Source organism: Podarcis bocagei, assembly GCF_964188305.1.
Source record: "Podarcis bocagei genome assembly, chromosome: 3".
Classification (NCBI taxonomy): Eukaryota; Metazoa; Chordata; class Lepidosauria; order Squamata; family Lacertidae; genus Podarcis; species Podarcis bocagei.
The window spans coordinates 75,105,411-75,176,524 of record NC_138127.1 but is presented as its reverse complement, the minus strand read 5'-3'; the positions used below and the strand labels follow the sequence as shown (position 1 = coordinate 75,176,524).

At 46.0% G+C, this 71,114-nt stretch overlaps 1 protein-coding gene and 1 long non-coding RNA gene across 2 annotated transcripts; one reads left to right on the top strand and one right to left on the bottom strand.

The window, feature by feature from the left end:
• Positions 1 to 22,105: 22,105 nt before the first annotated feature.
• LOC308582927 (solute carrier family 2, facilitated glucose transporter member 5-like) lies at positions 22,106 to 41,862 on the bottom strand. Its single transcript, XM_081186528.1, has 13 exons — positions 41,666 to 41,862; positions 38,983 to 39,064; positions 37,979 to 38,074; positions 36,614 to 36,759; positions 35,339 to 35,463; positions 34,624 to 34,776; positions 33,097 to 33,222; positions 30,826 to 31,013; positions 29,473 to 29,583; positions 28,609 to 28,710; positions 26,579 to 26,654; positions 23,869 to 23,996; positions 22,106 to 22,351 (listed from the first exon to the last, which is right to left on the bottom strand). Exons 2-13 carry the CDS (start codon positions 39,049 to 39,051, stop codon positions 22,133 to 22,135), a joined length of 1,539 nt encoding a protein of 512 aa, XP_081042654.1. The 5' UTR covers positions 39,052 to 39,064; positions 41,666 to 41,862; the 3' UTR covers positions 22,106 to 22,132.
• On the top strand, positions 32,358 to 37,979 carry LOC308582934. The gene is made up of 3 exons (XR_014005947.1): positions 32,358 to 33,022; positions 37,148 to 37,361; positions 37,802 to 37,979. It is a non-coding gene; the product is annotated as an uncharacterized lncRNA (long non-coding RNA).
• Positions 41,863 to 71,114: the final 29,252 nt, after the last annotated feature.

Genomic DNA, 71,114 nt, shown 5'->3' with positions numbered 1-71,114 from the left:
GATCCATGTTGGGTAAAAGATCCCTGCATTGCAGGGGGTTGGACTAGATGACCCATGGCCCCTTCCAGCTCTACAATTCTATGATGGGAAATTTTTACACTGCCTTTTTAAATGCATATGCAATACCTATGGTTAAGAGAATTAAAATCACATTATCATTGGAAAAAACACTCTCACAATAAGATACAACAGAGGCAGGCACAGTCAATCTAAACGTCACAGGATTATTGTGAGGAAAAATGGCGGGGGGCATTGTACTTCCTGGAGGAAAGGTGAGATCAGTGCTTTTTTCTGGGGGGATGCAGGGGTACACATACCCCTAAACATTTTTTGAATCTAACAGGAGAAGAAACTACATTTTTTTTAAAAAAAAAAGTTTCATCTCTAGCGTAGTGAATCGTCAGTTCCATTGCAACCTCCGATGGCGGCCTTTTGTCCATTTACTGTATTTATTTCTCCCGATTTGAATCATAAAATGGTGATTTTCTTGAGTCAAAATGAGAGTACCCCTAAACATTTTTTTTAGAAAAAAAAGCACTGGGTGAGATATATACGTAATTATAAAATAAATAAATTCCGTGTGACTTCCATGCTTAGAGTCGCACCCCAAGTCAAATTTGTTGAAACAAAGCCAGTTTAGCTCAAATGATTTCCATTCAGATTGTTTTAAATCAAAATATCCTGCATAGCAGATGTGATAATAGATGTTTCTGCACTGTTAACCACTTATTTGCCTCTTCGGAACCTGATTATATTTGATTTTTGTGGGGAGGGGAAACCTGCTAGTTAATTTACTGGAAACACTGTCGATTGGCCATTCGATTGAACAAACGAAATGGTGAAGAAACCCAGAGAAACTCCTAACTCTTTCCTCTGAAGATGCAGAAGTCAGGGACAACAGAAGAGAGCACAGCTGTTGAGAACTAAATAGGAACAGATGCTGCCTTTATTTGGGACATGAAAAAGCAGTAAAAGTGATCAAATAAAGCGTCTGGAAACAAACCAGACGGAAATGGAAGACCGAGGAAGAACTCGTACATCAGCATTATATGCCAGCTTGAAATGCTGTCGATATAAATATAGATGGATTGAAAAATAAGAAACAGGTTTCATCTATTTTATTTCAGCGCTGGTCAGGTGTGGTTGTAGCACCCACCTCCCATGTGACATATCTCAGGGGTCTTTGCCGAATCAACATCCTCCACACCAGGACTTACACTGTTGTTCATTCCTATTTTTAGGAATGGGGAGTGGAAGCATTGTTTGTTATATTCGAATCCAAGTTACTAAGGGCAGTGCACTTCCTACCATCACTAGTTCCATTTACACAACAGCCCTGTGAAGTAGGTTATGCTACTGCAGGCAATAATTTAAGCTGCTTGTTCACACTGACTAGCCCGGGGTGGGGTGGGGGACACAGCTTCTGTGAATATCCAGAACACCATTCTGTGTTTCAGCCATTAATCCCAGCTTAGCTCCTGCACCTATTTTTAAGAACGTAAGAAGAGTCCTGCTGGATTAGATCAAAGGCCCACCTTGTTAAGAATCCTCTTCTCAGTGGCCAACCAGATGTCTGTGGGAAGCCCACAAGTGGGACCTGAGTCCACCCGGCATTTTCTTGTCCACAAACCCCAGCAAGTGATAGTCAGAGAGGTATACTGCCTTTGACAGCGGAAGCATAACATAGCCCTAATGGTTGGTAGCAACTGATAGTCTTCTCCATAAATCTATCTGACTATCCCATTTTTTTAGAGCCATCCAAGTTAGTGGGCATCGTTGCCTCTTGTGGGAGCAAATTCCACCGCTTAACTCTGCACTGTGCGAAGACATTAATTTGACTGTCCTGACTCTTAGAATCATAGAAGGGATATTCCAAGGGGGGCCCAAGTGGAAAATGTGCAAATGGGGGGCCACAGCACGAGGCATGGAGCAGGGCCAAAGAGGTAAGTGAGAAGTGAAGAAAAATACCATTTAAGAAAACAATCCTGATTGGCTGGCTATCTTACCCTTGTGTAACAAGCCTCACGTACTAAGTCCTCCTCTTCATACCAAGAAGAAGTACCCAACCCTTTTCTACTCCTTCCCCTAGGTGACCCAATGTCAGATGGTCAGATGAGAAAGAGTTCCTGCCTTGAATTGTTGCGCCAAAGAAGACATTTCAGCAAGTAGAGTTTGTATGACACAAGCTTGTTGTTTAGTCGTGTCTGACACTTTGTGACCCCATGGACCAGAGCATGCCAGGCACTCCTGTCTTCCACTGCCTCCCGCAATTTGGTCAGACTCATGTTAGTAGCTTTGAGAACACTGTCCAACCATCTCGTCCTCTGTCATCCCCTACTCCTTGATGACATGAGCTACAGCTGCTGAAATTCCCTCTTTTACACACCTAGCAAAGCTGCAGGAGCTCTAGTCAACAAATTTGCCTCTGTACGTGATTGATATTAACCAAAGCTGTTCTAAGAGGGATGCGATGGCAGATTTATTACTGTAGAAAATAAATGTTATCTGTGTTATATGCCCAGCACTACCCTCAGCTTATGTTGCTATGGAGACACTGGTTGACCCGATGGTCCTTGATTTCAGGTCATTTCAGTGAAAACAATTGGATGTGATCGGGAAATACATGAATCCAATGCGCTCTCTCTCTCTCTCTCTCTCTCTCCCCTTCCTCTCAAGTGCAACTATCTCTTCTTTGACAGCACTTCACCACATCAACTGCAGGATATACTTTCAAATATAACCAGCTTTGATTCATTGTCCACAGTTCTGCCACCACCATTATTGCAAGTCCGATGGTGTCTTCCTGACCAGCAGTTATCGGGGGCAGCCCTACCATTGAGCAGACAGAGGTGATCACCTCAAATAGCTAAATTGTGTTTTGTTTTGTTTTTACAATGTGGTCTCACATGGCAAATACCTTGGCCAGCCTTGTGTATTATGAACCTTAGACCTGAGCGGGAGCACTATTTCCTGTTTCATCTCAGGCAGAAAAAAAAGTATTGGGCAGCCCTGCCAATTATTACTGCCAATTAGGTTTATAAAATTATAAACAGTGTGGATAAATCAACATTTTCCTCCCTCTCTCCACAACGTGGAGTCACCAATTAAGTTGATTTGCAGGAGGTTCAGGTCAGACAAAAAGAAGTATACTTGTGATACATCAGAATGAATGGAAGACATTGGCTGTTGCAAGATACAGAGACAACTAGAACTTTAGAAGACTTAGAAGCATAGCACTGTAAAGTCGGAAGCACTGGCGGAAGAGGGAGCGGGGGGAGCGATCCTGGTGGGGTGCCATTGTGGCTGCCTCCCCTCCCGTGTTGGGCGCCATGCCCCCAGGACACACACCATGCCCCTGTGGGCAGCATGCCACCCCCCCCCCCAGGGAATGCGCCATGCCCTCGGGACATGAGCCAGCCACACCCCCGCCAGCTCTCCACCCCCGGTGCTGGAGCATGAAGCTCCGCCACTGGTCGGAAGTGTTCCTGAGTGTCATCTAGCCCACCTTCCTGCAATTAGAACTTTTTGAAAGCAAAAGCATGGTGCATGGTGAATAGGTCTATCAACAGGAATTTGGCTGCTAAATGAGGTCTCCATGTACTAACTAGAGCGGCCTTGTGCCCCACTTTACAGAGGACAGACATCTACCCGAAGGGCTGTCAGGGGGCAGACGTTTATCTGAAGGGCTATCCAGACCATAGATGCTTTAAAGAAGAGAGCACAGGGGCCTTGTCGTTGTGCATCAATAGTTAGTACAGGGGTGGGGAACTCAGGGCCTTCCAGATGTTGTTGGACTGCAGCTCCCATTGTGGCCAACGTGACCAATGGTCAGGGATGATGGAGGCTGCAGTCCAGCATCATCTGATGACCACCTGCCATGGATGCTTTAGTTGATATTCCTGAATTTCAGGGGGTTGGACTACAATTCTGTGAAGGGCCACAAGTGCACCATTCTTCAGCGCCTGATCCCAGTCTTCCCTCACTATGGTGAGAGGCAGTGCATTTCTATTTAAGTTATGGGCAATTCTTTATAAACGTGCACACACACACACACACACACACACACATTAGTGTATGCAAATCTTTTGCAGATTGGGGCCCTCTTTCCTTTTCCTTTTCGCAATGCATTAATGGGCACCCAAACATGTCTAAATATCAGCTGCCGGAGACAAAGAACAGGAGCCAACACTGGTCTTTGATCCTCCTAAAGCTTTTTTGGCTGGCCAGCACTGCTGGCAACAGAACGCTTGGCTTGATGGACTTTTGTCCTGGTTCCTCCTATTCTTATGGAAGCTTCTCTGAGACTGAAATGTGACTTCTAAGATTCCCCCTTCCTTAGAACAGAGAGCTGGCCGGATACCAGGGATAGACACCAAATGGCACTTTCTTTTGCTCCTTCTTCCCATTTCTCCTTCTTTTTTTTGCAAAGCTGGCAGCTCCTCCAAACACACATCCAACCAACGCACAATGCATTTAAACACACACACACACATGGGGGGGGGGGACGGGACCACCCAGGCCATCTGGCTAAATGCTCCTTGAAAACGAGAAGACAAGAAAAACAACACTCTTGGAGTTGGCAGCTGAATGAAACTCAGCCTGCATGTGGACTTTCTCCCTGTGGTGCGTACAGCTTCCACGTCTCCTTTGCAATGAACTGGATGCAGCCAGGGGGTGGGGTGGGGGATCAAGGCCAGTCCTTTGGCTGGGATGTGGTGACTTTTCCTTAGCGAAACATGGATTCATTAATTAACATCACTTTAGAAAGGGCCCTGCGCTCTCCACCACTAGGTGTGCCAATCTGCCCTTCTGTCCGTTCTATTGCTATAGCATTAGAGCCCTCTACTGGAATTCCAACTTCAGGTTGTCTGTTCCTTGAAGGAGCTGCTCCGTTGTGGCTCTTTAGGCCAAGGAAGCAAAGCAGAGGCTTTGCGGAAGAGCTGCAGAACTTTCCACACAAAAATCGTTTGCTCTTGGTTTACTGAATTCTTTTTCTTTATGGCCTGAAGTGGGTGCAGTTGTCCCTATAAACGCATATACTGTAGCCTTTGGGGTAGTGTACTGTAAAGATAAAACTTGTTTTTAAAAAATAAGAAAATGGAGGGTTTATTCTATCAGGTTCATCACCGTAGTTCATAGGATGGGAGATGCCTGGCTTGGCAGCGAAAGCACCTGTGAAGAGGATCTCAGGATTACCGCTGATCACAAGCCGCATGTGAGTCAGCAGTGTGATGCAGCTGCAAAAAACAAGCCGGCATGTGAGATTTTAGGCTGTCTGAACAGAGCCATTGTTTCTCAGTCACAAGAAGGAATCATTCCCCTTTATTCTGCCCTGGACAGACCTGGACTACCTGAAGGTCAAAACAGTATGGAGCAAAGTCATACACAGGAATATAGGAAGCTGCCAGGCCATGTGGTTTATCTAGTTCAGTACTGTCTACACAAACTGGCAGCAACTCTCCAGAGTTTTGGACGGGGGCTCAGCCAGAGCATGAGACTCTTAATCCCAGGGTCGTAGGTTTGAGCCATATATTGGGCAAAAGATTCCTCTCAACCTGTGGGTCCCCAGATGTTTCGGGACTACAACTCCCATCATTCCTAGCCAGCATGACCAGTGGTCAGGGATGATCTGGGGACCCACATGTTGAGAACCGCTGGACTAGATGATCCTTGTGGTCCCATCTAACTCAATAATTCTACGATTTGGAGACCCTTTTGTTCCTTCAGTGCTTCCCCGGTCTAAGCAGATGCCTTGCCCTTTGCAGTCCCGCAGCCTTTGATCCAGCCCTTGCAGATGGCATCTCCAAAGGGTACTTTGTTGTGTGTACATCAATGCACGCATCATGTGCACAGTTCGATGACACAGTTGTGCTCACTCCCCCATAAACACATGCTCCCTGATTCAGAAGACAGTCACCCATGTACCAAAAGTGATGTCAATCACACAGCTCGCCCCTAAACAGAAACACATCCTCCACACCACATTGTAGCTCCATTTAGATGAAAAGATCAAAAACAGTAATTTGCTTTGCTGGGGATTAGGTCATCCATTGATTGCATTTCAACCACTTTTGGGATGATGCCATCGATTTTTATTCGGTCTGCTCATCTAAGGAATAGTTCCATACTCTATGAAGCTCCACTGCTAAATACCAGAGTAACTGCAAGTTTATACAAACAAATAGAGGCATAAACAATCAATCCATATAGACTACAGAGTGAAATCTACAATTCACATTAAATGTAATTTTTTGCAGCAGAGTGCATCATAAAGCACAAAAATCTTAATGTCACACATTGCACTTAGCACATCAATTCGTTTGATATAAGAGCAGGAAATGGGTCCTTTTATTACTTATTTTCATTCAACGGGCTGCCTTGTCCTTCAAAGCCTGAACTGAAAATATACATGTAAATCTGTGCTGTATCATCTCATATGAGGGGTTGTCAACCTTTTGGGGCCCACTGACATTGTTGTTGTCATTGTTGCGTTTAGTTGCTTTACTCACAAAAAATGTCTCAAAGTGACTTTACACAGTATAAACACTTAAACCAATTACAAAAAAAACCCAGCAAAAACTTTAAACACATCTATACAAATAAAAAGGCAGGCCATAGGGAACCTGCTCCACTAAAAGGGGTGAAAAGTACTCAAAACCCTTCAAATCAAGGGCCAAAAGCTGGGGGGGGGGGAGGTTTCGTCTTGCACCTATAAATAAAGATGATACCATGCAAACCTCCCTGGAGAGAGGTTTCTACAAGTAGGAAGCCCTGTTTATATGTTGACACCTTCTGGACCTCCTGTGGACATGGGCTTCAAATGAAAAAATGCAGGGCCTGGGTCAGGTCATGTGGGGAGAGGTGGAATTTTGGCGTTTTTGTAAAAAAACTTTGGGGTTTGTCTCAAAAAAGCTCAGCAGTTTTGGTGGTTTCCTAAAAGAAAGCTCCACAATGTTGGGGTCTTCCACTTTCGGGGTGTCCTGGTTTTTACTTTTTGAAATATGGCAACCCTAGCTTTGTGGGCTACCAAGGACACCACTGACCCTGTAGGGAGGGCTTTTTTCATCCAGAACTTTCCGGAACACAGTTCCAGCACCTCTCAGGTGGGCACCATAGCCATTACACAAGAACAAGGGTTTGCGGTGAGTTCCAGCACCTCTTTTTCTAGAAAAGTGACACTGCCTGTGGGTGACACATTGGTGACCCCAGCCTCATAAAACTTTCAGTGGCTTGTTCATAGGGTTACATTATTTGTGGGTAGGCATTACTGGTAAGTTTGATCAGGGATGCATTAGCACATTCATATGCATAAAAGCAAACTATATTCGGAACATACATTTTAAGAGACCATTCTCCACTTTTTCTTCATAATGGCATATGATTACCTTGCCTGTACTTTGCAGCAAAAAAAATAATAGTTCTCCTTCCACGGTGGACTGGAAAGGAGTGGAACAGCTTGTGCTAGCGCAGCTAATTTTCACTCACAAATTGCAAATAACCAAGTAATTAGACTGTAGAGATCTTTCTGTGTGTTTCTGACGTAAGATGGAGATTTGGATTGATAGCAATAACCCCGCTTTCTGCAGGGAAGGCAAACTCTATGAAGATGGTCTACTCCTGGAGACTTATGGAATTTGAATGTTCTGGAAGGTTTTCTGACCCACAAGGCTGGTGATTTCTGTTGAGGTCCTGGCATCACTGTGAAATGGGGAGATGCGGAGGTCCATGGACACAGCTGTCCCCTCTCGGTCACTGCAGAGCCTCTGTGGCTCCCTGGTTCTCTGGGAAGCTGAGGGCTATGAAGATGGCCTCACGACACCTGAAGAACAAGTGGTCCAAGTCTCATAGCAAGGACAACCAAGTCCCTGCCTGAGCACATGACCACACAAGATGGTGATGAAGGTGGCAAAGAGGCAGCTTAATTTACAGCCTCAGTTTGCCATCTAGCAGTTGTTTTTTGAGAAGTGAAGGGGCTTTGGCAATCGAGCCAAACTAATTTGATTCCCTAGGCACTTGGTAGGATAAAGTCACTTGGATTTGCACCAACCTTGCAGCTTGTGACAGTTCCTGAGGAGGTGTTTCAGACCACGCCTGCTTGGGTGTGGTGGGCTGGGTTTCATGTGGCCAGATGCTTGGATCTGCACAGCCACTTTTGACCCTCATCCTTCCTGGGAAATATGATCTAGCCAGAGTGGGGAGACCGAGTGGGTCTAGGTTGTGGTGAATGCCTCTTTACAACACAGAGTGATACCAGCTTCCCTTAAAGAGCCATTGTTGAGGCAACTTCTTACAAAGCGCCACCCTGCCCAGATCTTCAGGTGCTTGATGACTGCCCAATTGCAAATATCCCCATCCTCTGAATTTCATAGATCTACAAGCAGTGCTTTTTTTCTGGAAAAATAGCTGCCGGTACTCACTGTGAAGTTGTTACAGTAAGTGCCACTCTTTTTAACAACAACAAAAGAGAGATGCTGGTACTGCGTAAGCCCTGAAAAAAACCACTGTCTATAGGTCTGCCGTGGCACTGCATTCTGGGTAAATTAAGATGGCGAGTGGCTTCTGAGGATGCAATACAGCTTGGCTTCACCAAGCCAAGTCTTAATGCCACCCAATGACCACTAAAATCTGGGCCTGGCAAGGAGGGCAGTACCAGTCACAGATTACCAAATAGGCACTGGCCTTTCAGGGGCCCTGCGACAATAGATCAAAATAATATTGATTTGATTATGAAACAAAAATACAAAGATGTATTAGGAGATAATTTGCAAAGGGGCCTCCCAAGATTTCAACTGCCTAGGGGCCTCCACAGGATTTAATCTGGCATTGTGCAGTACACTGTGTTGCTTCCACAACTATGACAGCAGCAGAAAAATGTGTGGCCACAACTGAGAATGGCCAACCCATGGGACTACTCTAATGTCTTGTGCCGGGCCTGCTGTACAGTTCAAACTCAGCTCAATACAAAGCACGCAACCTCCTATTTATGTGTTGCTTACAGGACGGGAGCAGTTGAATAGACTTCGATTGCTTAGATTTAATCTCAAACGGCTTCTTGAATAAAAACACCAGACAGACACAAAAGCGTGCTCATTTTCTAACCGCACATTTAAAAGGACTTATTATGCTCATTTATGAAACTGACATCAAGATTAGCTGTTCTGAGTTGCCAATTTGACGAACAAAGACTCTCTTTCCAAAGCTACCTCTGGGGACAATGAAACCCCATCACCAAACTTCATATTGTTCAGTGTTTAAAGGGCTACCATAGTGCTTTTGGACTCAGAGAGTTCATTATGGGCCATGGCCCCAGACATGCTGATTTGCAGAAACAGATGGAATTGTGCAAATTAAATAGCCATCTGGAATTCGCTGTGCTCCCAAGCTGCAATGTGGGACAGTCAAACAAATGTCAGAGAAGCGTACAAAAAGATTCTATGAGACAGGAGAGCACGGGAGGGCTGGAATATACAGGAATGTAGAACTCAGCTTCTTTGTAAATACAAAATTCTAGGCAAGGCAGTAGTGGATGTTTCCTTTCTGAATACAACACAGGATCACTTTCCTGTTAAGAATGAACAGTTCTTAAAAATGCAGAACAGCTGAAATTTGTTTGTATGTTTCAGATATTTTATACACCGCCCTTTCCCCAGCACTAGGTGGTCTACAGTACATCATACAACAGAAACATTAAAATAAAATACAACAATAAAAAACATTAATGTAAAATATAACAGAATAAAATCATTCATCCATGCATGCATGCAAAACAGCAATAACAAGCCTAAGCTGCAACTGACATCAATATTATGGGGTTCCAAAGTCCTGGAAAATATAAACAAGTTTTGCCTGTTATCTAAATATAGCTAGTGTGGACAACTGCCGTATCTCAATGGGAAGGGTTCCATAAACAAGGCACCACCACTGAGAAGGCCATGTTTCATGTCACCACCTTGCTGCTACGCTGGTCCTCAAGATCACAAACAATGTCTCTCTGGCAGATCTTAAGACTTGGGGTGATGGCTATTAGGAAACATATTATGTCATGTAAACAGAACCCAGGTCATTTAGGGCATTGCATTCCATCAACACCTTGAATTGGGCCAGGTAGTCTACAGTGCAGTACCTTCGGCATTGGACTGATATGACAGCAGCCCAATAACAACTTGGCTGCAGTATTCTGCACTAGCTGCAACTTCTGGACTATTTTCAAGGGAAACCCCATGTAGAGTGCATCACAGTAGTCTATACAAGAGGCTATTAGTCTGTGGATAATTAAGACCAGGCTATCCTTGTGCAGCTTGACACACCTAATCACAGAACAGGCTACCCACCTCATTCCTGGGTCCGAGAACCACTGACCCACAGAACCTTCATCTTGTTGGGATCCAGCTTTAGTTTATGGGTCCTCATCCAGGCCATTGGAGTAGGTGGGTCTGATTCTGTGCTATAACTAAGGCCTGCTGGCCCTCCAGGAGTGCCACAAAACCCAGCTTGCCTGCCCACATCATTCACAGTACTGGGTCACATGCTGGCTGCCCATGTAACAATCCTTCCTACATCACCTTTTAAAAATGTGGGACTAATTTGCAGATTCAGAAAGCAGCAACATTGGGATCATGGACGAGGAACAGTTAACTTTGGACCTGGGAGGTTATCTATTGTTGTATGCATTTATTACAGAGATTTTCAGCTCTCATCCTTGGAACAAGTTCCTAGGATGTCGTACAAAGGATCAAAATATAATTACAACAATTAAAGTATATAAAGAGTGTTACCAAGAGCAGCAGACTCTAAATGAGCAGCAAGAACCCATCAGCCCAGCACAGAGATAAAATGGATTAAATTAAATTAAATCAGGAAAAGCCTGGGAAAATACAAACAAATGTTAGATGCTGAAATAGCATAATTGGGGAGCCACCACCAACTTGCCATCTCCCTGGTAACCACTGTCCCATCTCGGATGGTTGGAAGACCAAAAAACTTTGTTAAAGATCTGACACAGGCCATTAGAAACCCTATACCCAGGCCAAAAAGGAGTTTACAAGGTTAAGATGAGCACTTTTAATTGCGCCCAGAAACAGACCAGAAGTCAGCGCAATTGACAGATCACCAGCACAATACGATCCTAACCCACCTGAGAGACAGCATGGTGTAGTGGTTAGAGCATTGGGCTAGGATCTTAGAGACCCTGAGTTGAAACCCCCAGTCAGCCCTGAAGCTCACTGGGTGATCTCTGGGTGATCACTGTCTCTCAACCATAAAACAGGAAGGGGAAGAAGCATGTACACTGATTTAACATACACCCCCTTCAGCTCCTGACACTGAAATAATATAAGCATAATAATTATAATTTACAAATAATAGAAATAGCAGCCAGTCCCGTTCTGGTGTTATCAGCTAAAATCCCGGTTTGGCCAATATAGTTGTTGCTTGGCCTCACTGCAGCCTCCCTTTCAGGTGTGTTGTGAGGATAAATCACTGAAGGGTGCTAAAGCATAAATACAATATTTGCCCATCTGCCTTAATGAGGATTGAGTAGAGATCTCCTCTTATGCAAATTTCATAATGGTCATCAAAAGTAAAAAGTCCAGGCTTCTTAAACCTGATTTGGAGCAGCAGTGTGAGGATTGACTGCCCTTTTTCTAACGTTCCACAGTTTGAAGTAACTCCACTGCTTGAAGTAAGGGGCGAATAAAAAAGTTACAGCTTTGCAAAATTAACATAGAAGCTTATATAGTTACCTAATGCTGGGTTTTTTTCCGCCTAGCCTCCACATCTCTAGTTACTATACAATATTTTGGACGCTTTCCAGGAATGCTTATTTTTATTTTGTCGGTTTGTATGAAGAAACATGCAGGTGAGAATCCCCTCCTGTAAGGTGAACAGGTACAGCCAGCAGACTTACCACCTTACCTGCTGCTTCTGAGAATTTAGCATTTCAGTTGAAGACAGCTGCTGTTTTATAGTACTGGCAGTTTTTAATGGCTCCCTGCTTCCATGCTATGGTGGTTACCCGTGATATACTGTATACCAATGGAGGCTGGTTCAGAACATGAGAAGAAAACAAGTAACGTTTGCTGCTGTTTCTCTTTATAAAAAATAAAAATAAGCCTGAACAATTTTGCCACTACTTGTTTTAAACCACTGCACATTCGTTTTTCTGAAAATAAGCAACTAAATGCATTTGCTCATTCGCCCGAAAGGTGGAATTGAACCACTCTGTCGCTAAACAGCTACAGGTTTGAAGCCTGCACCCCAGACCACTGAGGATCATCCGGGCATCAAAGCTATAGCAGTCTTTCGGTATATAAACCTCTCGCTTTGCATGTACTTCCAGCATACAACGAGCATGCAAGCAAACGGCGGAGCAATTCTAGCCGGGTCTGTCGTCCCTATAGTACCTGGCTAGGCAATGCCCTTCTCGTGTGTGACTCTATCTCTTTCTTTATTAATATTTTCTGACTATATACCCTCAAACCTTTCCACTTTGTTCTCATTTTAGTTCCCGCAATCCCTTCATGCAAATATTCCTGACGCTCATTGGCTTACTCCCTCCTTTATGGCCGGGCTTCGGAAGAAGAGGAGCGTGTTAAAGAGACAGCACCGCTTTTCTGGAGCGTCTGCGCGTGGCGGTTTGCTGGGCGACGGCGGGCAGCTGGTCGAGAGCAGCCCTTCCTCGTAACCCGCCTGCATCGCCACTCGCTGCTTAGGCACATGCATGAGCTCCCAGGGGCGCTTCAGAGCACATTTAGTGGGTGCCTTAAGGGCACGCTGGGGGCGTAAAGCACTTTTGTGGGTTTCTGAACAGAAATGCGGGCACTGGCCTGCTCTTATATCTTCCTGGCCTAGGGTGAGACTCTGCTGCTTGAATATATTGACATGATAGGCGGTGTATATGAGGAGGGAACTGTACTCTGCATGTGCTCAGAGGCAAGCTCATCCCAGGCTCAGGCTATGATTTGTGGGCGCACTCTGCATTTGCTCAGAGGTAAACTCATCATGTCACAGATTTCTGCGTTTGCTCAGGGCCAAGTTCATCCAGGGCTCAGGCCTGGAGGTTTATCAAGCGTGAAGCGCATCCATTGTCCTCTGGGCCTGCTGGTTGGTGGGCATCCGTCTGCCTCGGGAGACGATGGAGGGGTGCTCCTCTGGGGGTGAAGTCGGTGCAGAGGGAGGAAGCTAAGCTGAGAAAGGGGTTAAAGGTAAAGGGACCCCTGACAGTTAGGTCCAGTGGTGGCCGACTCTGGGGTTGCAGCGCTCATCTCGCTTTAACGGCCAAGGGAGGCGGCGTACAGCTTCCAAGTCATGTGGCCAGCATGACTATGCCGCTTCTGGCAAACCAGAGCAGCGCACGGAAATGCTGTTTACCTTCCCGCCGGAGTGCTACCCATTTCTCTACTTGCACTTTGACGTGCTTTCAAACGGCTAGGTTGGCAGGAGCAGGGACCGAGCAATGGGAGCTCACCCTGTTGTGGGGATTCGAACTGCCAACCTTCTGATCGGCAAGCCCTAGGCCAGGGGTCTGCAACCTTTAAGACAAAAAGAGCCACTTGGACCCGTTTCCGAAGAAAAACAACAACTGGGAGCCGCAAAACCATTGCGACATTTAAAGCATGCGCGCCGCTGCCCTCCGATCTGACAGCGGGCGGGAAGGTGACGTTGGGACAGTGCGTGACTAACGCACGCAGCGCCCCCATGCGACATCACAGCCAGTACAGTGCCCGCCACAGTGGAGAGTGTCGGGGCGCACAATGCACCTCCTCCCCTCGCTAGTATCGGCCCCGTGGCAAAGGTGTAAAAGAGCCACATGCGGCTCCGGAGCCGCGGGTTGCAGACCCCTGGGCTAGGGAAACCAAGCTGGATGGGGAGGGGAAGCCACAAACATGAGTCTGACCAAACTGCGGGAAGCAGTGGAAGACAGGAGTGCCTGGCGTGCTCTGGTCCAGGGGGTCATGAAGAGTCAGACACGACTAAATGACTAAACAACAACAACAACAACAATAATAATGTATGAAGTTACATTGAAAGACCTACATTGGCTCCCTGTACGTTTCTGAGCACAATTCAAAGTGTTGGTGTTGACCTTTAAAGCCCTAAATGGCCTCGGCCCAGTAGACCTGAAGGAGCGTCTCCACCCCCGTCTTTCAGCCCGGACACTGAGGTCCAGCGCCGAGGGCCTTCTGGCGGTTCCCTCCCTGCAAGAAGTGAGGTTACAGGGAACCAGACAGAGGGCCTTCTCGATAGTGGCGCCCTCCCTGTGGAATGCTCTCCCACCAGATGTCAAAGAGAAGAACAACTACCAGACTTTTAGAAGACATCCGAAGGCAGCCCTGTTTAGGGAAGCTTTTAATGTTTGACGTATTAATATTTTTTTGGAAGCCGCCCAGAGTGGCTGGGGAAGCCCAGCCAGATGGGCAGGGTATAAATAATTTATTTTTATTTTTATTAGACACCCCCCAAGCCAAGGAGATAAGTAACTCTACAACTTCAGAAGTCATCTGAAGGGAAGTTTTTAAAAATGTTTCATGTTTTATTATATTTTTATCCAAGGTGACTGGGGCAACCCAGTCAGATGGGAAGGGTATAAATAATAAAATTATTACTATTATTATTATTATGGAATAGGGCGTCTCAATTTTCTTTGATGAAATGTTGCAAGGTATTCTGATTAATGCTTTTTATAGGATATTGGACATGGTGCGAGTTTATGGCTGCCAAGTATTGGCCTGAAAGGAAGCGCAGCCGGCGTCAGGGAACTGCTGGAGGATGGAGCTTGCAAGTGTTAGAATGCAAATCGCGGACAGGTTCAGGCACGCAAGAAGGTGGGGGAAAGGGGAGCCCGGATGGCTCAGTTTAAGAGCACGGCGCTGATAAGGCCAAGGTTGCAGGTTCGATCCCTTGTAGGGGGGCAGCGGCGTATTACTGCATTGCAGCGGGTGGGACTAGATGACCCTCGGCTCCCTTCCAGCTCGACAGATTCTATGAAAGCGCATGGAGCGCGGAAGTTGCATTGCAAGTAGTACACGGGGGGGGGGAAGGGTTGCAGAGAGAGAGAGGGGGGGGAGGGAGGGAGGGGGGAACTGGCCCTCCGCTGGACAACTGACCCAGCCGGGCTCTGTTTCCCAGGGAAGCAGGAAGTTGCAATCCAAAGTTGCAGAAGCGCCCTGCTCCTTCTTCCGCGGAGGGAAACACTCCTGCGGAGGTGAGAGCGACGAGGTGAGGCTTTTGTGAGGTAGGGAGAGGAAAGACGGGGGAGGGAACCCAAGGAGAATTTGCACGAGAGGGAATGAAGGGGAAACGCGCCTCCCACGCGGAGCACTTTTCCCTGGGAAATGCACGGGGTGGGGTCGTGGCTGATCCGTGCTGCGCGCTCGCGTCGTGCCGCCCAAAGTGCTGCAGGATCGCCAATGCAAGACCCCCTTTTAAAACCTCCCCTTCCCCCAGCTCTGGAAAAAAGGGGGAAGGGGATGGCGTCGGGGTGCGGAGGCTGCCCGTGCCCGGCCAGGCGTCGGTGGCGGCGTCAGCTCTGCTGCAGCGGCTGCTCCTCCTGCGAGCAGTGAGTGGAGCGCAGCCGCAGCGGCGGCGGGGGGGTGCGCGCGCGCTAGGGCGCAAGGCTGGCGGTGGCGGCGCCGGGGAGCCTGGCCAAGGAAGGAACTTGTCCCTTCCCTCTGGACTCGCGCCCCCCGCAGATGTTGCGCCCGGTGCGGCTGGCACCCCTGGCACCCCCCACGCTACCACTGCTGGGGGCGACAGGGGAGTTCCATTGTCTTGTTAATGGCCTCTGTTGTACTCTTGATAGCTGTAGCTATCAAGATTGGCTTGCATAAGCCAGCCCAGGATTTTCCTGTCTGGCCCAGCTCTACAGTTGGTGTCTTAGTCCATCTCCCAATTAATCAAAATCCAAACATTTCCTTCATTCCTAGGGCTTAGGAGGATTCCCTCCCCCACCCCTGCGCCCCCAGATCTATAACAAGACTCATTGGACTGTTGCCAAGCAGGTTTGATCCCCCCCATTTCTGAAAATATTTAGGGCATTTATATAAAAAATGCAGCGTGCTTTTTTTTCTTAAAAAATATTTAGTGGTACTCTCATTTTCCTACTCATATTGAAATACTGCCCCTCAATAAGGCCAAACTTAGATTCACAAAATGTTTAGGGGTAAGCGTAAACCTGCGTCTGCCCAGAAGAAAAGCACTGAAAATACATAAAAACATACAATACAAACCGTGTACAAAAAGGTTAAAAGACATTTAGTGTAGCTCAAAGTAGACCTGTTGGAAATTATTTAATTATTTCACAAAAAGTATATAATACTTTTTAAGAAAACAAAAACCAACCTTAAAGCAGTCTTATAACAGCAGTTCACAAAAAGAATAGAACAATGAAATTATTGGTTAAAACCAACTATTTATAACCTTAAAAAAAAGGATTTAAATCAACGATAAGCTAAAAGTCACATTGAAACACACATGCCCAAAAGTGTCTGCTTGCTATCAATAGGCAGTGAGTTCCAAAAAATCAATTTCTTGGCAAACGCAGAATAAAACCTGCAACAGTGCCAGTTCTGCAGATCAAAGTGCTCAAGTGGGCATATATGGGGTAATATGATCTCATAGGCACTAATAAACCTACAGTAAGTGAGCCATGCCCATTATCTTCAATGGGTCTACTGTAAGTAGGACTAGTCTTGCACTAACAACCCGTTGAAGTGAATGGACACAGCTCACCGAAATTTATTAATTTCAATGGGTCTTCTATGAGTATAACTTAGCTGGGAAAACCTTGGGAAGTTGTGGGCTCTCCTTGGAGGTTTTGAAAGCGGAGGTTGCTTTAGTTGAGATTCCTGCCTTGGGGGTTGGACTAGATGACCCCTGGGGGCCCTTTCCAGCTTCACGATCTGTCCTTCCAGTGAGCACTGATTTCCTGAAGAATGGATAGGTTTGATCTTCTTGCAGTCCATGGGACAGTCCAGCACCATAATTCAAAAGCATCAATTCTTCGGCGATCAGCCTTCTTTATGGTCCAGCTCTCACTTCCATTAAAAAACATTAATTCATAACAAGACAAAAAGAGGACTGATCAGCAATAAATGATGATAATGATAATATTGCTCACCCTTCACCAGTAGGTCCCAGGGCAGGCTACAACAATTTAAAATTAGATTTTTATCATTAGATTTGTGGACATCCAGTGATGATGAATGTTGGAAGATGGGCAGGGTATAAACAATAAATTATTATTATTATTATTATTATTATTATTATTATTATTATTATGGGACAGATAAAAAAGGACTTCTTCATGCAGCACATAGTTAAACTCCCGCAGTGATGGCCACCAACTTGGATGACTTTAATCTTCAAATTCATGGTGCAGAAGGCTATCGATGGCTAACAGCCACAATGTCTGTGCTCTGTAATGTTTCTGAGCACCAGTTGCTGGAAGCTGTAGGAGGGCAGAGTTTTCTTGTTCTTGAATTTCCCACAAGCATCTGCTTCCCCCCAGTGAGAACAGGATGCGGGACTTAAATCGACCATTGGACTGATCCACTCCCCACCCCGTTTCTCTCCTACTATAGACAGTGTTTGCCAAAAGCAATGGATAACTGGTGTCAGAGCTGCTTCCAGATCCTAGCTCACAGAGGATCACGCTAGCCAGCGGTCACTTTATAAAAGTCTTTATTGAGTTACAGTTTCCATTCTCAAGCTGCTGCTGCGCGCAACTCTACGTCTTAAGGGTTAGACCGGCGGAGCTCCGTCTGAGTCTCCGCCCCCTGTGCACCAGCTTACTAACCTAGCTTTACTCCACCTTTTCCGCCTGACCGTTCTTCTCTGGGTCCCTCTGCCCCCCGCGGTCTCTTCCTTCCAGGACTCTTCTGACGCGGACCCCCCGGACCCTCCTGTCTCCTTGCGCCGGGCTTTAGGACCTGGCTCCCTTTCCGGGCTGCTTACTGCGCCACCTTCCTGTGCATTTGAACTTGGCGCGCGCGCCCAACCCTCCACTTTCCTCCTGACCGTTTCTTCACTCTCCGATGGAGGTGTGGCCACTCCTGACTCGTGCCCTCCCTCCTGTTGCGAGCTGCCGGCGCTTGATGCCTGGCGCCCTTCTTCTCCCCTGCTCTCTGTTGGTGACGCTGGTCCCGATTTCCAACTGCTCCCCTCTGAGCCCCCTCTGGACCCTTCTTCCTGGGGTGTCCCCCTAGGCTCCCCCCTTGCTCTGGCCACTGGTGCTCCTTTCTGTGAATCTTCTGATTCACTGGAAAGACTCGGAGATCTCGGGTCGTCGTCATCACTCATCTTTTCTTCTGCCTCCTCCCCCTCGCTCTCTGTTTCCTCCCTTGCCCTCGCCTCTGCTCCTGAACCCCTGACAACTGGACTTTTCATTCTGAAATCCAGGCTTAATTATGTGGGTTGTGAATTGGATTATACGCTTGATTAAGGTTTGCCAGCTTAGACGGCTTTTGAAAACAATCCATGGAGAATAAGTCTTATCAGTGTCTATGTGTTCGGATATTTCCGTTCCACCTTAAAAGGGAGCAGGATGTTTGTGTCACAGCCTGCGTATTTCCTGTTCACAGGATGTTTATGTTTGCTATTGCTTTCGTTTTTCTCTCTCTGTCGGAGACACTGACGCAGGCAGTCATGTCTTTCTCTGTTCTGATCAACGCTGAATAAAGCTTGTAAATAATGCTCTCCTGAGTGCGACTTCTGCTGTCAATTATCTGCTGATAAGAGTGTGCATGAGCTCTGGAATGTGGCAAGATATTTTCTAGAAACTCGTGTCGCTAATCGATGATACTGCGTGCCTACGGGAGGTCGATGGATCGTCCGGCACACGGCTTGGGCCATGATGGACTTTATCTCCCTGGCAGTATCCGAACAGTATGAGCCATATAGAAAGACAAAATAACCCAATAGCACTAAAGGCTGTTGGCGACAGAGAGGGGGAAAAGTTAGTCACCATGCCGTGTTTGTGGGGGTTCGGAGGCTGTCTACTACCGGAGAGAGACTGTGAAATGAGATGGCTGGGTGAATTTCCCCAACGTATAAATGCCTTTTCATATGCTACCTTCTACAATAGGTACATTTTAATGCACACTTTATATGCATTTTTGCACAATGCACAACTGCATTGCGGAAATCGCCAATATCAAAGGATGGCTGTGCTCCGTTTGTGAATTGTTTCTGAAAGTTGGGCATTTTGTCTTTAAATGTGAACGGAATCAAATTTCTCCCCTTCGTCCCTAGCCTTGGGACAAGTTATTCTGTTCTTATTTGACTCCTGCATTGTGGTTCGCACTTTGCAAACCACTTCAACGAGCAACGCTTTAACATGACCTTTTTTTGGATAATGTTTGCCGAGACACTTTGAAAGACGGGCGCTCAGGGTAATAACAAACAGGCCCCACGCTTAACTGTGAACCTACAAAGAAGTTGCTGCTCAGAGGCCACAGCTCACGGGTAGAGCTCATAGTTCTCATGGGGACAATCTGTGGGTGGAAGAGGAATCTGCAGAACTCAGCTTCCTGAGCTGTCTCATGGGATCTACCGTATTTTTTGCTCTATAAGACTTACTTTTTCCCTCCTAAAAAGTAAGGGGAAACATGTGTGCGTCTTATGGAGAGAATGCAGGCTGTGCAGCTATCCCAGAAGCCAGAACAGCAAGAGGGATTGCTGCTTTCACTGTGCAGCGAACCCTCTTGCTGTTCTGGCTTCTGAGACTCAGAATATTTTTCTTCTTGTTTTCCTCTTCCAAAAACCAGGTGCGTCTTGTGGTCTGGTGCGTCTTATAGAGTGAAAAATACGGTAATCTGGAGCCACTTCAAGGCACTCAAGTGAATGTTTAAAGCCCTAAATGACTTTGGCCTCAAATATCTGAAAGACCACCTCCATCCTCTTAGTGGTTTCTCTGCCCTCAGATGCTCACGTACAGGGCCGTCTTTACCAGGGGGTGCAAGGGGTGCAGGGCACCCGGGCGCCAATTTCTGGGGGGCGCCAGGTGCCCGCTGCTGAAGCTGCCTAAGTTCTTAACCATCTACCTGTTATGAAATAATAAATAATTTTGATCAAGTAAGAAAAACAAAATACATACAGTGGTACCTCAGGTTAAGTACTTAATTCGTTCCAGAGGTCCGTACTTAACCTGAAACTGTTCTTAACCTGAAGCACCACTTTAGCTAATGGGGCCTCCCGCTGCTGCCACGCTGCCGGAGCCCGATTTCTGTTCTCTCGATTTCTGCCATGCACATGAAATTAACTCTTACATCAAAATATTATGTTACGTATTGTATTGAGCTGCTATGCGGCAGTGGGGTCAGCAGCACTTTGACACGACTGATGTTTCTCCTAAGTACGTGCCTAAACAATACTTATAAGTTTAAGTGTGGTGGTATTGTATACTGAAGTATAAGCGTATTGTAAATAAATGAGCACATAAAAAAGTTTTTCTTTTTCCTCCTTTCTAATCAAAGTTAATTTGGGGGCTAAACTAAATTTGGGGGCTCTGGGCAGATCTTTGCACCCTGGCGGCGCATATGCTAAAGACTTGGCTGCTCATGTAAGGTAGGGCGACAGCCTTCTTTGTGTCCAGTGGCGTACCATGGGTTGATGGTGCCCAGGTGTGTGTAGGCAGGCCGAGGTGTGTGGGAGCATGAGGGGGGCATGCCAGGGTGAGGCACGGAGGCTAGGGTGGTTCATAAAAAACTTTTTTTTAAAAAAAATGCCTGCTTCAAAGGTCTTACCTTACTACACTAGGGATTATATAGCTATATGTGAAATTTCATGCATGTCAGTTAATATCTTGACCCTGCTCCCCTGAATTGAAATTTCAGCCTTCATGACATAGGAAAACGGCCAAGTAAACAGCTGTTTTCATGGAGGAGGGTCAAGATATTAACTGATATGCATGAAATTTCGGATATAGCTATATACCGCATTTTTCGCTCCATAAGACGCACCTGACCATTAGATGCACCTAGTTTTTAGAAGGGGAATGCAAGAAAAAAAATATTTTAAAAGGGAGCGCTGAGCAGAGCCTGTATCCCATCCCACTGACGGGCTGCCCTTCTCCCTCCTCAGGGGGAAAAGCCCCCAAGAGCCGCACACACGCTCCTAAAAAAGCCAGCAGCTCCTAAAAAAAACCCCACCTCCTAAAAAAGCCAGCAGAAGCCGGCGCACCTTTAAAGAGCGCGCGGCTCCTGTGGGCTTTTCTACGAGGAGGGAGAAGGGACTGACGCGGCTCTTGGGGGCTTTTCTCCCTGCCTCCCGCTTGCACACACATTTCTTACTTTTCAGGAGGGAAAGAGTGTGTCTTATGGAGCAAAAAAATACGGTAATCCCTAGTGTAGTAAGATAAGACCTTTGGAGCAGGCATTTTTTTAAAAAAAAAATTAATGAACCGCCCTAATGGAGGCTGAACAGAGCCTGCTGTACCATCCCAGCCCTCACCGCCAACGCCACTGGAGCGACCGAGCCGCAATGGTCTGACTGGAGAACATGACTGCTCTTTCCCCGCCTGCCTCTCAACCTCCCCATCCAGGTGGAGCCTCTCACCTCTTTTCAGTGGGCGGCAGCAGCAGGGCCCACACTCCCTTCCTCTCAGCCAGCCCAGGGGTGGGAGGTACGCGGGCGTTCCTTCGCTGGTCACAAGAAGAAAGAGGCGCCGCTACCACCCCAGGCCCGAAGGCCGAGCCCGGGTGCAGCTTGCCTTGTCCCCCAATGGCTCAGGTCTTGATGAAGGAGCCTGTTGTGGACGCACCTGGCTGCCCCACCTCACTCCCCCCAGAAATCTGTGCCCGGAGCCATGGCCTCCCACCCACCCCACACTACCCCCCTTTTTTGTGTCATTCGCTAAGATGTCGAATTCCCTCCCCACAGCGATGTGCCTGGCATTATGCAGTTTCTATCAAATGTGGAAGACGCACCTCTCTACTTGGGCTTTTGACCCTTGAGGTGTGTTATTTCTCGGACCCCGCCTAAGTTTGGAGCCCACACTTTAGGGTGGAGGGTGGGCAATGAATTAACCGAGGCAAAACCTCAATACTGGCGTGTCAACGGTGCTGAGACAGCTGATGGACAACCGTAGAGATTCCCTTGGGATCATGGCTCGATTATAAATGTTTATAATCAAATTCTACACGGGGGTTTGCCCCTCCCCCAACGCCCGCCTGGTGTTTCTCCTCGGCATTCGCTCCATCTTGTTGATCTGCCTTTGGGCCACGTAGATGGGCAGTTGCTTCCTGATTTCCAGAAAAGTCTGGTGCTTGGTTTCTGGGATCATCTTTAAGATGAAAAAGAAGGTGGCAGCACATATCGGACAGCAGATGAGGAAGCTGAAGAATCCGATGTATGTCTGGAAAGGAACAGGAGCAGCAACACACACAGAGAGAGAAACAGGGCTCAGCAACATGAGTCAAAAAACTGAGTTTTAAATGTATTATAAACATGCAACACCAGATGGCGCTGTAGAGCAGGAAACTTTTCTATGTGATTTTACATAGAGGTTTTTTTTCCTTTTGTTATAAAGATTTAATTTTTATGACTTATCTATAGTGGGGTCCCCCCCCGTGTGTAGATCCACCCACAGAAAGGCATAAGCTTATTAATTTAGCACATTATATTTCCCCAGTGCTTTTTTCCTTCAAGGAACTCAAGGCCGGGTTATCTCATAGAATCATAGAATTGAAGGTTTGGAAGGGACCCCCTGGCAAGGGTATTCTGGTCCCACCCCCTGCTACAATGCAGAATTTACAGCCAGAGAATCCTCTGACATAGTTGGTTCCACTGTCGACAGTTCTGCCTGATGTTTACCTGGGATATTCTTTCTTGCCATTTGAATACATTAGTTTGGGCCCTGCCCTCTGGAGCAATGGGGGGGGGGGAGAGCTTGCTCTGTATTCTATGTGGCAGCCCTTCAGATATTTGAAGATAGCTACCAGATGACACTTGAGTCCAACTCTACAATTCTCTATCAGTGCTCTGTCTTCTCTTATCCAGGCTAAACATACCCAACTCCTTCAACTGTTCCTCATAAGGCTTGGTTTCCATCTCTCTCTCTAGTAACACCCCAGAAGGGAAGTTTTGGGACCAGGTGAGGGTAGGCATGGAATGTGCTTTCTCCATCCTACCTAAGGTGGGAAAGGTCTATGGCCATAGGCATAGCCAGGATTTAGGGGGCAGGGAGAACACCTACCTGTCATCATCCTCTGTCTGGCTCTATCTAGCAGATTCAGAATGAAATGTCTCAGCAGCAGTTGTTTTAAATTCCTTTCTTTTGACCCCAAGTGCTCGGGGGAAAAATCTGCCAATATCTTTCTACAATTTATACTTTTACTTAAGTATTTTTATTTAATTACTTGATTTTGGGGGGAGGGGAGGAGAGCTCCCCCCCCCCGGCTATGCCCATGGCTGGGGCAAATTCAATCCCTGGCAAGTCCAGGGGAAACTGGGAGCGGCCCCTTCTCTGAAACCTTGGAGAGCCACTGCCAGTCCGTGTAGACACTACTGGCTTGATATAAGGCAGCTTCTTATGTTTGTATTCAACCCTTTAGACTAGAATCTTACGTTTTGTTTTGTGTTTTTACAGGAAATACCATAGCTCAGTGTCAGAGCATCTGCCTTGCATGTAGAAGGTGCTCAGTTCAACCCCCAACGACTCCAAGTAGGACTGGGAAAGACTCCCTGTCTGAAACCCTAGAGAGCCTCTGGGAGTCAGTGTAGACAGTGCTTAGCTAGATGGACTAGTGAGGGACAAGGCAGCTTCCTAGGTCCTCAACATCCTTCTGCATGCCAAGCAGATGCTCTACTGCTGAGCTACAGCCCTTCGCTGTAGAAGGTTCAGAACACCCACGGACCACCAGAATCACTCACCTGGATATTGAGGAAAGTCACAATGCTGAAGAAGTTTAGGAACCAATGCACAAAACCCCCGACCACATAGGCTGAGGACCGCGAGGACTGAAGGAAAATCTCTGCTATTATCAGGTTGGGAAGAGCACCTGTGTAGAGAAAAGAGTTCACTGCTCGTTGGGAGGAGATTTTTTTATTTTTATTTTTTTAAAAGAGAACTATTTTTAAAGTGGTTTAATCTTGCCTCTGTTTAGTAACTGCTTAACTGTTTATATATTTTATTTTCTCGTTGTTGTTGTTATTTATTGGCTTTATATACTGCCCTTCATGACAAGATCTCAGGGCGGTTCACAGGATAAAATACAAGGTAAAAACGCAAGTAAATAGTTAAAACAAAAACAACAAAATAACACACACACACATCTCATGCATTGAGGTATTTTGTTGGGGCCATTTGTTGTTATATATTTTTTAACCACAAAGAAGATTTTTAAAAAGTTTTAAAGTTGGGCCATAAAGGTAAAGGGACCCCTGACCATTAGGTCCAGTCGTGACCGACTCTGGGGTTGCAGCGCTCATCTCGCTTTATTGGCCGAGGGAGCCGATGTTTATCCACAGACAGTTTTTCCGGGTCATGTGGCCAACATGACTAAGCCACTTCTGGTGAATCAGAGCAGCGCACGGAAACACCATTTACCTTCCCGTCGGAGCGGTATCTATTTATCTACTTGCACTTTGAGATGCTTTCGAACTGCTAGGTTGGCAGGAGCAGGGACTGAGCAACGGGAGCTCACCCCGTTGCAGGGATTTGAACCGCCAACCTTCTGATTGGCAAGTCCTAGGCTCTGTGGTTTAACGCACAGCGCCACCCGCGTCCCTTGTAAAGTTGGGCCATACTTTGGTGCTTATTTTCTACACCACTTTGTGAAGTCTCCCCCCTTGAAAAGCAGATTAGAAACCTTTCAAACAGTCTTTAATACTATAAAACCATTGGCCTCAAAATGGCATTCCATTTTTTAAATGGTTTTTTCATGTAAAGTGCTACAAACTACTTTTATTCGGAGATTTTCTGAACATACCATTAACAAACATCAACAGAAAACAGGATCGTGGGACTTCTGCGGTTCACTACTGTCAGGGCTGCCACTCAGTCCCAGCTCACATAGGACCACGTTAGCCAGCGTTCAGGTTAAAAGAGTCTTTATTGGATTACAGCTTCCATTTCCAAACTGCGATATGCAGCCCTACTTCTTCTAGGTCAGACCGGCGAAGACCCGTCTGAGTCTCCGCCTCTAGCACACCAGCTTAATACCCTAGCCTTGCTCCACCTCCTGCGCCTTTCCCTCCGTCTCTGGGTCCTTCTGCCCCCCGGGGTCTCCTTTTTCCTACTCTCTTCTGACGCGGACCCCCCTGACCCTTCCGCCTCCTTGCGGCGGGCTTTGGGACCTGGTTCACTCTCTGGGCTGCTTACTGCGCCAGCTTCCGCTACATTTGAACTTGGCGCGCGCGCCCAACTCTCAACCTTCCTCTTGATCGTTTCGTCGCTCCCCGAGGTGGGCGTGACTACTCCTGACTCATGCCCTCCCTCCTTCTGAAAGCCTCCGGAACCCGATATCTGGTCCCCTATCTCCCCGCTGTTCCCGTCTGGGTACGTGGGTCCCGATCTCCAACTGCTGCTCTCTGATTCCTCTCTGGACCCTTCTTCCTGGGGTGTCCCCCTGCTTTCCCCCCTTGCTCTGACTGCTGGCGCTCCCTTCTGGGAATCCTCGGACTCACTGGATAAGCTCGGCGATCTCGGTTCGTCATCCCCACTCATCTTTCCTTCGTATTCCTCCCCCTCGCTCTCTGTCTCCTCCCTTCTCTGCGTCTCTGCTTCTGAACCCCTGACAACTACGAAGCCCAGTAGATCAGTGTTCTTCAGTCTTAGAAACCCATCTACTATTATTTTCATTATTCTTTTGTACCCTGCTCTTTCCACAGAACCTGGGACTCAAGGGATCTTACAAAACTGTAATCTCATATTTAATCCCATTACGTTAAACCATGGGTAGGCAATCTAAGGCTCGGGGGCTGGATCCGGCCCAATCGCCTTCTAAATCTGGCCCGTGGACGGTCCGGGAATCAGCATGTTTTTACATGAGTAGAATGTGTGCTTTTATTTAAAATGCATCTCTGGGTTATTTGTGGGGCATAGGAATTAGTGCATACATATTTTTCAAAATATAGTCCGGCCCCCCACTAGGTCTGAGGGACAGTGGATCGGCCCCCTGCTGAAAAAGTTTGCTGACTTCTGCATTAAACTGTAACGGGATTAAAACAATGAAAAAACAAAAAAGCCCAAAATCTGTTAAAATGCAGATAATAAAAACACTAAAAACACTACGACCCTTTCCTTAAAAACAACAAAACAGTCAGTTCCCAAAGGCCTGCCAGAATAAAACAGTCTTCACCTGCCAGTGGAAGGACAAGGAGAGAGTCGGCCTAACCTCACTGGAAAGGGAAGAGTTGCTGGGATCATTAGGGCTGCGCTGTTTTGTAAGAGTTTTTGCTGGCACTGTGTTTTTTATATTGCTGATCTACACCTGACTCTGGCTCCTGACACACTGTAGTGGAAGGGGCTGAGGATAAATAAAGGCTTTGGATGCCTGACCACCCTCGATCCTTGGAAACCTTTTGCTCTTCACATCCTGCGCCTCCTCCAAGGAACTCTGCGTATCACCTGAGCACTTACTAGGTCCGACGGCATGTCCCATGAGGAAAATATTGATGAGGAGCGCATTGATGTAAGACATCCACAAGGCATCTCCCTGTTGGAGAGAGTTGTGAGAGCGTGTCAAGCTTGCTAGGTTTGGGCAAAGCGCTTTTGATGTAATCGCTGATGTTATTGGTCAATCAGACGCTGTTTACTCATGAGAGATCACTTCCCACTGGGAAGAATCCAGAGGACAGCGGCACTGAGTTGTGCCCAAAATGAGTTGCGCCCACCACATGTGCATGATGTCACATGCACGACAACCCTCCCAACCTGGCCAGGTTGACTTGGCCTGCGAACATGCTTCACCCTGCCACATCCCTGGCGATTCTCAAAAGGACGCGGTACAGCCAAGCATCTTCGTCCTGGTGCGTCCTCTTGAGGATTGCCGCAGGGTTTGGGGGAGGCCTGGCCCCCTTCTTGAAAATGTGCCAGTGCCAGAGGAGCATCTCTGATGGGATAGCAAGGGAAAGATCTGGTCCTTTTTTAAGCACCTTGTGCTGCACAGAAGGGTTGTTAGAATCTTCGGCCCTGTATACCTGATGGTCCTGTATACCTGAAGGAGCGTCTCCACCCCATCGTTCAGCCCGGACACAGATCCAGCGCTGAGGGCCTTCTGGCAGTTCCCTCATTGTGAGGTTACAGGGAACCAGACAGAGGGCCTTCTTGGTAGTGGCACCCACCCTGTGGAACACCCTCCCTTCAGAGGTGAAGGAAATAAGCAGCTATCCTATCTTTAAAAGACATCTGAAGGCAGCCCTGTTCAGGGAAGTTTTTAATATTTAATGCTGTACTGTTTTTAACACTTGATTGGGATCTGCCCAGAGTGGCTGGGGAAACTCAGCCAGATGGATGGGGTATAAATAAATAAATAATAATAATAATAATAATAATAATAATAATAATAATTATTATTATTATTATTATTATTATTATTATCCAAACCAAATATGACATTTTGATAAAGGTATGGTCCCCACGTATCAACTGTGTAAATAGGAGCAATGTTAATGCGAGGCCTCAATCACTCACACTCATTTATAGAGAGCTGCGACCTATCCCAAGGCCATATCAGCCTTGCTCCACACACCCTCCTTCAGTGTGTTTTTGCCCAGCTGGAAATGTGCTCTTTAAACTTTGATCATGCCTCTTGCATGCCTGGACGGAGGCGAGAGAGGAGTTTGGGAAGGTGTGTGCAGAAACCAGCCTATTCTGCAAAGGCAAATGATGTGAGTTCATTGCTCAGCCTACTTTTGCTTCTAGCCCCACCCACCACTGGCATGCAGTTTTTGGTCTGCAAAAGATCCCAGACTTAGCTCAACAGTTTAGGTGACATGTAGAATGCCAGCACATGTTTTAATTTTTTTAATAAAGGTTTCAAGATACAGTTGTACCTTGGAAGTCGAAAACCAAATTGCAGCTTCTGATTTGCTGCAGGAATCTCCTGCAGTCAATCAGAAGCCGTGGAAGCCCCATCAGACGTTCAGGTTCCAAAAGAATGTTCGCAAACCGGAACACTCACTTCCAGGTTTGTGGCATTCAGGAGCCAAAACGTTCAAGTTCCAGGGTGTCCGGGATTCAAGGTACGACTGTAGTGGTTATAAACTGTTGAAATAATTTCATTGTTTTATTCCTATTGTGAAACTCCGAGGGCTTTTTTAATTTAATGAACAAGTGGTATATAAATTTTGTGAAAGAAATATGCAGTTGACAGCTTCATCTGTCTGGGGGCAGGTGGATTGCAGAGGTGGGGAAACCCAACATGCAATATGCACCAGGTGCCTCCTCTCTGGTGTGCACAGCAATGTGAAAACACAACTTGAAACGCAGCAGAAGAGAAGCGACGTTGCTGCATTTCAAAGTATTAATGCGTACACAGCGAAAGAGCCATCAAAAGGAGTGATGCTCTTTCAGTTGCTAGCGTGCACATAGCCAAGGAGCAATCGACGGAGTAACGCTTGGCTTTCGAGGACATCGGTGCTTGAAGAGTTCGGAAAAAACCAACCAACCTGAAGTTCAAGGTTCATGGTTAATACGATGCAGAGGATGGTGCACATGCCAAAACCAAGGAGCAGCAGGAACTTTCGCCCCATTGAGTCAATGTAAAATATCTAGAGAATGTAACAGCAAGGGAAAGAAAGCATGTGAAAAAGGAAGGACGCAGCACTCAGTCTCAGCTTAACCAACCTTGCAGGGTTCTTAGTAAGTTTAAAATGGGGGTGAGAGAGAGGGCTCAGAAACAAACGGGTGGGTCTTTTACCACCTCACCTTGATAGAGAACAGGGAGCCAAGTGGGGCTGTGTGTAGTGAGAGTATGTATGAACTTTGGCTGGTGCTGGAAGCTGGACATACAGAAGAACATACTGCTCTATACTAGCCTTGGTGATCTCCCCGGGAACCTCACGAGGAGGCAAGATCTGTTGGAGTGTCAATGCTGTGAGCCCCTCCCTCCAAGGCTCAGGCCAGGTAGGCCAGGAAAGGCTGAAAGCCTGGAGAGCTGCTGCCAGTCAGTGTGGACAATACAGAGTTAGATGCACAAAGTATCTGACTTGGTATAAGGTGCCTTCCTGTACAGTGGTACCTCGGGTTAAGTACTTAATTCGTTCCTGAAGCACCACTTTAGCTAATGGGGCCTCCTACTGCTGCTGTGCCACCGGAGCACAATTTCTGTTCTCATCCTGAAGCAAAGTTCTTAACCTGAAGCACTATTTCTGGGTTAGCGGAGTCTGTAACCTGAAGCGTATGTACACTGTATTCCTAAGTGCTGGCACAAAACTGCTGCTAAAGTTTGCAGCGCAGGAACATCCTTTGGAGCAGACTGAGCTTTGAGACTTTAAGGGGCAGAAAAAAAGGCGAAAGTAAGGCAGGCTTACCCCGACAAAGACTGAAATGATGATGGCAACGCTTGATGCTAAACGGATGTATGGGATATTATTTAGGTCAGTTCCTGTAGACAGGTAGATTCTCTCTGTATAAAAGTATACCTGAAATGAGACCAAAACAACTGAGACTTTTAGCTTTCTGGGCGATGGTCCTGTGGCTGACTCAGGGTTTGAGGCACTGTCTACAAAATGAAGCCTAAGATCCTTTCTCTCCAACTCCAAACTAGGGATGGGAAAATTTGTTTCTTTTCCAGCCTTAAATCCAGCTCTTCACATTTCTTCTGCACAGACAAGAACTGTTTGCAGTTGCCAACGTACATAGGCAGGCAATCCTCTGAATCTCTGGCTATATGGGAATCAAAGGTCACTGCAGTCGTGCCCACAAGGGGTGGTTGTACCTACCAGTACCCCTTGTGGTGCCTGTGAACGCTCTTGGTAAATATCTTCTCAGAAATCTACAATCTGCTTGAGATTGTTTGCTCTTTGTGCTCATAAAAACACCCCTGTTCCCACAGTGGCCACCCAGATGCCTACAGGAAACCCACAAGCCAAGCACAAGCATCAAAGAGCTTCTGTCTCAGAGAGAGTTGCTGATGTAGGTGCCTTCCTCCCCGCCTCCGTTGGTGGGGCAGCTGTTGTAACAGCATCCGCACACCATCTGGGGGTGATGCCCCCTTTTCTGCTCTTTTGGATGTGGCAGCCATTTTGTTTCATGTCTCCTCCCTGCCCAGCAGCCATTTTGTGACTGGTGCCCACGGCACTCCCCTCAACATTCCAAACATGGGCACTGGGCCCCAGTGGCGTAGCGTGGGGGGTGCAGGGGGGGCCGGCTGCACCGGGCGCAACATCTGGGGGTTAGGGTTAGGGGCGCAAATCCACGGGTTAGGGGGCGCAAATCCACGGGTTAGGGGGCGCAAATTACTTGCCTTGCCCCGGGTGCTGACAACCCACACTACGCCACTGCTGGGCCCCCAAAAGGCTGACGGAGCTTGGATGCAAAACAAGCTCCGCCCATACTGCTTGTGACCCTAAATGTGGTGCTGCCTGTGCCACGAATTTGCCCAGTCCTCCTTTAAAGCCGCCCGAGCTGGTGGCCATCGCGGCCTCCTGTGTGGGGCCATAGTTCCATAGTTTAACTATGAAGAAGTCCTTCCTTTCCTCCGTCCTGAATCTTCCAACACTCAGCTTCCTTGGAAGTGCCCTGGAATGCCAACTCTCAACACCCGCAGCCATTGGCTGTCCTTGCTGGGGTTGATGGGAGCTGTAGTCCAGCCACACCTGGATGACCAAAGGTCCCACTTCCCCTCCCTTGTTCTAACCGCTTGTGGATATTGCCTTCCTTACTGCGTTGACTCCAGAGAGCTGTTGGCCACACATCAAGATAATGACTGAGATGACTTGCCACCGCAGGCTTGGGAAGCACAGCAGCATAAGTGAGTTCATGCTCTTCTCCGTCTTCTCAGCCATCTTCTCCTGCTGCAGTTCTTCTATCTCCTCCTGCACGTCCTCATTGTGCCTCAGCTTCTGCAAGGCTGGAAAGAAGCAGCAAGGGAAAAGCCTTTGAATAGCAGGGCACGGAGGCTGGTGGAGAGAGTTTCTTGCAGTACCAAACACAAGAGGTGTAGTGGAGGGGGGGCAAAGACCAGTTACAAATTCTGCAGTGGGTTCCCGGTCTCCAGCATCCCAGAGACACCCAGCCAGCTTTTTGGCCACTGAGAAGATGTTCCGCCTCACCCGTTGTGATGCTTGGAGCCAATCTAAGTGAAGACAGGTGAGTCGGCCACTGAGGACTGGCTCCTAAGGTCACTCTGGAGAAAGACACCAAGGAGGAGCTGTTCTGCATGCGCCAAAGCTCAGCGTTTGGGAGCACTGCAAACATAAGCTGTTTCCGTTTCAAGAGAATGGTGTTCTAGTTCTATTACCTGTCAATCAATCAATCAATCAATCAATCAATCAATTGATGGGTGTTCTGCTACATTCAATGGAGTTTCACATAAAACACTGTAGGAATGTTAAAGATAGTAGGAAAGGATATATTGAGTAAGTATTATCCTTCCTTCACTCAGGCTAGTGAAGTGGTGTAGCAGAGCAAATTCCCCTCAATATAGCTGAAAGCTAGTTTGCAGATTCTTTTGAATCTCTTAGTTAAGTTTATTCCCGCTTAAAAGAATAAAGACACAAGAGTCTTTCTGAGTAAAGTAACAAAAAGTTTACTCACATTTCAGTTCACAATTTGATCCCAGAAAGGCGGTTACCCAACAAACTGTGAGTTCATCTCATATGAAGACTGAACTCATGTGCTGCTGGCTGAGAGCTTACTTTTGAGTGATAGCTGATCCATGGCCATTTGATGTACCTTTGGGGATTATTAATTTGCTGGTGAAGATCCATCATTGAAACAGTTCATTATCCTCAAAGAACTGTTGTCTGCTGCACCCTATTGTGACATTTGGCGCACCCATCACCTCACGTTTGTAGTGTTGTGCCCGTAGCACCACCATGCTCCAACTCACTTCCAACTATATTTTGGATAGGATATTGACTGTGGAAAGGCATTCTGCCTCTATTTCAGTGATCCTTGACAGTGACTTACCAATCCTACCATTCCTGGTTATGGAAAATTTATCCGATTCTTATTAGTTTGTGACTCCATGCACATATTATATGTCTTCTGTTTATAGTGTTATAAAAAATATTGTCAGTATATTATTAGCCAACATGTTGCTTGTTGTTGTTCAGAGCTGGCTGAGTGACAGTAGAGAGCAAAAATTACCGTATTTTTCCGTGTATAAGACTAGGTTTCTTCCCTAAAAAATAATGTCCAAAATTTGGGGGCATCTTATACATGGATAGATCTTTCCTATTTTCTTAAATCAGAGTCCCCCAAAATAGGGGGCGTCTTATACATGGTGGCGTCTTATAGACGGAAAAATACGGTGCATTAATAAGAGAACAAAATGGCTGCAGGAGAGCAGCAAGCAAGAGAGCAAGTGAAGCAAGTAATTAAGACTGAGAAAATAGCTGCATGACTCGGCTCTTTTATGGAGTCAGCCAGAGCCACGCCCATCTCCCAGGTCACATGCAGGGGGAGGATGCTCCAGACCAGTGGAACAGGAAGTTACACTGACTGTATGTTCCCCTGCCTGTGCCCACTCTAGGGAAACAAGGAATGTTGCATTTGACTGCACCAATGGATTACATCCCAAAAACACAACTGAGGTCACCTCGAAAGAAGAAACTGGAGCCCTCCACAAGAGGGGAGCCACCACTGAAAAGGCTCGCCGGGAAGGGTTAGGTGAGATCCCTGCCTGAAACCCCAGAGAGCTGCTGCCAGTCCGTGTAAGCAATACTGAGCTAGATGGACCAATGGTATGATTCAGTATAATGATTTCAGCTGTTCTCTCTCTGAGAACCAAGAATGACAGATTTGGGGTGTTGCCTAAGAGGCCATCCAGACTCACCCCACCAAACATACAACACCATGTTTCATCCAGAAAAAGCACTAGGCGCTATCAGTTGTATTCTCAGATTGTCTCCTCAGGTAAACACTAATAAGACTTTGAATGTTATTATCCCTCACCCTCCAATATGTAAGTGGTTCATGTATGTGGTTACCTAGCATGGCCTTTTCTTCATCATTTTTCTGAATCAGTAGATACCTGGGGCTTTCGGGGAAGGAAGGAACGGCAATGGTCTGAAATAATGCCAGTATTCCAGGGACACTTGTCAGTATTGGCCAATCTGCGCAAGAAGGAGCAATTAATTTTATTTATTACATTTACACCCCACCTTTCCTTGAAGGAGTTCAAGGTGGCGTACGTGGTTCTCTTCCTCCCCATCTTATCCTCACAACAACCCTGTGAGGGAGGTTAGGCTGAGAGACTGGGAATGGCCCAATGTCTGAGCCAGGATTTGAACCCTGGCCTCCCAGGTCCTAGCCCGGCACTCGAACTACCATGCCACCCTGGCTCTTGAAAAGTATCAGCTCAGATGGCACAACAGAATTGCCCAATGCTAAGGGAGGGAATCAATGGCCTTCCTGGGTCAGTGGGCACCTTTGGGGAAGTGCCGTCGGTGCTAGCCATTGGCTGCCATGAGGGAAAGTGTGGCATGACACAAAATGGCTGCCATGGGGGTATAATACAAAATGGCTGCCGTGGGGATGTGGGGAAATGGCTGCTGTGGAAGCATGGTGTTATGGTGGCCACGTTTAAAAGGGGAAAAAAGCAAAGAAAAGAGACATAACCATGGGTGTGCCCCACATCAACAGGCAGGGGGAGGCACCTATATCAGCCATCGCTATGCTTGCTCACAGAGAGAAGGTCTCTGTACAGTGGTACCTTGGTTCTCAAACGCCTTGGTACTCAAAACAACTTAGAACCCAAACACTGCAAACCCGGAAGTAAGTGTTCCAGTTTGCGAACTTTTTTTGGAAGCCGAATGTCCTCTGTTTTAAGTGTTACATTGGTTTCAGTGCCATACTTCCGTTTTGAGTGGTACTCTGAGGTCTGTTTGTTTTTGCTATTTATTTTGCGTTTTTGTGGCTCTTTTTTTGTTTTTGTGACTGTGTGGAACCCAGTTCAGCTACTGATTGATTGTGTGCCTGCAGTACATTGTTTATTGCTTTCATTTTATGGATCAATGGTCTCGTTAGTAAAATTCATGTTAAATTGCTGTTTTAGGAGTTGTTTTTAAAAGTCTGGAACGGATCAATTCGTTTTGCATTACTTTCTAAGGGAAAGCACGCCTTGGTTTTGGAACGCTTTGATTTTGGAACGCACTTCCGGAATAGATTAAGTTTGAGAACCAAGCTACCACTGTACTTCTCCTCTGTTCAGAACTGATGGGTCGCTGGCTGTCCGATCCTGGGATCCAAGTGGGCACATGTAAGACTTTTTGTGGGCACCACAGGTGGTACTGGTGGGGGTTCACTGGTGCTTGTGAGCACCACATGGAACTGGAGGGGTCGTGGAACTGTCTCCCTCAGAAGGTGGCGAGCTCTTCTTCATTGGGAGTTGAGTCATCTGTTGGGGACTCTTTCCAGCATTGCAGCATGTTGGACTAAATGACCCCTGGCAATACCTTCCATCTCTACAATTCTACCATGACCTTTGGGCTAAGAGGTGCTCCTCTCTGATTTACCTTCTTCGTTCCCCAGCATTTCAGGAAAAGAGAGTATCTGAGCCAGCAGGACACCTACAGCTAGAAAGAAATGAGGCAGCATGCCAATGGCTCCCCTCATGTTCGGTGGGGAGATCTCTATGAGGTACAATGGGACCACGATGTAGAAGATGCCTGGTTAGGGGATAAATCAAGGCATTATTCACAGTAGGCATGTGACAGCCATAGAAGCATACAAACATCTCCCACTTACCCAACTAGTCATTGTGTTCTGCAAGAGAGGGCATCCTGCAGATGCCATCCTACCAGGAGGTCCATTCCACATGATGGCCAGAATCAGGCCTTTAGTTTGGCGGCACGTAGCCTCTGGAACTCCCTCCCACTGCGTATCAGGCAGGCGCCTTCTCTATTGCCTTTTTGGCACCTGCTATTTCAGCAGCTGGTATCTGTCTTGGATCCAAATCTGGCCGGTGTGTGTGCTGTTGCTCTTTCTAAACGGTCTTTTAAAAAATATTTATAATTGCTATCATTATTGTCAGCTACATCCCTGCTGGTGGGCCAGGTTTGGCCCATGGGCTGGAGGCTCCCCAAAGCAGTATATGGAGGTGGTGGTGGTGGGGAGGTTTTGATATGTCTTTGAATTGCAAGCACTGGTTCCTTCCCAACTCAGATTTCAGAACAGGGAATTTTCTCTTAACCCCATACCCTCACTAAATCAGGAAGTAGCCCAACTCACCTATGGTTATTCCAACGATGAAGCGTGAAAGCATCGTAAACAGGAAGGCTTGCACCACTGTGGCGCAAACCATAAACATAGAGGACACCATGGAGCAGAAGCAATTGATCAGCAAGGCCCCTTTCCTGGAAAGAGTGGGGAAAGGAAGGGAATGACTGGGCCAATGAACATGTGGAATGATTGGAAGAGTTCCCCGCATCCTTTGGGGGAAGCAAGATCTGCCAGGAGGAGCAGTTTGGGAGGTCATGATTCTCAGCGGGCTGATTTCTGGCTTTGCCAGCGTTAAATCTCTAATCCCGGCTCAGTCAAAGATACACCTGCGTAACTTGTTCATCCCAGAAGAATCACCCAAGGACATGGTGGGTGCAGGACCAGAGAGGGAAGGGGAATTACCGTAGTTGGGATCATAAAGCCGTATAACCTGGCAACCCGGCTACTTATTTTCAAGACTTATTTAATTCTGGTCATATGTTTATCTTAATTTTATACCAAAAGGGATCCCAGGGAGGCTTAGTAAAACCAAAGCAAGGCAGCCAGTCCCTATCTGCAGGCTTACAATCTAAAAAGACCCCTCCCACAACAACAACAAAAGTCACGGAAGGAAAAGGGATATGGAGGGAATAGGAAAATCAAAATAAAAACTTGGGCACTTTCTAAACAGTGGTTCCTGTAATCCAAAGAATCCTGGGAATGGTAGCTTGTTAAGGGTGCCAGGAAGTGTAGCACTGTGAAAGGTACACTGCAGTCTTTGGGTTTCTTTGGGGAAAGCCTTGTGCTTCGAATACATGGTATGTACGCAGCCCTATTAGCATGGAGAAAGTCCACAGAACAAGGGAAACCATTAAGCAGAGGCTGGATACTTCTTTCCTTTCCTTTGATGCGGTGTCTGATCCACACCAGCCATCTCAATGGCAATATGTCTTTTGCAAGATTCCTTGCATTTCTGATTAAAATCTAAGGGCAGTCATTGGCTGAGTTTTGCTCAGAGATGACCCAGTGAAATCGGGGGGGGGGGGCTCGCTCAGGCTGGCTCATTCATTTGAATGGGTCTGCTTTGTCGAATGCCACCCAAACGATAGCATTACTTCGGCTGGCTGAATATCTTTTGTTAAAATGTGGGATGCCTTTTTACAGGGTGAACCTCCTCAGCCAGAAGTTAAATTGAGCCTCAGCTGGGGAGACAGGCCTCAGCAGAAGCCCCACTCCCCTGCCCACCTGCCCCACGTCCAAAGTTAGGACTGGAAGTTCACTAATCACCAGGTCATCTATATATACCTTCCATATTCATCCACCATGACTCCTGCGATGAGTGCTCCAGTAAGGCCTCCAATAGGGAACATACTGATGGCAAGGCCTAGCATGAAGTGCAGATACTGCTGCTCTCCTGGATTCTTCGCAGCATGACCCATGTCTTCCATGAGCTAAGAGAGGAAATCATATCATGGGCAGGGTTAGTGTATCCACAACACATCCTAATCAGAAGGAACTGGCACCCTTGCAGGTGCCACATAATACTCATATGTAGAACTTCTCTCTATTAGAGTGGCAGCATTTGCACTTTGGAACTCCCTGCCTCTTGATATCAAGCAGGCGCCTTCACTGTATTCTTTTCGGCGACTGCTAAAAACGTTTTCTTTTGAGAAAGCCTATACAGACACATAGAGCGTTGGTGTCTGTTTGAATCCGGTTTTCGGCTTACCGTTGATTTTAATTTTTTAAAAAGGTTTTAAATAGTTGCTTTCAACTTTGTAAAATAAAACCCTAAGCATTTCATTGTTTTCTTCTTTCTGTAAACGGTTCTTCCTCCAGCCTTTTCCACCAACGGCATCTACTAATGGTTGCTCAGAAGGGAATGTGAGCCTTGGCTGAAGAAAGATCTTCCACACCTGTTTTAAAGTCCCACTAGACTCTTTTGAGTTTTTGCTGCAAGAGACCAAGGCTCCATCGTCACCAAATGATTTATTTGTTAAGGATGCTGAGAGTTGTTAGGAGACCCCTATGGCTCTACGCTGAGTAAAACTTGGTGAGAAGCCTATCTTATTTTAACTAATACATATGCATTTATCTGCACTAATATACACATTTTATTTTTTGTACACAGTGGTACCTCAGGTTAAGAACTTAATTCGTTCTGGAGGTCCGTTCTTAACCTGAAACTGTTCTTAACCTGAAGCACCACTTTAGCTAATGGGGCCTCCTCCTGCTGCTGCTGTGCCACCGCCACACGATTTCTGTTCTCATCCTGAAGCAAAGTTCTTAACCCGAGGTACTACTGTATTTATGGGTTAGCAGAGCCTGTAACCTGAAGCGTATGTAACCCGAGGTACCACTGTACACAAGCTGAAGCATTGCACCACAAAGAATTTTGACAGGTGTTCCAGTTGGCAACTTGTTTTGGAATGTGTGTTCTATGTAGATGTGCCCTTAAAACACAAACTATTTCAGATTTCTCTCCACCCCTAGATACAACCTGAAAATATCTCTGATGACTTTAGCTGTGATTCCTGGATTGCAGGGGGCTCAACTAGATGACTGTTGGGGGTCTCTTCCTACTCTACTGTTCCATGACTCGCTGACTCCCAGAAGCTTAGTCAGAAGCCCCTGTTGTAAGAAACCGCCTGTACTGCAGGGTCATCTTACCAGCACTGGGGAATAGACCATCCAGAGGTTGTAACCATATTGGATAGATCCCAAGCTGGTGACCAGCACTGTTCGGAGAAGCGAATTTGTCACCTCCTGCAGGAAATCAAAGCAGCAGATAAGAGCATCTGTCAGGCAAAGCGTTCATCAATGCATAAGGTAAAAGGACCCCTGACCGTTAGGTCCAGTTGTGACCGACTCTGGGGTTGCGGCGCTCATCTCGCTTTATTGGCCGAGGGAGCCGGCGTACAGCTTCCGGGTCATGTGGCCAGCATGACTAAGCCGCTTCTGGCGAACCAGAGCAGCGCATGAAAACACAGTTTACCTTCCCGCCAGAGTGGTACCTATTTATCTACTTGCACTTTGATGTGCTTTCGAACTGCTAGGTTGGCAGGAGCAGGGACCGAGCAACGGGAGCTCACCCCGTCACGGGGATTCGAACCGCCAACCTTCTGATCGGCAAGCCCTAGGCTCTGTGGTTTAACCCACAGCGCCACCCGTGTCCCCATCAATGCATAGGACATAGTTAATGAAAGACAAATGGCTTGGATCTTAAGGCAGTGTGGGCAGAGTTCTGCTCATAGGAGGAGTGTTTATGGTGCAAGGTGATATAACCTGTGGCCCTCCAGGTATTGCTGGACTCCATTTCCCATCAGCCCCAAGGCAGCATGGTCAGTAGTCAGGGCTAGTGGGAGCTGCGGTCCAGCAGTATCTAGAAGGCCCACAGATCCCCCTATTGCTGGACTAAAGGCTTCTGGGAGCTGGCAGCCCCATTTATAAAAGAACGTAGCAGGACCTGAGTCCAAAAGCAGAACGCTCCCCAGTATTCTGGTTGTGTGATGTCACTTGTTTGATGTGGGAGGGTTGAATTTTTAAAATGGCCTCTTAGGTCAAATTGGACGGTTAGAGCATGGTGGGGATAATGCCAAGGTTGCAAGTTCAATCCCCATGTGGGACAGCTGCATATTCCTGCATTGCAGGGCGTTGGCCATGTTCAAACTCACCCATTTGCGGACTATGGGCTTTGGTTCTGGCACTGCCTTGCTATCAATGCCTCTTCCGGTAGTTTCCATAATTGAGTCTCAGCTGTGGGGGGAAGAAGAGGGACATTTTGTCAGGCGGTTATTATCTCTTGCAACTTCTTTAAGAACATAAGAATAGCTAAACCTGGCATAGGCAAACTCCGGCCCTCCAGATGTTTTGAGACTACAGTTCCCATCATCCCTGACCACTGGTCCTGTTAGCTAGGGATGATGGGAATTGTAGTTCCAAAACATCTGGAGGGCCGGAGTTTGCCCATGCCTGACTAAATGGTCCATGGACAGCTCCTCCTGACAGCCTGTTTATTGGGCATCCCTCCTGATTTGTTTTTGCAGAGGTTTGATTATGGCTATGTACACACCACGCATTTAAACCCTATGGCTTACGCCAAAGGATAATGGGAACTATAGTTTGCCCCTTATGGACCTACAGTTCCCTGAACCCTTTACAAGCTACAGTCCCCTTTAAATGTATCACCAGTCTTTGCTGAGAGTTCACTTTGATTTATCGATTTTTTAAATTGCATTTATATACCACCTTTCTCCTATATATATTTGTGTGTGCGCGTGTGTGTATCATTTTGCAGTTTCCATCAATATAGTTTTACATCAAATTTCAAAACCCAATTTCTGCCTCCCTCCTCCCTTTCTGCGATTTCTTATATTTATAGTATCTTTATTGCAACTCCCAGTTTAAGCCTAATTATTAGTTGACCCATATATTCGAAATTAGTTTTATCACGCTGCACTTCTTTACGTTAAACCTGCTAATGAGTGTATCTGTTTGCAATAGTTTATAAAATATTCAATAAACGTTTTCCACTCTAAATCAAAGACACTGTCGTATTGATTTCTTATTCTTCCGGTGAGTTTCGCCATTTCTACATATTCCAATAGTTTTTTGCTGCCATTCTTCTTTGGTTGGGACGTTGTCTTCTTTCCATCTTTGGACAAATATCATACGAGCAGCTGTGGTCACATATATAAACAAGTTTTTATATTGTTTAGGTATCTCTAATCTCTAAAAGAAAAGCCTCTGGTTTCTTATAAAAAGTTACCTTAAACATTTTTTTCAGCTCATTGTATATCATTTCCCACTACATATGGAAAAAGGTACCTTCTTTTTCTTTGCACTTCCAGCAAATATTCGATTCAGATTTATACATTTTCGCTATCCATTGCCCAGTGTATCATAGAAGATTTCACTTGCTCATCTTTTGTTTGCATATCTTATACGTTTCTGAAATTACCTTAATATTACTTATATCTAGCAGGTCTCTCTCCAACTGGAATGATTGGTTCCCAAAACCTAACTTTTTATCTGTTTTAAACAATTCATTTAGATGATAATATTGCAACCAGTTTATTAACATACTTGACAGTTCTTCAAACTTTTTAAACTTAATTTCACCACCCTCCTCACTTATTATTTTTTAAATAAGTTATCCAGTCTACATCCCACCTTTATCTCCAAGAAGCTCAAAGTGACATATATGTTTCTCCACCTCCCCATGACAGCCCTGGGAGGCAGGTTAGGCTGAGAGGACAGTGACCAGCCCAAGGTCACCTAGTGAGCTTCACAGCCGAGTAGGCATTTGAATCCTGGCCATCTGGGTCTTAGTCCGACACTCTAACCACTATACCACATTGTTCGCAGGGTGATGGTGATATGATGGTGAGCTCAGCACTCAGCCTGATTTGCTTGTCAGGCATTCCTTCCTTCTATACTTTTCTAGGCATTTCCACGTCATTTTCCAAACTGCAAAAAGTCTTTTTTCTTTTCAAAAATGTTTTTATTGCTCCGGGGTGATATTGCCTTTTAATCAACTTCAATTGCACAAACCTAAATTTCTGCTATGTGCTGGAAACCCTCCTGCAAAATGTATTTACTTACTTACTTAATAGTGGTGTTTATAGCTCACTTTTCACTGAATATTTTTAGTCCCAGGGAAACAAAAAAGGTCTAAAAAGCTAGGGGCTATATCTTGTGGTAGTGAATGCTCATGGCAGGGACATACTGAAAGCCTGTGACTTGTCTCCTGAATGTTTAAAGAAATCACGAACACAGAGAGGCAGACTCCTGGGAGCACCACCCAGACAAGGAGGCTTCCTGCTCAGTCTCTGCATGAGTGCCTGTTCTGGCTTTTTATTACAACTGATTAAGGCAGGGATAGGGAGCCTATGGGCTCCATCTGTTCTTGGACTTCAACTCCCATCAGGCCCAGCCAGCATGGCCAACAGGAAGCAGGGGTAGGAGTCGTGGTCCAACCACACCTGGGGGGGGGGCGCAACAAGTTTCCTACTCCCAGATTTAAACCAAGTCAGAAACGATGGAGGGAAAACTGAAGCAGTTGTCTTCCAAGGTAATCCATTGGGTCAACAGTCCCAGAAGTGGGTAGCGGTGAAGTCTGTCTGTAGGGAGCCAACCCACCCCCTCAAGGCACCATAGCTGTCAACTTTCAATTTTGAAAAGGGATCAGCAGCCTTGAAAATAAGGGATCAGCAGCCTCACTTATCCCGGGGACAGTCTATGGGATATCTAACAATCCAAGATAGCAGCAGGAAGCAGCGGGAAACGGCGCTGGAATAAGGGAATTTCCCGCCCAAAAAGGGAAGGCTGACAGCTATGCAAGGCACAGAAACTTACCGCAGCTTTCTGTTCTTGGAAGTAGAGGGGTGAAATCAGCCCCGCCCTGTTTTCTCTTGAAAGACATCAAAGGGCAGGCAGTATTGCAAGAGCCAATCAGAGGAAGGATGCTGAAAGATTCCATTTGGGGGAGCTGTTGGCAGTTGGAAGGCCAGGTGATTGAATTAGGTATACCAGGATCCCATCGTGGCTGAGCAGCTGAGCAGTGAGCATGCCAGGCGGCCTTAACTCAGCCACATGCAATATTGTTATTGTTGGGTTGTCGCTAGCCGAGCCCTACTCAGAGTAGACCCACTGAAAGAGCCAGCATGGCGTAGTGGTTGGGAAGTTGGACTAGGACAGGGGTCTGCAACCTTTAAGACAAAAAGAGCCACCTGGACCCATTTCTGAAGAAAAAAAAACTGGGAGCTGCAAGACTCGTCATTATAAAAATAACTTTTTTGTCCCTTTTTTATTATTTCTTTGTTTGACCCCTCAGAATTACTCCTCCTCATAGAAATAAACGTTAAATTAACAAGTTACCTTTTTGTGTGTGTGTGTTCTTCACTCCCCTTCAAAACAGTGACCAGCATACATGCCCCCTTTCAATGCAGTGACCAGCGTACATGCCCCTTACAATGTAGCGGGCGAACGAGCGGGTGGGAAGGTGACGTCGGTACGGTGCATGACTAACACACGCACCGCCCCCATGCGACGCCACAGCCAGCACAGCGCCCGCCACAGTGGGGAGTGTCAGGGCGCACAATGCGCCTCCTCCCCTCGCTAGTATCCGCCCCGGAGCCGCAGCAAAGGTGTAAAAGAGCCACATGCGGCTCCGGAGCCGCGGGTTGCAGACCCCTGCCCTAGGCTCTGTGGTTTAGACCACAGCACCACCCGCGTCCCCTCGAGAAAGGGGTTGGTGCCCCCCAATTTGCTCCCACCCATCACTGAAGAAATTCAGCCCTCCTTTATAGTAAGGCTGTTCTTCTTTGGCAAACACTTGTAGCCGAGTAAGATTGTCTTCCATAAACGCAGTTTTAACAATGAGTCCGCAAATGACTGTGGAGGCCAATTCTGGACTCACACGTCCTTCCACAGTGGGGACATTGGTTCCCGGGCGGGAACTGATCACGGTGTGGATTTGCCAAGCATGTCTTCCTCTTAGCACATTTCTCCCTTGCGTTCTGAGTTCGAGTGTCTTCAAAGTCCATGACACCTTTGGTAAAGGCTGTTCTCCAACTGGAGCGCTCGCAGGCCAGTGTTTCCCAGTTGTCAGTGTTTATACTACATTTTTTAAGATTTGCCTTGAGACAGTCTTTAAACCTCTTTTTTTGACCACCAGCATTACACTTTCCATTTTTAAGTTCGGAATAGAGTAGTTGCTTTGGAAGACGATAATCAAGCATCCGCACAACATGACCAGTCCAACGAAGTTGATGTTGAAGAATCATTGCTTCAACACTGGTGCTCTTTGCTTCATCCAGTACACTGATATTAGTGTACAGTATCAGTAAGGCTGTTACTGGGTAACTGGACATACAAGAGCTGTCTGTCTGTTCCTGCAAGTGGAATATTGTGTTATTATGAAATGGCCTCTGAGAGCCAAGCTGGGGAACTTGCAGCCCCTCCATATCTTGTTAGACTCCGACACCCATCAGCCCTAGCCAGTGTATCCAATGGCAGGGGATGATGGGAGCTGTAGTCCAACGACATCCAAGGATCCCAGATTCCCCACCCATTATTCTTCAACATTACCTTCATTGGACTGGTCATGTTGTGCGGATGCCTGATTATCATTTTCCAAAGCAACTACTCTATTCCCAACTTAAGTGTGGGAAGCGAAATGCCGGGAAGAAAACGAAAGAGGTCTAAAGATGCTCTCAAGGCAAATCTTTAAAAATGTAGTATAAGCACTGATAACTGGGAAACACTGGCCTGCGAGCGCTTGGATTGGAGAACAGCCTTTGAAGAAGCAGCACGAACTCAGGGCGAAACGTGCCAAGAGGAAGGCACGTTTGGCAAACCTTCACTGTGATCAACTCCCGTCTAGAAACTTAAGTCCCCACTATGGAAGGACGTGTCGATCCAGAATTGGCCTCCACAGTCACTTACGGACTGAGAGAAGCCAATCTTCCTCGATCGCCAAAGAAAGCAGCCGGGGGTCCCTTCCAAGATGCTGCTGGACTCCAATTCCCGCCAGCAGCCACAGGCTATTTAGTCAGGCTGCCCAGAGACTTAGAAAGTGTAGGTGATTTTAACGTACGAATACTTTCACTTTCGCAGGTTCTAAAGCACTCGTGGCGAACTGCCCCTTGCTTTCCTCGTTCTATCTTTGCGGCGTTTTGCAATCAAGCGGCGCAGAAAGGGCGCGGAAATAAATGAAGTTACGCATTTGCAGCCCGGCCTTAGCTGGAGGGGCGCGCCGCGTTTGGTCGACCCTGGCTGCAGAGTTTCCCCGAGGGGGCTGAGAAGGTCACCGGTTCCCCGTCCTGATCTGCACTCGGGTCAGAGGGAGGCGCTGCGAGTGGGAAAGGGCGCGCCTTCCCTGCCGATTCCCATAAGGAGCGGCTCCGGTTTCCCCTCGGGCGCTGCTTTCCCTCCCCACTCCGCCGGGAAATGAGAGCCGCTTCTCGGGCCTAAGCTCCCCCGCTCTCTCCTCGGCCCGGGTCGCCGAGTTCCTGCCGAGACGAGCCTCGGGTTTCTTCCCCCTACATGCTCCCGCCGGAGCCGGTGGCGCAAGTCAGCTACCGGGACGCCTGAGGCCGCGCCTTCCCACGCCTACCTAGAGATTTCCGGTGTGGGGTTTTGTTTGCACTACTGGGCATAATCACCATCATTTGTAGCATCAGGTTTTTTTAAAATTTTATTTAAATGCATTTCAGTAAAGAATTTATAACCTGCTCTCTGTCCCTTCCCAATACTGTATAGGCAGGAATGGCTTTGCTGACAGAGAAGTCAAATAATAACCTAAAAAGTTAATTAGGCATGCCCAGGCCTCCTCTTAGTTCAATGTTTGTTGGCTTAGGACCTTAAGAGCTACCAAGAACTTGTCATTACTGAGGAGATTGCTAATAACGGTGGACAAACGGTGCTTACTATCCAGAAAAAGGAGATCCCGGGCTCCAGTCTGTCTGGAAACAACGCCGTTATGTTTTTTTGAAAGCGGCTTCCCCCATCTTTTCATTGTTATATGGGGGTTCTCTGGATTACATCCAAATTGGTTGCACTTTACATTTATTTATTTAGGCGCGTTATTGTACAGTATCCCTCCCTTTGCAGAAGCCAAAAGGCAGCCTACAACAAGATCAAAACAGAATAAGAATATGTAAAAATCAACATAATAACACAAAGCAGTAAAGTACAAACGGTTCATAATTCACTGAGTAGCAATTCACCAATAGCAGCAATAGCCACCAATCCTCCTTTTTTTTAAAAAAGGTAGTCTTTTTTTGTCTGCAGGAGTCTTGGAGAGTCCCTTGCTAAGCATTATCTTATGGTGCCAAATGGCCACCAAAGAAAAGTGGGTCTTGTCCTGTCAAAAAACAAACAAACGAAAACTATAAACCGATGGGGCCAGACTTATCTTAGTAGGGAGGGAGTTCCACGTGCAATGAGCACTGACAAGGCGATGAACTTGTGCCACCGGTTTCAAAGGGTCCTAACTTAGTTTGAATCCAGCGGTCTGAATTTGTTTATTGCATTTATGGTTTCCCCCCTTTTAAGAAACTTAGGACGGTTTGCACAGTTCTGCGCACCCTCGTTTTATCACAACAACCCTGTGAGGTAGACTAGCCTAGAAGCGAGAGATTGGTTCAAGTTCAGCCAGTGAATTTCATGGGAGAGTAGGAATTTGATCTGCCTTGTCCTTATTTTGAAGCCTTATTTACCTAGGGATCCATTAGCCACGCCATCCCCTGGACCTCGGAGGGAACAAAAGTACCAGGAAAGCGAAATCTTCTTTGGAGAAAAAGAGTTTATTGAGATCTGAGCACAGAGTCAAGGTCTGTACTCAGAGACAGCCTGCTGGATAATTCCTAAAATATACTGGCTGTAAAGCAAGACATTTCAGCAGACTTTCTTATACCCGCAGACTTGCTTGCTAAACACATTTTTATTGCTTGCTAGACATTCCTGTCTTTCTGCTAAGTCAAGCACTCCCTCCCACCTCCTTGTACACGTGTCTTCTTCTGCTAGCTAAGCTTTCCCTTCGTATCTCTTCTTATTCTTGCATTACTTAAAAGCAGAAGTAAAGCAGGAAACATCTTGCTAGTGGTTTTTCGGTTAACAGCAGTTTCTGGCTGGGCAGGAAGCGACCTTCTGACCTGTAGCTAGCATCAGCAGTTTCAAGTAGCTGGTTTAGGCTTTTGCAAGCAACTGCAATTTTTGGGCTGTTTTGACCCTCCTAGCAGAGTGCAGGAATTTGCTATGTGTAGATAATATATGAGAGCAACACAATAAAATATTGATAGAAATCTTTCCCATCTCCCTTTACTCCGTCCTCTTCTTTTGAACAATCTATTACTTAGATTCGTTCTGGGGTAGGGGTCTATATTTTCTCATTACAGCAATCACGCGAGGTCCCATCATGCGAGACATCATGTTTCCCATCATATGTTGCAGGCATTGCATTAAGCAGGGTATACAGAAGCAGAAAAGCAATAGAAGCATTATTGGGCCTATTCTTCCCACAAATACGATACCGTTCATGCCAACAGAAATACGAGAGCATCCATATGACAAGGGCGGTACATATCACTCCTACCCACCAAACCCAATATCTCCATGGTTCCTCCCACCAATATTCAGGGGGTGTGCTCATTGTTGAAGAGCCCACTGATATTTGTGCCCGACTACCTGTTGAGCCTCAAGGATGAGAGCCCACCGGTGAGCTGATGCTCCCACTATGTGGGTCAATTTTTCTATTAGCCCTGTTGGGTGGATTGAACTCTCGTGCTGCCTCCCTAGTGACCAAAGCATATGGAAGCTGAAATCCTGGGGTGGCAATTCTTACTGGCACTTGTTTAGTAATTTCAATGCACACCTGGCTAAGGCTCCCACCCCTGCAATACTTGCATTAAGATAGGTTCTGTCCCATCTATGACCTGGGTTAAGAGTAGGACCTGGTCTATCAAATGAGGTTGGTACAGTGCTCTACCTTCCAGATAACAGTTGACTACCCTCCCACAACAGCAAGAGCGGTACAGAACTAGATAGATTTCGATCGTCTCTGCAGCTTCCCGTAAGAGCACTGTCCACGCGTGCTGGTCAGTGGTGTGGGAGAGGAGCCACAACGGGGTAGTGGGGTGTTTCAATACGGTAATCTCATCAAACCCCAGTTTCCAATAGCCAAGGAGCACGCCATCTCTTACCACCGGCAAGACGAACCAGTCGTAGCAGAGGCCAGCAGGCCAATAGGGTTGGTATGGTTCGGTAGGGTCAGGGCAATAAGACATAGAGCAAGTCAATAAAGAAAATAAGAGAGAAAAGAGAAAGTCTTTGTAACTGTCCTTGTGATGATTAGTCGCAGGATCTCGTTGCCCGTGGCCTAACGCTTTTTCCTGGTAGCGTCAGACACAAGGTGATGATCAACTTCAGAAGGTCAGCAGGATTTCTCTTGCAAGTCCAGACACCCTTCTTCAGATGCGTGTGATGTACCCAGGGGATCACCTCGACTACTTTCACTGCAGTTGGGGATGAGGGGGTCGCCAGACGCTGTCACTCAGAGGAACTGGTGAACCGACTCAGCGAGACTGCCGCGGGACTGCAGGTGTACGCTCGAGGGAATACCTGGAAAGGAAGCAAATACACACAACAAACACAGGGGTTGCACTTGTTCTTGGGTGATGTGATCTCCCATCTGCCCCAAACTGGCGGGGATGCCTCAGACGAAAGGGGTTGGCCTGCCATATAGAAGTTCAAAGGGTGATAGTTCTCAGTCTCTTGGTTGGCGCACAGGGCACATTTTGGGATATAGCAGCAGTTAGATATAGCAGCAGTTAGTTGAGGTAGAATATTCTCCCAAGGTGTGCTTTAGCAGCTGGGCCTCCCAAATGGGTGGACTCGTGGTAATTCTTTACAATTGTGCTGGCCAGATGTTGGGGCACAAAAACACGGCTGTCTGGTCCTTCCTGGAGCGTTGCTCCTTCTTGGCTGGTCCACTGCTGTTCATCAAGGGTGTAACGTGGTTCCACATCGTCTGGAGTGAGTTCTGGTACCAATATCAAAAGTCCTGGTGGTGCCTCTAAATTGGCTGGAGAACAAATGTCTACGTTGGGGGCGCTGCCTGCGGGCGCCCCTCCCATCCAATTCTTCACCGTGCGTAGAGATATCAGCCTCTGGAGTGATATCAGCAAGGCAGTCGTTACTGGAGGGGATCTTCAGGATGCTGAGACACAGTCCAATCTGAAGCAGCTTTCCCCACTTGAATGTGGTGGACCCAAGGGGTGGTGCCAGCTGTGGGTGTGGAGAGCAGATGGGCCCTTCCAGCACGGTTGCAGTGGTGCCTGGGACCAGTCTTATCCACACCTCGTCACCTGGCTCAAACTGGTCACGCAAGGAGTTCGGGCCTGGGTTGAGAGAGAAAATCTCGAGAGAGAGACTGTACATAATTGTTCAATTCCACATCTTGAACAGGGATAGGTGAAAGCATGCACACATAAGGAACCGGTCTTCCAAACATCACTTCAAAAGGATGACAAGTGAATACGTTTCAGTGGGAGGCTACAAACTCTAAGCAAAGCCAAGGGCAACATGAACACCCAATTAGACCCTGTTTCTTGGGTCACTGGTTTTTCAAAGTCCTGTTCATCCTTTCCTCTTTTCCAGAACTTTGGGGCCTATATGCAGTACCCACCATCATCCTTCTTCACTGGCAACAGTGGGGTGTTTCACTGTGATTGGCATTGTTTCAAGATTCCATGTTGAAGCAATCGCTTCAAATGCACCCACACTCCTTCAGCTGCCTGTCGTGGGATGGGGTATTGGTTTTTATCTTCCGCCCATAGTCCAGGGTCAACATCATGAAGCAGGCTAACAGGGAGGATTCCCTCCTCTTCTTTTACCATCATCAAGCATCAATGGTCTCTCAGGGGTATTTCTAAAGAAAACTCTCCTGCTGGTCCAGTTGTCATCATTACTTCCCCCATTGGTTGGAAGGAAATCTGGGCTTGTAATTTTGTTAACAAGTCTCGGCCCAATACAGGAATGGGACACTCTGGTATATACAAAAATTTGTCTAGGCAGCAGGTAACAGACTGCAAAAACGGGGCCTTTTGTGATTTACCTGTGGCTCCAATTATATTAACCACTTGGTTTGTGGGTTTTGTTACAGGCACAGGTAAGACTGAGTGGGCAGCTCCCTTGTTCACCTTCTCCTACCTGTAATAAGGTAGCTAAGTTAAGGGCTGTGGTAACCTGAAACTTCAGGCGTGAATGTAATAACAGCATCTGGCACTTCCTCTTGGAGTTACACAGCTGGTGTCCTGTCCAAACGTGAATTTATCTGCCTTTGTGAGTAGGGTGGCCACTGCCACAATCGCTCTCATACAGGGGGGGGGCAACCTCTGTTCTGTTGGGGTTAGCTTCTCTGACAAGTATTCGACGGGTTGCTGCCAATTTTTCAGTTTCTGGCATAAGACTCCCTTGGCTACCCCCCTGGTCTTCATCTATGAACAGGGTAAAAGGCTTCTTGGGGTTTGGATGCCAAGCACTGGGGCTTGTTGTAATGTCACTTTGAGATCCTGAAAAGCCTGCTGCTGTTTCCTGCCCCATATAAAAAGATCCTTCTCTATTCCCCTAGCTGACTCATGCAGGGGCCAAGCAATGCTTCTGTAGTTAGTAGTGAGTCCAGGGGATATTGTTCATCATCATAAGTGGGATTATAGGTTTTTAAAAAAATCCCTTCAAACAATTTTACAATCTTTGCTGGATTCTCCTCAAAAGAGGGGTTCTGATTTCTTCAATTACAAACATCTGCACTTGAAAAGGGTATATGCTGTCTGTGGTGCTTTCGTTTGTCCAGCTGGGACAGAGGCTGGTGGATCATAAACCCTCTGAAGGGGCATTTCTCCAGTTGCCTGATCCTTCCTGGTTTTCTCATACTGTCTGTGAGACATAACTCTCTTCGCCGCCTGTCCCCACTTACGTTGCCATCTCTTCCTCTTTTCAGGGGTGCAGCATTCTGCTGCCTCAACTAACAAGGGGCTTATATCCAACTTCTTCCTCAAATGGCTTTGCAAAACTCCTTTAGTCTCTTTTTCTGTCTTTCTGTCCACATTTTCTTTCCTTGATTCATATCATCTAGTGTCTTCCTAAACTCCTCGTTATCTTCCTCTTCTTCCGTCTCACTATCCTCCTTCGCAGGTCCTCCTCCCCCTACACCAGCACCTCCCTGTGCTTCTTGATCTTGGCCTGGGGGGGGGTTGGAGGGGCTGTTGGTGGAGTGTAAGGTGGTGGCTTAATCACTCCCCTCTCCTCTTCTTCTGGGTCTTCTAACACCAGAGGCTTCACTGTACAAATCCTGTTCTGTGTGTTGCTGTCACAGCAAGACTTTAGCCATGGTAGATTCTTTTTTACATTGGTCTTCCATGTAGAGATATAGGGGATCTGGTCTGGGTGGGCATTTAATATATTTTGCCACAGGGGGTTGATTTGCCACAGGGGGTTGATTAATTGCAAATCAAAGCCACGCAGTTCCCTGGGTTGGCAAGTCCACCTCACATAAAGTTTTGAGTCTCTGTTTTTCAATTTGAATCATCACTCTTCGTGGCTGTTTTCCAGTTATTTAAAAAGCATTCCAGAGGAATACATTGGCTTGCTCCAGACCCTATTTTTTTCAGATACTCCCCTCCTAACTGGGTTTTCAAAATTCTCTCACACTCCACATGCTACAGTTTGTCAGAAAATGCACAACCCTACAATCGCTCGGCCAAGGGGACACTAAGCCTTGGCCCTCATTCAACAATTCATCCACTGGAGTATCTGACACACAACATGTCAACAAAACACTCAATTCCCTCTTCCCCATTCCCTTTCCCAAACCTTTACCAATTCCTTTCCTGGTGGCATTCTTACTGCCGGGCACTGTACTGCCAACTACCAGGTGAGGCTGATCAGGCCTCTGGCCCTTTCCCTCGGGCCCCTAGCCCTTTCCCTCGGGCCCCTAGCCCTTTCCTTCGGGCTTACCTTTTCCGCTGCGGACCTGTCCCCTCGGCGCCGTTCTGTCCTCTTATTCTCCCTCAACTAGATGTCTCCACTCCAGGACGGTGTGGCAATTTCCCCCTACAAACTGGCAGGGTGTGCACCGGAAATGCGAACGCCGATCGGAGCTGTTCACCTTGGTTGAGCCTGGCCCTCCGGTCCGTATTTGGAGAGGGGGCTTATCCCGGGCGAGCCCCCAGAGAGATGAAGCCTTATTTACCTAGGGATCCATTAGCCACGCCATCCCCTGGACCTCGGAGGGAACAAAAGTACCAGGAAAGCGAAATCTTCTTTGGAGAAAAAGAGTTTATTGAGATCTGAGCACAGAGTCAAGGTCTGTACTCAGAGACAGCCTGCTGGATAATTCCTAAAATATACTGGCTGTAAAGCAAGACATTTCAGCAGACTTTCTTATACCCGCAGACTTGCTTGCTAAACACATTTTTATTGCTTGCTAGACATTCCTGTCTTTCTGCTAAGTCAAGCACTCCCTCCCACCTCCTTGTACACGTGTCTTCTTCTGCTAGCTAAGCTTTCCCTTCGTATCTCTTCTTATTCTTGCATTACTTAAAAGCAGAAGTAAAGCAGGAAACATCTTGCTAGTGGTTTTTCGGTTAACAGCAGTTTCTGGCTGGGCAGGAAGCGACCTTCTGACCTGTAGCTAGCATCAGCAGTTTCAAGTAGCTGGTTTAGGCTTTTGCAAGCAACTGCAATTTTTGGGCTGTTTTGACCCTCCTAGCAGAGTGCAGGAATTTGCTATGTGTAGATAATATATGAGAGCAACACAATAAAATATTGATAGAAATCTTTCCCATCTCCCTTTAATTTGACAATCTAACCACTATCCCACACTAGCTCTGTAGTGATTTAGTGGTGGTGGGAGAAAGTGACAATGAACAGGCAGAATGACACTTTCAACCCGTTTTTTGTTTTTGTTTTTACTACTAAATTTCTCGGAATGAACAATAGCAATGGAAACAGGTGTAGGACCCAAATTAAGCCCTGCTGAAAGATAGGCTGCCCATTACCATTCAGCTTCCCCTGCAGGAGAGTTTTGGTGCAGGGTTGCCACCTTTTTCGCTGATCCCTGCTCCTGTGCGTTTAACCACAGCATGTCATGTTGTTGGAAGACTACCTGGAGCCCCTGTGAAACAACAGAAAGCAGTAAAGTAATACTGTATTATATTTCAAAGGAAAATACTTCAGGTTCACACACAAGGCAGGGACAAGGGTTGGGCAATGGAAACACATTGCCTTAGGGAATTCCTACTGTATTTATCCTGGCGCAATTCCTGAAAGCTACAAGAAGCAGCATGTTCGCTTGGGACTGATGATTGATGATGTTCTCAGCCCAAAGGTGTTGGACCCTGCTGACCTTCTAGATGTAAACCAGAAACATTGCCGAAGAGCAATCACAATTCCGGTGTTGGGTTACTTTTCAACTTTCATCTGTTCACCCTCCTACCTTGGTTTTGCTTTTGCTTCTGATATGCATAGTCTAATCTTAAAGTCACAGCATTTCATATGTCATCAGGGTGAATATGTGGATGTGGAGATGTGTCTCCATGGCAGATCTCGATTCTTTCCTATTTGGTTTTGGATACGACTAAACAACAAAAATTTGCCCAGGCTGTGATGCGAGTGGCGCTCTGGTCTAAACCACTGAGCCTAGGGCTTGCTGATCAGAAGGTTGGCGGTTCCGCGACGGGGTGAGCTCCCGTTTGGTCCCAGCTCCTGCCCACCTAGCACTTCGAAAGCATGTCAAAGTGCAAGTAGATAAATAGGTACCACTCCAGTGCGAAGGTAAACAGCGTTTCCGTGCGCTGCTCTGGTTCACCAGAAGCGGCTTAGCCATGCTGGCCACATGACCTGGAAGCTGTCTGCAGACAAACGCCGGCTCCCTCGGCCAGTAAAGCGAGATGAGCGCCATAACCCCAGAGTCGTCTGCGACTGGACCTAACGGTCAGGGGTACCTTAACCTATTTGCCCATGCATTTGAACATCATTATTATTAGGAAAGGGAAAAAAATATTTCATCATGAAGATGAGCTACCAAAGCTGTTGTCCACAGCCTGTATTGTTAGAAATCCCTACAAATTCAAAAGAAATTCTCCCAAAGATTTTGCAGTAAAGGCCCATAGCTCAATGACAGATCAACCACATAGAATTCAGAAGGTCCTCTGTTCAATTCCCCGCACCTCCAGGTACATCTGGGAAAGAGTCCTGTCTGAAACCTGGTAGACCTGGCTCCAGCCAGTATAATACTGAGCTTGATGGAGCAGTGGTGTGTGTCTCTGTAGCAACTTTGGGATTGTTCTTAGGGAGCTGGGGGGAGGGATGCTCCCCCTTTTTGAGAGGCAACATGGGATCACAGAGGTTTCCTATCACCATGTATTAGCTCACTTACTTGGACCATCCAAAAATACGAACAATATATATTGCAGATTACTGATCCAAACTCTGTACTTGGGACACTCCTTGGTCCAATGTACATTAATCCATTGGGGTGGGTCCGGTGGGGAAGACATGTGGAGGAGCCTGCTTTGAGGTGGGAATAGTAGACTAGATGACCACTTCATTTGTTCAAGCCTGGCTATTCTGTTACGAGAAGCTCCATATCCAGAGAACATTCAACTTTCTTTTTATGATATGTGTAAAAAAATAGACACTGTGTAAGCTTCTTGGGGCAGGGGGCATCTTGTGTGTGTGTATCATGTACATAGAGGGCACTGTGCAAACTAAAACCCAGGCATTCTTTTTCAACGGTTCATTGCAAGAGGCCAGAGATGCTTATTTACTTTGTCTAGAGGAGTTGCAGAATAAGTCGCAGAAATTTACAGTGGTGCCTCGCAAGACGAAATTAATTCGTTCCGCGAGTTTTTTCGTCTAGCAAATTTTTCGTCTTGCGAAGCACGGTGTCGGAAAAGTTTTGGAAAAGCTTCAAAAATCGCCAAAAAACCTCAAAAAAGGCTACCACACCGCGTTCTATGAGTTGCTCCTCGAAGTCAAGTCGCAACTGTATTAACGGTGTTAAGAAAAAGGAAACAAACTTGCAAAAAACGCAAGACGTTTTCGTCTTGCGAAGCAAGCCCATAGGGAAATTCGTCTTGCGAAGCAGCTCAAAAACCGCAAAACCCTTTCGTCTAGCGAGTTTTCCGTCTTGCGAGGCATTCGTCTTGCAGGGCACCACTGTATTTGTGTGTGTGTGTGTGTGTGTGATCATCATCAGTACCTAGTACTCATCAGGACAGAAACTACCTGATTTTCTTTTGTGCTATTGCTTCAGTATTATTATGTCTACTTCAAAAAAATAAAATAAACCCTTCTAAAGGACATTCTGGTTCTAGCAGCCTGTCTGAATGTTTCTAGGCATTTTCATTGCTTTGGGCTTGTGCCCTTTCCTGTCTCGTATAAGTGCCACTGATTTTGTGTCATTCAGCCTTTATCATTAAATAATTATTTTGGGGTGAAGTGCCGGGAAGGTGGGGGTTGAAAGGGCTGCTATTTTTAGCCAAAGCAATGAAATCTCAGCTGCTGGTGACGTTGGTGCTGAAATGTCAGTGTGAAACAGATTGGAACAAATTAAGAGTGTGGTGCCGTCATCAAGAGAGCCAGGCTGCCTGCCAGTGGGGTTGGCTTGGATGCATTGCAGAGAGTGCCTAGGTGGGGTGTGGGGAAAGAGACTCAGGAACAAACAATACCAGTGAACCCCCCCCCAAAAAAAAAAGGTCAAAGAAAAAGCACCTTTAGATGTGTCAAGCCTGCATTATGATGGTTGAATAGAAAACAGGGATCCAGGGGTAAATAAGATCTTTGGAACAAACTGTGTTATTTCCAGGTTGGTTGTGATTTTGAACAAACTGGGTCAAGTCCTTCTCTGATGTCACACCGATGACTCACGTCAAGGAACAAGGTAGCCTTTGTGCCTTGTTGCTGTTTTTCTCGGATGATGCAAATGTGGGAATGAGGGGGCAAGTTTCAAAGCAATTAGATGTTATGTGATTTCATTAATTCTTGACGGTCGGTTCCAGGAGCTCTCAGGAACTGAGCTGGAAACAGGAAACTTTTGATATGTTGAAACTGAGCTGCAGGGAAAGAGAAAAAAAATCTTCATTTAATTCCCCCACATGCTCCCCAGCAAAATGAAAAGTGGGAAGCATCTATTCTAGACCATTTGTTTATGTGCTTTCAACTGATAAAATAAAATGGAACATCTCAGTCGCCTTTATTCATAGATATGCCTTGGCAAACTAGTCTTTGTTATGCAGAATTTCTGAAAAACAAAGTTGTTAGGTTTTGGGGTTTTTTAAAATCAGATGCTTAGCTCTTCCGTTGAAATCAGACAATTTGATATTCCAGAAGTTCACCCTCTAACTTTTGGAGAGTGACTGGTGGGAATGGTGATTGGGGGACAGAGGTGTTGTGCTTGTCCCTGCAGCTCTCCTTCCCGGATCAACACCTAAGAAGAATACCTGTGTGGAGACATCAGAGCATTCCTGCTACAAATCTCAAAAATTGGAGAAACCACGAATCTTTAACATGCATAAAACCACCGTACATTTGTAGTGTAGAGATCGGGTAAATTTGGTTTATTAGGTCCAGAATGAGCATTCGTCCTCCCACATCTCACCTCTTTCCTAATGGGCTGTTTCAGCACTTCTAGCACGGTTTCCCATTACATCCACACTTGTAAACCATGGTTTAATCATACCAGGAAATGGTGGTTTAACCCGGATCTGGTTGGTAAGCAGGGATTCCGGTGGTGTCCAAACTTTTTTCAAAGAGGGCCAGATTTGATGAAGTCAAGGGCCAACCAGAGTTGTTGACCTTTATTTTAGGACTGAAGTTATTGAGCTTTTTTAATGATTTTACCAGGAAATAAGCTGCCACAGGGGCTGAATTAAACCAACCGGTGGGCCGGATTAGGCCCCCCAAACAGACTTTGGACATGCCTGATTAAACTGTGATATCAGTGCTGAAGAAGGCTGTGCCGTAGGAGGAGAGGGGAACTGGTACATGAGCAGCTTTTTCAAACATGGACACTTCACTGCCAAGATTAAATTTCCTGTTGGAAATGAAGTCTATGAATTGCACTCAGGATGCGTTTAATGCTGCCAACATGGAGTAAGTGGCAAAAAAAATAAAAAATCAAGCCTTCTATTACTGTACAATAATCATTCCTTGAATGGTTTTTTTGTGTGTAGAATTTGCTACTGGCTACTGTTTCAGAGTGAGAGATGATACTGGAATAAAGGGGCTATTCTGTAAACTGATCTTATCTCACTGGATTCAGGTAGGTGGCCACAGTCAAAATATATATAAAAATAAAAAATTTGTCCAGTAGCACCTTAGAGACCAACTGAGTTTGTTCTTGGCATAAGCTTTTGTGTGTGTGCATGCATACTTCTTCAGATACTGCTACTGGACTTTGCCCAGATTCTAACTTGTCTGAATTAATTTTAAGATGTATTTTAATTAATTGATGTCTGTTTTTATGCATATTGTGTTGTTTTTATGATGTTTTTATGAGCCTGGCCATGGCCGGGGAGGGCGGGTTACAAATAAAATAATAAGAATAATAAGAATAATAATTATTATTTCAGTATAACACCTTTTCATGGAATCCAGGCCCATACCTTTTTCTTCAGTTTGAGAGGTCCTATATGGGCAGCCAGCAGAGGAAGTGTACTGAAGCATTTGCTTATTTATCAGTCTCACACCTGATGGTCAGAAATAGCTTGAGCAGCTGAGTTACCATAAGGAAGAAGCGGGAAAGGATGTTAGTTGTTTAACTGAATCATTCCCATATTGTTGGTGCTGATAAGGAAGGACACCTGGCAGATACTCACAGGGAGTTGTAAGAAGAGAGGAATTTTTGCACTGAGGTAATTTCCTAACATTTGTTGTGTGTCCCTCTGCTGGTAACAGTCTACATGCTTTTCCATTTTGTGCCTGGGAATTTCTCATAGATTAGGCCAGAGTCCTGCTGGATTAAGAAGGCAGTATTATACAACAATGTAGTCAATGTCGTGCTCTCCAGCCCTTGTTGGACTCCAAATCCCATCAGCTAGGGATAGCCAAGGGTCTGGGATGAGGGGCTTTGTAAGTTAGCAACATCTGGAGGTCACCATATTGGCTATCCCTGTAGCTATCCTGAAATAAGCTCCATGGAACATAGTGGGACTTACTTCTGAGTAATTATGCTTAGAATTGCTTCGTTATCTGTTCAATAAGCCAAATCTATACAAGAGAGGGAAACCTGAAAGGCGAAGAAAATCATGTTTTAGCTTACAGCTAAAATAATATTTATTGGGGATTTCCCCCCAATATTTTTTTTATTTTCCAAAATAATAAAACTTTTATAATTTAAATACAATAGGCGGGCACAAGTTTAGTAGTTGGCGGGAGAGAATTGTTATCCAACAAAGGTATTTCTCATTATAACCTTTTACTACCCTTCTAAGCCCAGTCAGTCGCTCTGAGACGGCTACACCCCAAATGTTGTTGAACCATACTTCGGGGAGTAGCTTATGTTTTTGACAAAAAATGTTTATGTAGGAACCACTTTTAAATTTAAAATCTTCATCATCAAATGCTCCAAAGCAATTTTATTTTTGTAGCGTTTAACAGCTTACCACACCTTACAATTCTTTACTGGGGTGGGATTCAATCACGTTCAGGCAAAATTCAGGTTGCACAGCTATGGTTGATGGGGAGGTCTTGAACAACCAACCTGCTTCCTCCAAGGAGTGGATTTTTGTGTGTGATAAATAAAATAATAGAGAAATGCACTGGAAAGTGTGGGATAGCAATTGCTTTGATGCGACATCATCTCACCTTTCCCACAAACAAATCAGAATGAATTTTCAATAAATAGCCAGGATCTTTTACTCTCCCTGCAAACCAGTCAGGATGAATGCTCAGCACAACCAAATGGCTGGTAATGCCTCCGAAGAGGTTTCGCTGCAACCTTGGGGAGAAAGTTAAGTTCTGGCTGAGTTCTTTGCTTCTGGCCACTCAGGCTGACAGACAGTTGTTCTTTCTGAGTGTACTGGTATCTTCTGATAACAGGTCCTGCAGGGTTCTGTCACCTTTTGAAATTTCAAAAACCTGGTTGCCTTTGTCCAACTTTTATAATCTCTTATCAGTGAATTTACAACTAGAACAATGAAGCATCTCTGTCTCAAAGCACTTTCAATTTTCTTTAAAAAGGATGTCTGTCTGTCCAACCCCAGGGAGTTTCAAAGCTGACTAATAATGTGAACCATGGTTTCCTATGTCATCTGTCATGGAAGGTATAAGGGAGACACCAGGCGGGAAGCTCAACAAGACTATTATTCTTACAGAACGGCAGCTGGAAACTCCGGGCTCCACCCAAATGCCATTAAGTTCAATGCCACCTAGCGGTGGGAAACCATATAATGAGACTAGCCACATGGTCTCCAAATTATTCACTGTGTGCGCTGAAAATGTGTGGAAAAGAGGGCAGTCGCCACCATTTACATTATTAGATGTTCAGATTCCAGGTGGTAGTGCAAGGTGACTTAAATAACACACAATGTGTGAGGCACGGTGTAGTTAAACTACCACCTGAAATCCATCTCTGCTACCATTTGTGAGGCTTTATTGAAACTCATTCAGATATGGCATTGGCCTCCAGTCCAGCTGAGTTGTGTAAATTACAACGTCTTTCCTATGTGTTGAAGAGGCTGTAAAGATATAGACACCCTGTATCGCTTATGGTAGACTTGGGATAAGGTTACTGGGCATTCCTTTTGACATGTATTCATCAAATTGTACAGCAGCCCTTAGCATCCTCTGCTTGCTTCCCTATCTACATATGGAAGGGGTTACTAGGCCTCTGTCCCACAGTGTTATGATACTGAAGCTACTTGTGGCAATATGGCTCTGTGCCTAAAATCGGGGATCCTGGTCTTTTCACACTGCACACACAAGATGCATTCATACCTTCAGCTAAGCTTGTGAAGTTCAGGGGACAGCAGATGTGATCTGTCCAGGAGCTGCATCCCTTGGTGTGTTCTGCTACTTTAGGGGTTGTGGTGGGGTGCATATGTGCCCGCAGAGGCTGTCCCTAGTACCCATGGGGCCCCCTCCCTTTCCAAGCTGCAATTCGAATTGAAAGAAGTATTCTCTTGTAGCTAGTAGAATAGGGAAACTGGGATGCAGGTGGCACTGTGGTCTAAACCACTGAGCCTCTTGGGCTTGCTGATCAGAAGGTCAGCGGTTTGAATCCTCGTGACGGGGTGAGCTTCTGTTGCTCTGTCCCAGCTCCTGCCAGCCTAGCAGTTCAAAAGCATGCCAGTGCAAGTAGATAAAAAGGTAGCACTGTGGCGGGAAGGTAAATGCGTTTCCGAGCGCTCTGGTTTCCGTCACGGTGTTCCGTTGCCCCAGAAGCGGTTTAGTCATGCTGGCCACATGACCCGGAAAGTTGTCTGTGGACAAACGCCGGCTCCCTCAGCCTGAAAGCGAGATGAGCACCACATCCCCATAGTCGCTTTTGACTGGACTTAACTGTCCAGGGGTCCTTTACCTTTACCTTAGAATAGGGAGCAATGTGTGATTGGTTGCAGTGTGTGGACAGGGCCCACAACAGTTTCTCCCGTTTGCAAATGTTTCTGTGGGTCCAAAATGTTTGGCAGCCCTTGCTTTCCTTCCTTTCATTTGTAGCAGGGCATGTATCCAAAGAAGGACATTCCTTGTTGACCTGAGTCAACCGATCTCTGACTAATCGGTCTATCCCAGTGGCTATCTGTCCATAAGTCTTGGTGGCTCACCACTCCATTCATTTAAGGCCCTCTCAGGCTGCAATCCTATGAATGGTACTTGAATTCTATGCCCTGCTAAATTCTATGGATCTTCTAAATAAGCATGCATTGTATTTTGCTGCCAGTCACATACGGTCTACATGAGATGCACCCTTGCCATTGCCGCCCAATGCTGAGTTAGTTGAACAAAGGTCTTCTTTGTATCAGAGGCAATCTTTCATGCATGTAGTGCCAAAGCTTCTTGTGTTCTTGCCCTTTTATCCAGCTTCTGGTCTTCCCCTTGTTTCCTCCACCCTCCAGACATCTGCCCACAAACTTCCAGCTCAGCTGTCCCACCTTCAGTAGGTCAGGTGTCCCAGCGTGGGAGAAATGAATCTCAACCACAATTGAGAAATGTGTGGTTTGAAAGGCTTCGTTTCATCTATTTCTTTCATTTAGGTTGTCTGCATTCGGTATGATTAATACTGAAAGGTTATGTGCTACCGCCAGCTCAGATCAGAGCTGCAATCAGTAAAAGCAAGACTTGGAGATGGCTGCGGGGGGCTTGTTTGTGCATCTCATGCAATGCAACATTCCCTTGCCTGAACTTGGGAAACTTGGATCTCACTGCCTTGGAAAAACGAAATGAAACTGTGTTTATTTTGACTGATTATAATCCAAGTCAGGGTTTGGGATTCAGTGTCTTTACGGCCAGTCAGCTGGTAAAATCCTGAAATAGTGGAGCTCAATGTGATATTCCTGTTATTTGTAAATACCCCCTTCTATGTTTTTCTGCATCTGCAATTCCTGACACAGTTTGTGACTGCTAAGCTCTTGTTTCCAGGTTGTGATCAATTCTGTGCGGCAGAGATACAGCCTGTGACTCATAAGCATTGAGTCACTGAACTGGAGCTCAGTGGTGTTCCAGCAGCAACACTTCAGCAGTGACGGAACAGGCTTGGCAATGAGAAAGCAACTGCTACTCACTCCCAGCATGTACATGCCGCTAGTCAGTGGGGATCCAAATCCCCTTTCCTCTGATGCTTCTTACACACCAGCAGGCTCCTAAGGTAGCCTGAGGATAACTTCAATAACCACTGGGCAGGAGATGATCAGCTTAGATTGTACCTGTCTGATGCTTACCTGTCTAGCTGCCCATTTCCCTTCCCTTCCCGCCCCCTGCTTCCACATAGCAGTTTATTCTCGGCTGGGTGCTGCTCATGCATGCAGATTTTGCCTGTTTCCCACATGTAACGGTTAAAAAATAGGTAAAGGATCCCTGGACGGTTAAGTCCAGTCAATGGCGACTATGGGGTTGAGCCTGTGACCTATGACCTGGATTCAGGAATTAAGTAGTTATAATAACGCCAGGAGTGCCTTGGCGTGCTCTGGTCCATGGGGTCACGAAGAGTCGGACACGACTAAACGACTAAACAACAACAATAACAATAACGAAAGGGTGGCCAAAACCCAGATAATGCAAGCAGGTAACCTGCCAGACAGGAGATAAACAACACACTCAGGATTCTGTTTTAGACCGCCCCCTGTGATGTATATGTATTCAGGGAGGAGGTCCTGGGCTACACCCCTTCTGTGATGTTTCTGGGGGGTGGTCTGGAGTTTGGGGTGGGCAATTCCAAAAGTCTATATAAGGGGGGGCACACCTGGGTCCTCCTCCTCCTCTCTCCTGCGTGTAGTGGGAGAACCCTGTTGCAACAGCTTTAATAAAGATCAGGCTTACTAGCTGCCTCGCTTCTCAATATTCTCTGGCTGGCCTCTGTTATTTTCTCCTACCAGTAGAAAACGTACAAAAGGACTCTATAAGGGCTCTTGTGTACCCCATAAGGGAATAAGGGCAGATTTTTGTTTACAACACCTTGGGAAGTAAGGAACCACAGAACTGTGGAGCTGGAAGGGACATCGAGGGTCATCTTGTCCAACCCCCTGCAATGCAAGAATCTTTTGCCCAATGTGGGGCTCAAACCCACGACCCTGAGCTTAAGGGTCTCATGCTCTACGGACTGAGATAACGAGGACCATTTCAAATGGGCCCCAGTAACCTACTGACCTTTTGCGACTTGTAAAGAGATTATGTCCTTCGCATTCCCCTGTGAACAAGCCTAAGACTTCCAGTTCTAAGGGGATGTGAGAGTAAGTTGCATTGAACTCGGTGGCTTTTGGTTGTGAGTAAAATATGTGCAGGATTAGGATGCACGCGTGAGTCATTCAGCAAGCAGGCCCTTGGGATAAAACCGAGGAGACCTGCCTGGCAGTCCTGTGTGCCCCCAGCCCCTTTTGCTTTCCATCTGCGTTTCTTCCTGTAAAGATCTGGTGGTGGCAATAGTGGCAATGAAAGTGGGGAAATAAAATCTCTCCTTCCAGATGGCAGAGAGGATGCATGCTCTCCGTTATTGGCAAAAACAAGCTCTTCTCAGGATGTGCAAGTCACAGTATTGCAGCTGGAATAATCTCCCCCCCCTTTTTTTTTTTCCTTTTAAGGACGAGCACAAGAGAAAGCGAGAAGCAAAAATGATAATTAATTATGAACATTACTGAATTAATATTTGAAACCCTCAAGGAATTAATTTCACCAGAGCAGGGGATGTGCCTGCTGGTATCTAATTTATAATTAAAGGCTCAAACAGATAATATTTTTGTCTGTTTAGTTATCTTCCTTCCTCCCCTACCTTTCGCCTTCTTACATTCTTAATCTGCGGCTGGGTATTCATCCAGAGGAAGCTGAGGCAGGAAATATATTTAGACATTTCTCCTAAGTAGGTGTTGCATTTGGGTGGAAAGACAAAATACTAAGAGCCAGTTTGCATGTTAACACTAAGCCAAGCCAGGCTGGGGGTGGGCTACGGATGAGCCACCCCTGCTGTAGGTTTATGAATCTGGCAAACATATCCCAAGAATGGACACAGCCTTACAAGAAGATCTCCAAGGACTGTACATGGAACAGATCCACCTTTAAAAACTGATATTGCAAAACATTTTGTGTGAGAAGAGGATTGCAGTAGTAAATTTACTAATTCACGTGAAGTCACACTGAAAGTAGCATTCTAAGGGGTGATGACCGTAACACTTTGGGGGTGTGAAAAATGGATAGGATGGTAGTACCTGTACCTGATTAATAATGACTCCAAACTGAGACAGCACAAGATGTAGCCATGCCCACCAACGTGGTGGCTTTAAAAGGGGTCATAGACAAACCCATGGAGAATAAGGCTCTCAGAGGCTGCTAGCCAACCTGGCTGTGTTCTGTCTCCACTACTGGAGGCAGTACCCCAGTTGTTGGGAATCACAAGTGGCAGGAGTGCTGTTGTGCTCAGCTCTTGCTTGTGGGTTTCCCACGTGCATCTGCTTGGGCCCTGTGAAAATAGGTGATGTATTGCCTGAAACTGGTCTAAATGTAAAATCGTGAGAGATATTTTAGAATTTCCAATCAGGCAATGCATCATGAATCCCCAGCCCCACTCACTGCCAGCATTGCCCCCTTCATCCCTTCATTTTATATATATATATATATATATATATATATATATATATATATATATATATATAAACATATCAGTTCCAACAGTCATACAACATATCTTCTCATCTTATACAATATTTTAGACTTCCGTCAACACCTCTGATGATTTTCCGTTCTTTATCACTTATTCTGCATTTCTTAATTTCTATATTACATTTAATTATCCTTAACTAATAATTCTCTTTTTTTAAATAATAATATTTATTCCTTTTGCAACAATTTAAACACTTACAAAAAAACAAAAACAAAGAAAAAACAGTACATTACAATACAAAAACACTACATAAAAATTAACAAAACAAAAACAATTTAAAACACATCAAAAGAAAGAAAAAAAGAAAAAACTTCCAATATCTTATCTTTCTTTCACATATTTCCACAGCCTCCTCACACCTCCCTTTTTGTATTCCACTTCTATTAATTATTTCAGCAATTCCTTTCCATCTTCCCCTATTTTCTATCCTATAATTATCCTAACACATTTTAACCTTATTTTCCTTTAATACTCTATCAATCTATTTATACTTAATTCCTTATAACATTTCTACTGAAGCCATATAACTTCATTCCAACATTCTTCTAACATTCATTAATTTTACAATATTTCTATAAATAATCTTTAAACTTTTCCCAGTCTTCTTCCACCGACTCTTCTCCCTAGTCTCGGATCTTGCTAGTCTTTTCCGCCAATTCCATCTAGTCCATCAACTTCATCTGCCATTATCCAACACTTCAGTGCTTTCAAGAGACAGCCATTCTCTCAGCCAGCAAAAAGCAGATGGTTCGCAACAAAGTTTAGGGGTCTGGCAGGGCAGGTCCACCTCCTTCTTTGGCATCCGTCAATATCTTAAATTTCACTCGAGGCTTCCTGCCCTGCCAAACAAATCCAGAAACATCCCTCTGCCACCTCCTGAAACAATCCATCCCATCCAAAACTTGCACTGTTTGGAACAAAAGCAACACCCCCGGCAACACAGCAACCCTCATCCCCACCACAACAGCTCGGCCCAACTTCAGATTTGTCCATATTTCCCCCTTCTCTTCAATCCAACGTCCTTCACAGTTACCCTTAAATAAATTCACATTTTTGGCGGTCATACTGACCCCCAAAAGCCTCTCTTTCTCAACCGATGTTAGTCCTGTCTCCTCCTGAAGCTCTGTCAAGCTTTCCTTTCCCAATTCAGGTAGGGCTCTGGTCCTCAAATTCATCTGTTTTTCTTTAAGTTCCATCATAACAGATGTCAACTTATGTTCATCGAGTTGCCTTTGAATGGATGGGGCTCTCTCACACTCCAGTTGTATTGTTTTACATTCAGCAGCAAGGGTTTTCTCCCTGACTTCATCCGCAGTTTGCCGTATCAAGGTAAATTCCTGTATCAACTTCTGGATGGTTTCTGTGTTGGTGTTCACCTTTTGTCCCAGATTATTTAAACTTTCTGCAATTAAGTCAATTTTATTATTTGCAGCATCCACTTTCACATTCATCACGTCTGTTTTCCTGTGAAGCTGTTCCAGCGAATCATTTATTTTCACTAATGCGACCACTAAGGCCTCTTCTGTCGACGTTTCGTCTGTTTTTTCCTTTCCATTTGCCATAACACTTGAGAGATTCAAGGTCAATCCCAGAGTCTCACATTTTTATCTTGTAGCTGGAAATCCCCCTAGCCCAGCTCTTATAAGGTAACCAATTTCAGAGACTTCCACTAGGGGGAAACAGTTTCTATTTATAATAGTCAACAATGTCCCCTTTAAACGCAACTCATACAATCCAAAGTTAGTTTCAGTTTTCAGTTACTTTTTACTCCTTTTTAGAAGCAGCCGGAGACAATAGAAACAATGTATTTCTCTTACTTTGCTAGCTGTCAAGGAACGTTCTAAGTGCTGTCAGTGAACATTCCAAAACGTCAGTTCTACTAGCAGCCCGTTTCCAGGGTCAGAGCGGCGGTATTTTAACTCCCTTCACTCTCTCCTGCAGGCATACTCAGTCCACAACTCCCCCCCTCTTCTCCTGCCTCCAAGGGGGGTTTTATGCTCTTTACCGATGGAAATTTAGTCTTTTACAAAAGGCTTTCCAAGACTTCAGCCTGCAGCCTCATTGCCTCAGTCTGTTTACAAATAGGGAAGGCTGACTTCCTGTTTTGAACCTCCCCGTTTCGATGCCAAATTAAACGTTTAAAATCCGATTCTCCCGTTTCAGCTCTACTCACGGGTAATTACTTTGGAGTCAAATTGTCCACAGGAAAAAGTCAATGCTCTCCGGCAACAGCTATGCGGCTTCGCTCCATGGAAGAAGCAGACGATTCGAAGCACCGCGCCGCTCACCCCACGTCGCTCCAGATCCCCGAAACCGGGTTTCCCCGCGAGTAGGGGAGGCGCAAAAGGTGCCCGCCAAATCCCACGTTCACAGGCTTCTCCCGCCTGTGATTTTTAGGGGTCTCCGCCTTCGCCGTGGCGGCCAGACCCAAATTTCCACAGAACAGATTCCTCCCGATCAGAGGAAATCCGCCATTGCCGGAGGCACCAACCCGGAAGTCCTTAACTAATAATTCTCTTCATAGTCTTGCAATATTTCAAATAATCCACTTTACAAAACTTCTTGCAATCCTACTAGCGTAATCTGTTCATCACAATTACTTTTCAAATAGTTCATATATTTACTCCAGTCTTCTAAGAATTTCTGATGCTGAAGGTTTTGAATCCTTCCTGTTACTTTATCAAATTCTGCATTGTTATGTATTGAAGTTCTCACCCTGGCCACCAGGAGTATTGTGTATGTAGTTTTCACTCAGGTCCACATCAGTTATTTTAGGCGGGAAACCCTGGGTTGTTGTTGCTACATTGTTGACAGCCGGCTGCCTATAAAAGCAGGCCGGCAGAACTGTTTGCTGTTCAGTTCTGTCCAGCTTACAAATAAAGAGCTGCTCTGGAGAAATCGCTGTGTCGTCTGCTATGTTCGCCCACAACTTAACATGCATAGTCAGCATTGCCCCCTTCAATCAGGCCTCCTGATGGCCACCTGATACCCGCCCACTCCCTCCCTCCGCAGCCTAGCCGCCAGCCTCAAGAGTGGGGGTTGCCTGCCTGCCAGCCGATGCCTTCCTTTTTTTGCCTGGCCGCATGAGCGCTGGCAGGCTGCCTCCTCCCTCCGTTCCTCCTCGTGCCAAGCAGAATGGTGGCTCCAGGTAGCCACTGCTTGCACGTTGAGACTATTGTCAGGACGAGGCACAGTTGGCAATTCTGGGGAGGCTGGCGGCTCTGTGGTGCTGTGCCATGCCCTGGCTGCTGCATTCTGCCCAGGGCAGTGCCACCCACCACCAGAGCCAGTGTGGTGTAGTGGTTAAGAGCGGTAGACTCGTAATCTGGTGAACCGGGTTCACGTCTCCGCTCCTCCACATGCAGCTGCTGGGTGACCTTGGGCCAGTCACACTTCTCTGAAGTCTCTCAGCCCCACTCACCTCACAGAGTGTTTGTTGTGGGGGAGGAAGGGAAAGGAGAATGTTAGCCACTTTGAGACTCCTTTGGGTAGTGATAAAGCAGGATATCAAATCCAAACTCCTCCTCCTCCTCCTCCTCTTCTTCTTCTTCTTCAAGAGGCAAAAGCTGCGCATGGTGACGCTAATCTGTGGCCAGCAATTGCCCTCTTCCTCCTTTCCGACATCGTAATATACTGCCGTATTGCAAAGTTTAGCCGGTGATATTTTACGGTGTTGGGAAGCAGATATTCAAAGCACTCCTACCTCTTTAGCAGTCATGGCTTCTCGCAAAGAATCCTAGGAGCAGTCGGTTGTTAAGGGTGCTGAGAGTTTCTAAGAGACCCCTAGCAAACGAGGGTTTGCAGGATTTCTTTGGTGGAAGCCATGGCTGTTGAAGTAGTATATGTGTTGTGGTTGTGACCTAGGGTGCTGGACTGTGTTCCTGTGTTAGCTTCTGTGGGTAGCAAAGGAGGAGAATAGGAAAGACAAGTTTGGGCTATCAAACCAGACTCACACCCCGCAAGAAAGGTATTTGTGTGCGCCTTGCTGCAACAGGGACTTTTCTCCTTCCTGGGACAGGAAGTTGCGAGTGCATATCCTCCCACTTAATACCGTAGGGTGAAAGGAAAAACTCGCACAGCCTCCTGCCATGTTAGTTTAAAATACAGCCTTGGCCTTTAGTGCTCTTTGTTATATAAACACAAGTAGCACAGACATATTAATCAGCCTGCCATGGAGGGCGGAACTGAGCAGCAACCTCAAATGCCACCCACTCCTCATTCTCTCTCCCATTTGATGTTGCTATTTTAAGAAACACATTATTTCCTGCTGTGATTTTATATTTTTACCCAGCTTCTAATTCAGGCTCTGAGGTAAGCAGTGACATACATATCCCTCCTCTTTACCTCTCCGACCTCCTTAATTTGGTTCCTCTCATTCTCTCTCTCCATCACCCACTCTCGACTTCTTTTTTATGTTTGAAGGGGAAATTGCTGCCCATCTCCTGGGCAGCTGAGTGTTTCATAGGTCAGTTTGTTCCTCCAAGCCACAGAAGCCAAGCTATGCGGTTGTAGCAGAAACCTCTCTCTCTTTTTAACTTCAACTTCCATCGTCCCTGATCATCAGCGTTGCTGGCTGGGCTCCACCAACACCTGCAAGGCCACGTTCTGCATCCCTGCCCTTGATGCAATGGATGCTTCTAGAACGAGAAAGCTCCAGATCTGTCCTCTAAAGGAGAGATGGAGAACCTGTGACTTGCCAAATGTTGTGAGGACTACAACTCCCATCAACCCTGACGGTTGGCCACGATGGGAGTTTCCTGTGCAACATCCAGTATTTTGGCATAATACCTACAAACCGGCGAGCTTGTTGACCACAAGTGCCTTCTCTGGAGACAATTTTGTCTACTTCTGAGAAAGACTTGGGGCTCTTCCAGATGCTCAGTTTATTCAGTATACATTCTGATTTGCTTGCATAACGCTTAGGCTGAGCGTAGATGGTGTCCTGTTTTATTGAGCATTTGATTTGTTTGCAAAGTGTTTATATGTTTTCTGGTTGATCATTTGTTCACCCCACACTTCCTGGTCATTTCACAGTCACTTTCTGAACCACGAAAAGTTGATTTCTTTTGTTAAGTGTATTTTCTGTGCTAGGTTGACAGGGTGCTTTAATCCACTTCCATTGCACAAAACTACATTTCTGTGATGCACCTGAATCGTTCCTGCAGACTAGTGACAGTCTGGTAAGGCCACCCTTAGAAACAATGAAGAAGAAGAAGAAGTCAAGGAGTTGGCATCTTGCAGTCAAAGGGCAGCCTGTTTGGAAATCATTGCTGCCTTCAAACTGTCATCATTTTGCAAAGAGATTCAAGCTCGTACCAGAACTTTTTGCACGGTTGAAGTGCTTTGGTTCAACAAATCCACTTAGAAAAACACACACCATTTTTTTGCCAGTTTGGAAAGTGACAGGGAAATGCCCCTAAAGGTGTGGGATGAACAAATGATCAATGTGCAGGTGTATGAACAATGCTCATTGTTGCATAATGTCCTCATAAACAAATCAGAACGGATGCTCAATAAAGACCATACATAGTCTAGCCACCCTGTAAGCTTTCTGTAACCAAAAGAGGGTGAATGTTGAATAAACAAGTTATCTGGAGGAGTAAGAGTCTGGAAGCACCTTTAGGGTACAGAGTGACAAATAAGTTGGTTTCAGTTTCTCTCTATCCTTTTTCCAGTCTTAATTTCAGTTCTTAACATTTCTACAACACTTTGCCATTTTTCTTTAAAAAGTCCCTATGAATGAGTGTGAATTTCTCCTAATCTGCACCTTTGTGATATGCTTTTGCTGGACACGCACATTTTTGCAAAATAGTTTCCCCTAATACAGTGCATTTTTGCATGTTACATTCACTCATGTGTGCATTTCCTCCACACATTTTACTCTGCTATATGAATATTCCAACACATTACGTAGCTAAAGACCTCCACTGCAAAATTTAAAGAAGTGCAAATTTCAAAGGCCAGCTGTGTTTCACTTGGTGTATTGCTTTCTGCTGCAGCCAATCAGAAGCCATGGAACCCACATCACATGTTAGGCTTCCGAAGAACGCCCACAAACTGGAACACGCACTTCCGGGTTTGTGTCATTCAGGAGCCAAAACATTTGACTCGCAAGGCGTTCAACTTTGGAGGTACGACTGTACAATAAATGAGATTCCAGCTCAACACTGGGAATAAATTTCTGAAAGCAAGAGCTGTTTGACAGTGGAATAGACTGCTTTGGAGGTTGCGGGACTCTACTTCACCGGAGGTTTTAAACAGAGGTTGCATGGCTATCTGTCAGGGATTCTTTAGCAGTGATTCCCACATTGCAGTGGGTTGAACTAGATGCCCCCTGGAACCCCTTCCAAATCTACAATTATATGATTTTATTCCTCATCCCTCCCCTTATGGACAATGGAACAGAAGGAAAGATTATGGAGCATGCATCCTGCTACCAAAGGGCAAGGAGAAATCATTAAGTGGCTCAAGCTAGAGAGAAGAATAAATCAGAACGAGAATCTAGGCAAGGCCTCATTGCATCAACTCTTTCCCCCAAGGCAGCTCAATCAGCCTTTCCTCCTTATTGCCATTTATACTACTGTTTGTAAACACCCGTTTTTCTGTTGCTACTTGCAGGGGCTTGGAGAGAGACGAGGCTCCTGGTGGTTTTAAGGGGTCACGGAGTCCAAATGCTGCCTTCATATTGGCATAAAAGGTAAAGGTAAAAGGACCTCTGACCGTTAGGTCCAGTCGTGACCGACTCTGGGGTTGTGGCTCTCATCTCGTTTTATTTTTTTTTTTTTAATAAATTTTTATTGGTTTTACAGCATTTTTTAAAAAGAACAAACAAACACAAAACAAAACAAACATGCAAAATACTTTCAAAGATATTTTCATAAACCTCTTTTCTTGGACTTCCCCATACCCCCCCTCTCTGCATCCCAGTGTCCATATTTGAACTAGCAACTCCCAGTTGTTACTTTCTGATCTCTGTCATCTTAGTCCTCCTTTATTATCTAACCTTGTATCCCTGTATCCTGTTACTTCTAGCAACCACAACATTTTAACATTCATTGAGTTTGTAGTAGTCCTTAAGATAGCTCTTAAATTTTTTCCATTCTTCTTCCACCATCTCTTTACGTTGGTCACGGATTCTGCCTGTCATCTCAGCCAGTGTCATATAATCCATCACTTTCATCTGCCATTCTTCCAGAGTAGGTAAATCTTGTGTCTTCCAATACTTTGCGATGAGTATTCTTGCTGCTGTTGTGGCATACATAAAGAAATTTCTATCTTTCTTTGTCACCAATTGGCCGGCAATGCCCAAGAGAAAGGCCTCTGGTTTTTTGGGAAATGTACATTTAAGTACCTTTTTCATTTCATTATAGATCATTTCCCAGAAGGCCTTTATCTTCGGGCATGTCCACCAAAGGTGGTAAAAAGTACCTTCAGTCTCTTTACATTTCCAACATTTATTATCGGGCAAATGATAGATTTTTGCCAGCTTGACTGGGGTCATGTACCACCTGTATACCATTTTCATAATGTTTTCCTTTAAGGCATTACATGCCGTAAATTTGATACCGGTGTTCCATAACCATTCCCAGTCATCTGACATAATGTTGTGTCCAACATCCTGCGCCCACTTAATCATAGCAGATTTAACTGTTTCATCCTGTGTGTTCCATTTCAACAGCAAGTTATACATTCTAGATAAATTCTTAGTATTGGGTTCTAGCAATTCGGTCTCTAGTTTTGATTTCTCCACTTGGAAACCGATTTTCCTATCCTGTTTAAAAATTTCCATTATTTGGCGATATTGAAACCAATTTTCTACTTTGTGCTTCAATTTCTCCTGACTTTGTAGTTTAACCTTGTCTCCATCCTGTTCTAAAATTTCCCAATACTTCGGCCATCCGACCTCCATATTGAGTTTCTTCACTGCTTTAGCCT

Bases quoted from the DNA above. Each gene is read 5' to 3' on its own strand.
- LOC308582927 (XM_081186528.1), bottom strand. From the start codon at position 39,051: ATGGAAACTACCGGAAGAGGCATTGATAGCAAGGCAGTGCCAGAACCA. The intron at 35,464-36,613 runs GTATATATAGAT...CACTCTTTCCAG, and splicing joins ATGGTGGATGAATATGGAAG to GAAAGGGGCCTTGCTGATCA. The intron at 23,997-26,578 runs GTAAGTGCTCAG...TTCTCTACACAG, and splicing joins GGGACATGCCGTCGGACCTA to GTGCTCTTCCCAACCTGATA.